Consider the following 72,089-nt stretch of genomic DNA (forward strand, 5'->3'; position numbering starts at 1 on the left):
AGCCAATGAGTCGACTCTCTGACGTAGCTGTCAGACGTACTGGCTAGGCGTTAGCGACGGTAACACTGCCCCTCTTCAAAGGAATCATCATATGTGATGTGAATGCTACTTTGGCGTAGAAAGTGCAATCTAAGGCACTAGATAAAGTCTGTTTCCCAGATGAACCCCATCTTACGACTTCAAGTCATAACAGAAATTCGAGAGAATAGAATTTTATTATATAAATGTCCATGTGCCAGACTCGGGATTTGAGCCCGGATCGCTCTTACCACTGAGCCAAAAGGTCGACTGAGTCAATTCCCAGAACCCATTAAAAACCTGATTTCCACGATCTTGCATGTAGGGTCAGTGATCCATGTTCTAAATATTGCAATATACACTTTTGAAAATAAGAATGAGAGAGATCAAGATGAGAAAACTAAATATGAATATAGTATTTTGAAATATTTCATATTCTTTGTGAACTCGACTTTTAAGATAAATAGGTGAATTTAAGGAGCCTTAGATTATCCACAAAACTGAGTCTAGTACTTGTACCAATTTTGGATAGTAAAATTTAAAAGCAAAACAAGACCACCTTCGTACAAGACAACAAGGTGTTCATATTGTTGAAGGCATCATTTTCCGTAGAAATGGAGATTATCATGTTAATGGCATTGCAAAAATAAAAGTACTCTCCAGTGATTTGATTAAAATTTAGTTTCAATTTTCGTGTATTTTGTAACTTTCTCAGCCAGTGTACTTCAAACAATTTGTAAGAGTCTTATTTGTTTAACCTGACGAAGTAGTATATAACGCATCTTGATATTCATTGTATTGTTCTATTTTATAAATTCAATGTTTGAGAAAATTACGAAATCTCTCCCTATTACTGATTTATATGACGATAACTGAGTCTACACACGCAAAATTACATATACCGTGCGTAAAAGTAAGATACTATTTGCAAGCTCTCTCCTTTACCATCTTTCAAAGAGCAATTATTGAAGACAATATACAAAACTGTGTATAAAGAGTATTTATGATTTACGTCGCTTATAAAAAAATGTATACCTTCCCAGGAGATAAAATCAGGTATTATTACGCTAGGGTCACTAATTTCTTACAAGTTTTATTTGGAGGTTATTCATTACTGATATAATGATCCAAATAACCGACATTTGAGACAACGCGGCGCGGCGTATGTGTTTTTCTATAGTACTATACTGATAATCATTTTAAATTTGATATCTTGTAAGGAATGGTCTTCTCTGGCAATTAAATAGTTTCAAGCGGTGATATAGTATATATGATTGTCAATTTATCTCTGTTATGTTGTTTAATGCTTTTGTTCATAATTACTATAATATCTACATTTTAACAATGGATCTATTACCACGTGTCGGTTTTAACAGTACAAAGAACAATAAGCGACTAATATAATGTTTGCTATGATCAAAACATGATTCGTTATTGACAAAATTTAATGTAATATATTAAAACAGATATTTTGTGAATATCTTTAATCTTGCACACATTTTAATGATCCCCCACCCCTTCCACTTCGAAAATTAACTGTACATGTTCCAATTTTAATTGCATTTAAGACAGGGAATTATGTAAAAAAAAAAGATAATAATGTTTCACCTTTAGGGGTATAAAAAGCTGTCGTAAACATAAGAAAATATTTTTTCTAAGATACTTATTAAACAGGGAATATTGTTTGAAAAAATCTTCTTTTAGAATTTGGTTTATGGTTTGCCTGAAATTAATAGACTGCTATAAATATAAGACATAAATCTAAGCGTTACAACAGTTACTGCAACATGAAATGAATCATTTCTACAATTGACATCTGTGAAGGCTGTCTGCAAGTATCATGCTAATTGTAAATAGTGCATACATGTAGACTTGATCACACAAACCCGTTTTAACATGTTTAAAATCATTTTAAACAAATACTTTTTAAAAGGTATGACAAAAATGCAAAAGACAATAAGAAACCGTTATTTGCACCTTAAAAAATCAGCTTTTAATAACAGAGTTAATATTATTCAAGAGATGTATTAATATTTCAGTCTGGAGCACCGATGAATGAACTTGGACATACATGTACACTGAAAAACATCTTTGTTTTGATGGTTAAACTACTAGTATCGTCCTTCCGTTGCTTCCATGTCCCGATTTCACGAACAAAACTTAAGTTATTACTTAGTTAAGACTCTTGTTTTTAATTATAATCCTGCTTAAGTGCTTGTTATTTCATGTTGATTTTTTATAACAGTGTATTAATAGCTAAATTATACTAAAGTAAATAGTATTTCTCTGCAGTATTTTAAGGTATGGTGGCTGATTTCTGCCATTTCGTGTTGGCTTGTTGGCCGGGCGAAAACACGGCAACAGGAAAACTTGACAAATATTTATTTGTCGAGTTTTCGTATCGCCGGGGCGAAAATACGGTATACTTTTTAGGGGAAAACTCGACGCTTAGAGGGCGGCGACACAACAATTGTATCTGTCGAGTTTTTGTGTTGGCGGTTATAAATATGTCGTGTCGGCGCTCTTTATGTTTTCGCCCCGCTGACACGAAATAACGGCAAATACCTTACTTGTCGATCGAGTTTTCGTGTTTTCGAGTTGTCGACCCGCCGACATGAGAATACTTCTCAGACATTTCTTATAAAGCGTAGAGTTTTTTAAGCAGGTTGAAAAGAATTTTAGAGGCAATTTTCTTTCTATTCGAATGTCCCGTCCATTCAGAATTCATTCATTCCAGTAAAGCAGCGGTAGGAGATTTGAGAATATAAGACAGTAGAATCATATTATATATGTCAAATGTCAGTTATCGTTTAAACAATATGGTTCAGAGAGCGAAACTATTGTATCTTGATCTTTATCTATATACAGTTACAATAGTTTCGCGCTCAGCCCATGATATACCAAAACAATAAGTCCACATTCTATTTGTCAGGTAAAGTTTATCTCATCATCACATAGATACATTGTAGACGCCCGCCCGCTTAGCTAAGTAGGTAGAGCGTCGGTCTACGGATCGCGGGGTCGTGAGTTCGATCCTCGGGCGGGGCGTATGTTCTCCGTGACTAATTGATAAACGACATTGTGTCTGAAATCATTAGTCCTCCACCTCTGATTCATGTGGGGAAGTTGGCAGTTACTTGCGGAGAACAGGTTTGTACTGGTACAGAATCCAGGAACACTGGTTAGGTTAACTGCCCGCCGTTATATGACTGAAATACTGTTGAAAAACGGCGTTAAACCCAAAACAAACAAACATAGATACATTGTAAATACATAGTTGCTACTTAAGGTAACTACTTGTAGTTAAGCAATGTTTATCTTCGATAATTAGTCTTAATTTTATTAAATACAAATACAAATACATGGCATTTATATAGCGCAAAAATTATAAAATATTCTATTGCGCTTTACAATTACATAACACACATTTAACATATATACATACAAAATATGAACAGGATTCTAGAACTTAGATTTAAAGATTTGGACATATATAATTACTATTTTACACCACTTCTGAATATTTTGTATTTTAACAAGACTACACTCATTGTTCATAAAACTGCCTAAATAAATGTGTTTTCAGATTTGATCTAAAGCTGGCTTCAGACTGAATGTTTTTCAGATAGCTAGGCAGATCGTTCCACCATTTGGGACCAACGACTGCCATAGATCTGTCTGCTAGTTTTGTTCGCCGTCTAGGGATGTTAAAGTTAGTGTCACTTTGTGAGCGAAGTCTGTATCGTTGTCGAGTAGGTACAAACATTTCCCTCAGATATACTGGAGCTGTACCATTGATGACACGGAAGACTATTACTAAAACTTTGAACATGACTCTAGCCTTAACTGGAAGCCAGTGTAATTCTTTCAGAAGTTCGGTACTTGGTTTTTCATAGGAAGCATTCTTGACTACTCTAGCGGCATGATTTTGGACTCGCTGTAGTTTATTGATTTGGTAGGCTGGAATTTCTGTAAATAAACTGTTGCAGAAGTCAATGTGAGAATGAACCAATCCATGCACTAATGATTCAGTTGATTTCTGTGTGAGATGTTTCCGTATAGCCCTAAGGTTTCGTAACTGTACATGAGCTATCTGACACTTTTTCTGAATGTGATGGTCAAAGTTGAGTGTATTGGTCATAGTTACACCTAGGTCTCTGACGTGATCGACGCATTTTACGTCACACCCACCAACGTTTACACTTGTGATGTCCAATTTCGCTAACTGTTGTCTTGTTCCATACATAATAATTTCAGTCTTAGACTGATTCATTTTCAGTTTGAAGGTTGTCATCCATTTTATGATTTCATTTAGACAACTGTCGAGTTGTTGAAGAACAGTTGTCTCATTTTGAGAATTTCCCGCTTGAATTTTTAACGCAATCTTGTGGTCGTCCGCGTATCCATAGAGATCAGCTGGATATTTCTGCACCACTCGGTTAAGTGCCGATATATACAGGGTAAAGATCACAGGTCCGGCACAAGAACCCTGCGGGACACCAAATCTTAGTGGCTCCGTGTCAGATGCTGACTGTTCGACTAAAACTTTCATTGTTCTGTTCGTGAGATAAGATTCTATCCATTTCAAGGGAGTGCTATGTATACCAAAGTCATCTTGAAGGATTTGAATCAGTATCGGGATATCGATGGTATCGAACGCTGCACTCAAGTCGATCATGACCACGATTGTTATTTGATTTTCATCTATGGTTTCCAAAAGATCATTATACATTTTGACCATTGCTGTTTCAACCCCATGATATGTTCTATAGGCACTTTGGTAAGCTGGGAGGAGATTGTTAGCTTCAATATGCTTGTTGATTTGATTTAGTGCAGCTTTTTCAAGAATTTTGGAGAGGAATGTTAAATTTGACACTGGGCGATAGTTTTGCAGTTCAAGCGGGAGACCTTTCTTCTTCAACAAAGGTTTTATCACAGCACTTTTCCATTCATCAGGGAACACACCAGATAGCAGTGATCGATTTACAATTTCTGTCACAACGGGAACAAGTTGTGAAAAATGCTCCTTTAATTTCTTAGTTGGTATCACATCAAGTTCACAAGTTGTAGATTTTGATGCATATACAAGTTTCAAAATATTGTTTTCGGAAAGTGGTTTGAACGCAGTAAATGTATTCATAGTCACAGGTGGATTTGAGTAGGAAGAATTACCATTGGGTGTTTCAGTTGATATGTTGTCAAGATCATTTCTCAACTTGATTATTTTATCAGCAAAGTATCGTAGAAAGTCATTTGCCAAAGATACTGCACTTGTGTGTAATGGGAGCGGATTGTCTTTCGACCTTCCCAGTAAATCGGATGTTACGGCATACAGCTTTTTGATGTTTCCTTCTGCTTCTCCAATCTTGTTCTGGTAATACTCATCCTTGGCCCTAGAAAGCTCAGCGCTATATACATTTCTTACACCACTATACACTTTCTTTGAAAGGTCAGATTTGTCATTCATAAAGATTTTTTCTATTGATCGTTTGTATTGTTTCAGCTGTTTTAGGTATCCAGAGTACCAAGGAACTGTCGGTCTACAGAGAATAGTTCTTTCCTTTAGAGGGGCATGTTTCTGAACAATGTCGGACGTGATTCTAGTGAACTCAGACACAAGATCATTGACATTTGAAGTGTTCACTACAATTTCATTTAATTGACCGAATTATGAAGATTTTTAAACATTCCCTGAACAATTGGCGTTGTATTAAATTAAAGCATAAACTAAAAAGAGTAACGGACTAAACCTAGTTTTCGGCAACCCATGTACATAGACAGTCCCCAGTAAATGAGGGAGATTGTTACATTTTAAAAGATTTGAACTCTAGTCAATATCAAATATGTTTTATTATGTTTTAAAATGTTTCGATTAATCAGATGAAACTAGTTACTATATAATAGATAAATTCAATCTGCGGAGCATTGTCTTTATCATCTCTATTGTTTGGTTGTGAATGCCATGAGACAAACGATCTTCAACGTCAATGGTATTTACACTTTGTAAAGATCAATTTGTTAGATATATATCTGCAAATCGTTTGTCTTATAAATTATTGGTTAATCCTAGCATATATTTATTCATTGAACAACTTTGTACTGTTTAGTCTTTTTAAGATCTGTTTTGTTGCTTCTAACTAATTCTGCAGTTGCTAATTCGGCAGATATGTAATTAATATTTGCAGACCCTAACCTTCAAACAAGGTTGTGTCCAAGACTGATACTGCATTTTTTAGAACGTAACTATGTCTTTTGGATTTATGTTCTTATGATTGTAACCGTAGAAACTGAAAGGAGGAGCTTCTGTATTACAATATTTGTCTTCCATTTAATACCGATTAATCTCAAGCATTCGGAAAAACTAAGTGTACCGTCTAAATTAGTGATTAGAATTATTGCTTTACAAAAGGCTTAAATACTTTGTATATATTAAGAAACTTACGCACATGTAAAATGAATAAAACAATTGAAAACTTTGCGCTGAAATTTATAGAAAATAGTCTGCTGGACAAAACATGCAAAACTGTTTTATTGAGTATTTGAATGATAATTGCATAAGCAAAAATAAGTCGTACCAGACGAAATGAATACCTTACGAGGTAATCAAAACGTGTGCCAATACGCCATTATAAGGACAAGGTGTTTATCTGCCGTTTAGAGGTCATCACTATTCAATATCATATAAATCGGCATTTGAAACAACGGGACGAAGAGCAAAGAACGTAACATCTATAGTTTTAAATCTCGGATCATCTACTTTATTATTTCAAAATTCAAAAAAAAGGCTACCGAAGTCTAATACTTCCATGTGGTAATTATACACTGGCAGGCGATTATAATGGATTCATCATTGCCAACATATCTCTGTTATATTGTTTTATGCTTTTGTTCATAATAACAGAAACGTCAATAACTCAGCAATTCAGCAATTCATATATGACAATGTGTCGGCTTTGATTATACAAGGATTAAACAATATTAAATCTAAAGCATTCTTTGATCCACTGAATATAATGCATTTTAACAGTTTATTATTTTTTTTTTTTTGCAAAGCAGACAGGGATTTCCCCGTTTATCCCGGTGGTTTACGAGGCTGTTAATGACGTATCACGTACTTCTTATAAGTTGAAAGTTGTAGTAATTCTACTATTTGTATTTTCATATGTAACTACAGCAACTGGAAAAAAATCTTTAACAGTACCGAAAGTATGCCCTGAATTAACGCCACTGATTCTGGTATGCAAGGTATGTGGCCTATGGTCTGCGTATTGGCGGTGAGAGTCATTATACAAGACTAGACGATTGATTGACTTGCTTAGCTATTGTGCAGTACATATATATATTGGACACCACCAATTGTTAGGCAGTGGGGATCGGTATTTAAACAATATTTTAGAGTTATGAATATGGATGACTATAGAGTTAATAAATCTATATATATGTGGTCTAAAACATGTCATGTTAAAAATGGATTTTTTAGAATTAAGAAACTTTTATCAGATATCAATCATGTACATTTATTAGATGATACTAGTACTAGAAACGCAAAACCTACTATTTCAAAGCTAGAATCTATTCTGATGGACATTGAAATGGACTTTGCTGTTGGATAGAGAAAATGCTATAAGAGGACATGGTCGTAATAAACTGAGAACGTACAGGAAGTTTAAGTCTCAATTTTGTACCGAGATATACCTAATATGTAAACTGCCGTTTCATTACAAATCGGCCTTCACAAAATTCAGGTGTGGTGTAGCACCACTAAGATTAGAAACGGGTAGATATGAAAATGTTGATGTTGTAAACAGAACATGTTTTAATTGTCATGGTATTGTAGAAGATAAAAAACAAATTCTTTTTTATTTAAGAAATGATATATCTCATCGGTGATTTGTCGCTGAATAAATCACTGTTTGGAGTTCAGATGCGAAGGAATTATATCACGAGGGCGTAGCCCGAGTGATATAATGCTACGCATCTGAACGACAAACAGTGATTTATTCAAGAGCAAATCACTAAATGAGATGTATTATTTCGATTCTAACACGTTATCAAGGACTTTAAAGTACACCTTGTCGGCATGTATTAGATATTTGCCCGTTTTCAATCGGGTTCTTTTCCAGCGCGCCGTTACGCCGCTTGACGCTATGACGTAATAGTTGTGACGTCAGAACAGTGAATTGTTGTTTAAGGAGGTAGGTTACCTTGTTACAAGAGTAAATTCAAATTAGTTGAACCGCAGCATTCTTTTGTATTTCGTGTAAAATGAAGTTTTAACTGCTACAATCTCAATTTCGTTTGTCTCTGTCCCTTAAAGTTCAATTTTTATCCAGGTTTTGATCCTCCAAAGGTATTTCATATTGAAAGAAGAAGGAAAATACGGATATTTAAAACTTTTCAGTGTATTTTAGTTTCACAGATATCCGTAGAAGTCTGCATAATTGATAATGTTACTAATATGCACGTTAGCTTTCTAATATAAGCTTAAAATGTATATGTCGCGGGGCTCGTGTTTCCATGGTAACGCATTTTCTCTCATTTTTAAACAACTATGTATAAAAACTGGGTTTTTCGACGGCTTCAGTGCCATTCTGTTAATGACCAACATGGAATATTTGGGTAATATTATTAGCAAAATACCAAGCACTTTACATGGTACCCTATTTTTCTTAATGTTTAAAGTAACCATGGCAACAGAGATGTTTAAAATAGCTTATATCTTGCTTTTTGTCGTAATTTCTTATAAAAAGTATTGAATAAGATTATCTTTCTAGTTGATGTAGCATTAAAACATATTATTTCTAACGTAAGTCATATTTTCGTGTTATTTGCATTTATTCAAACAAATTTCACAGCTTAGAATACTTACAGCAGTACCCCTCGTTTGGAATTTTTCATGGAAAAATCGTTCAGCATGCTGCTATTATTCTCATGGATATTGTTCAAATGAAAATAAAAAGCCGAAGTTGTGTTTCTTAAACAGACCAGTGTCAACGCTTTTAAATTTTACATTTAGATACATAGGTCACGGGCTTCGTTTCCATGGTAACATCAATTCAATTCAAGAAACCACAATTTTCTACTGAAATTTGAACAATTTTAGATCTTAGTTTTAGTACATAAGTAGCAAATTATCAACGGAACCTGAAAAATAGGTATTACAAATCAAACTGCTAGATTTTTTATTTGAAAATGGCCGTAACAAGTAACCTTTCACCTAACTATATTCCAAATAACATTGTTTATCATCATCCATTTTCTTATATTCCGCATAACATTTCAATATAACTATATAAAAGAAGCAAAATATTGATTATTATTCAGAGCAAAAGACTCATAAAAAATATTTCAGCAAATAATGGTTATTCGGAAATAGTTAAAATAAAGAAAAAGCACAGAATTACATACTTTCAAGATAAAAAGCTATTAATTTTGCGCGGTAACTGACACGTAACGTCATGACGTCAATGACGTCATTTTAAGGCAACATTGTTTTGAAGCGTTTCTGCGGCAATTTATTCATTATTTCTGCATTATTAAACCATAAAGCATCAGATCGAAGACAGGTTCATGATTTGTTTTCAGAAGAATGAATATACAAACACATTTAGTTTGTCGTAAACATCGTCGTAAATCGTCATGTTAGCTTCCGGTTGGACATGCGCACATACAAATATGAAGGTAACCTACCTCCTTAATAAATCACTGGCTCCAGCCTTCTTTGTTTTATAGGAAAATGAATCGGATCGTGTTAGAATGTCCATTATATAATGATATAAGGAAAGATTTAGTCACTGCAATTAAGAATTTGTCAGAAAGTAATCAGAATATGTATATGTCTGATGATGAGAAAATGACTATAATTTTCAGTGATAAAAACTTTGTATATATATCTGCCAAAACCTGCTTTCATATTTTACTTGAAAGGAAAAAGAAATTGTACGGTAGAACATGAATTTTAATATTGTTTTAAGCATGAATGTAAATAAGGGTCAGTAGTACCTTTTAGCTAACATATTGTCTTTCTGTGATCTAGGGAGTAGTAGTAAATCAGTTCATTTACAGTAGGATTTTCTGCTTTTTACAGACAGGAAATTTCCAATTTCAAAATAAAAGAAATAGCATTCTTATTAATACATAAGTTATATTTTAGGTGTTCCCTTTTGTTTTTTTTTTTGTTTTTTTTGTTTGTTTTAGATGCATCCTTTTAATCTCATTTTATGAGTGATTAGCTACTGCTCCTTAGTCGTACTAGCCTTACTCACTCCGTGAGAACTACGTTCCAACGCAAGTCATGTCTCAACGATATCATGTGACATATCTCAACGACTTCTGGCTACGGTATCGCTCAATATGACACGGCTTATATTATTTTCATATGTATCAATTACTTTTATTATATTTACTTATGTCTTGACTTGAACATTTATTCAGATTCTAAAAGTAATCGCATAAATTTATTAAAACATTTAAATTTTAAAAGCAGTTGTCTGTTATTTAGAAAATAGAAGCATTTTACTATTTTCCAGAATAAAACAAATATACAACACTTTTTCAACAGCAATACTTACTGACAGTCAATGATCGATTAAAGGCAATGCCAGTTTTAATCTTAGAAATATATCTCTGCAACGGCTTTATCATAAACGAACAATATTTATTAAATATCATGTCCCTCACTCTAACCGATGATGTTACTAACTCTATACGCGACAAAGGCAAGCGTTACTGACACTCATCGAAGTATTGCTGCTTAACACATTACTTATATCCGAGTAAAATATACAATGTCTGTGACTGAAAATCAGATTTTGTTCAAAGTATGTACTAGTATTTTTATCCGTTTCTTTATTATCATTTGACGGTTTCTCCAAGATATCTTACTAGCAATATATATGAGGTGGCGCGGAGTTGACTTATACTATTGCATGCGCACACCTTAATTATTATTAAGTGTGTAAAAAGATTCTTTTGAAGCACAGGGCGCAACTAAGAAACCTGAAGTAAGCATGTAATCGTAGGTTATTAGATTTGTATCTAGGTATATGCACGCGTTCTGCAGCGGAAATATAGAAATATTGCGCGACTTCAATCAAACCGAGTCTGCAATTTTTATTGTTTGCCTTGTTCTCGGTGCTTCCGAGGGATCTACTTTCCAGATTTTATTTATGAAGAATGAATGCTTATTTATCGTTTGCAAATCTAAAAATCTTTTTATAATTACTACATGTGTATAATTCATTATATCAATGAAAAAATTGTTCTTTAGCCCAAGTGGAACTGAAAATGTCCTAGTTAAAGAACTTAAAAACGTGACGACATCCATGAAAATGACGTCACAATTGACGACACGCACTCGAAATGAAACTGAAACGTCAATATTTATAAGTTATTGACATTGTTTTTGGATATAATGCACTTGTTCTGCAGCAGTAATATTGCGCGACTTTAGGAGCGCAATATTATCCGCGAAAGAACGAGTGCATATATCCATATACAAAGTTGATAACGTTTTTATTACATACCTACTATCAAGTAATTGCTTTATGTCTAAATTTTCTTTCTGCTACGAAAAACAGGAAAAAGTACGAGAAGAATTTCTCCGAAAATCTAATAAACAAATCAAGCTGACGCGCATTCATATTTTCCGCAAGTTGAACCGTCAAATAGATGCCGCAACGTGCGCGTGGACGTCATGGACATCACGCGATTATTTCCACTTAAACGTTTAGAAAACATTTCTCTCTGATATGAAAGCGTTGTCCGCAATATGTACAGTTTCAAAAATGGGAGAGCGGTGCATTTAAGTAATAATGGCCCTGCCAAGGTGATAATAGCCCGAGGGCTATTATTTTCTTTTAGGGCCATTTTCACTCAAAGACACCTTTATCCCATCTATTTACCTGTTTATTACCCGTGTACCTATAATCTTGTAAGAAAAATTTAAAGTGTATTATTCATTTGTTAAAGCATTTAATGGAGTTTTTCAGTTTCTATACTATTTGGATAAGAGGCTATATGTTGTATAAAATCAAATGCCTTGATAGTTGTACTTTCTTACATAAAGCATAATTTAGGGTTGAAAAAAAATCATTTCATGAAGAATTACTTCGAAGTTAATATACGACTGGGTTGTGCTTTCTTGCCATTGTTATAATCGCCCGAGGGCTTTATTCCGAGGACCATTATGAAACTTGGCGTGCCATTGCGGCTAGAAGGCTTATTGACTTTTGACTTATTGGCCAGCCGTTTATTGACTTTTTTATCATATACGTTCACTTCATATTTATCTTGGTAGATTCTATTTTCATTTTATATATTTTCCAAACACGTAAAAGAATTATTTGTATTGCTTTTTATCAACAATGCCATCAATATTTGACAATCGATCTGATTCAGCGCTCTTTCAATCGCCATAATAATGTTGCTTCATGACGTCAACATCAGAACGCGCTGACGTTCTGGTTACCCGGGGCCGTTATGGTTATGGCGCCAGAGGCGCACTGCGCCATTATGGATACATAAACAGAATCCGTAGCGACCGTTTTAAATGGCTTTTTGTTACTATTTATAGTAACGTATATAATCAGGAAAAATATTGCACGATCACAGTCCATTGAAACTCAATCGAAATGATTGTAGATATGTAATAAGGAAAAATATGTCTTGTACAACGGACTGGCGTTTCCGTCGACTTTACCCATGCCTGCAAAACCCATCTGGCATCCCCATGCGATGGCTCTCGTTCTGGTTATGATAACTTGCGCTGCTTTGATATCATATGGTATTGTATATGTGAACTTAGACAATATCAGGTACTTTGAGACCTACTCTTCGTCCTATTTATATGTAGTATTTTGTCGGTCTGAAATACGTTATTTTACGGAAAGGACATACCGTTACGCTTTAAACGATAAAACTAAAGTGGAACTTTGTTATTGTGCTTCACTTGAATGTAATGACGTCACTTCGGCTTACGGACGTTCATTTCCCGCGCTGTGGGTGCATGCTCTGCCATAAGAATGAGTACTGCAAATGAAGTACATTGTATTTCTAACTGCTTTTAAATTTCTGTTGTTATTTGTGAAATACGGTATGCAACAAAAATGATCTGTCAGAATGAAACGCTTATTTTTATACGATGTGCAAGAGAAAGATCAGTTATGTGTTAACGAACTCGACAGAAATATCCTTGCTGAGGGCACTTGCGCCTTGTATTGTTACGAGTTATAACGTCTCAGGTTCCTAATACATTTGCACGACGTAATAATAATTATTATATGCGGACAAAATGAGCAATACGCCTGCACATGGTGCCGAAAACATTTGTTACGAAATAGCTAATTTATGTGGAAAGTTCTTGAAGTAATGCTTTACGATCCTGATTATCTATACAGAATTGATTACCGGCGTACACATGTACGTACTATCTAATAAGTGTGAATGTATAAGCTATTTTGTAACATTAATGAAGCGTTCTACGTCTCTCCGAGATAATTGAGCCGTGCCATGAGAAAATCAACATAGTGGGTTTGCGACCAGCATGGATCCAGACCAGCCTGCGCATCCGCGCAGTCTGATCAGGATCCATGATGTTCGCTTTCAAAGCCTATTACAATTAGAGAAACCGTTAGTGAACAGCATGGATCCTGACCAGACTGCGCGGATGCGCAGGCTGGTCTGGATCTATGCTGGTCGCAAATGCACTATGTTTGTTTTCTCATGGCGCGGCTCAATTAAATATTTTAAGGTTCGTGGTGACGGAATGCGCAAGGTGCCCCTCCGAACATTATTTCATATACGGACGGGCATCTTGGTAGAGCAAACGACCCTTTGCAAGCGTACTGGATGGATTTCTTACATGAAAATCCCACATCCAAAGCTAAAGTTCAAGCACATAGATGAAAAGGCAAAATAAAGGAAAAAGGCGTTTCAGTAAAACGACAAAGTAAAGGAGATTCGAGTCACTGCACGACTTTTATGAATTATGTTTGAAAAAGAAAAGTAAAAGGGTGATGCAATATGCTGCATAAGTTTGGATTATCTTAGTAAATGCACAAGTTTCGAGAACTTAATAAGGAAATTGGGAGATGAAAACAACGCAAAATACTAGCAATGAAATTTTCAGGAAATGCGCGTGTTTAAAAAGGACGAGAAAGAAAGACATGCTGTAAAGTTTAGAATAATATAATTGTTATTTTCTTCCAATTATTAAAACCTTACAGGTTCTCTATCCGCTTTTAACGTAAAATGTAAACATTACATTGCATAACATGTATACACTTTTTCAAAACTGATTGTAAGAGTAATGGTTCAGCTGAGCACCACTTTTGTGTAGGAGCCATCAACAATGCTTACAAGATTCCATGGAATTTGATATAAATGAAAGATACTTATTTCTATTGAAGAGCATTAACCTTACATTTTAATTTTCATGCTGAAATTGTACATGATTTTATTAATCCATTTCAAAGCATTTTACTCCACCCTGCGTAATACTATAATGTGTATTATTATAACGACAAATACATTTGTCATACTGATTAAATTGTTGTATCTTGCCCAGACGCCATCCAGTCATTTATGAAAATGTCAAAGAAATGTTCTCGACGTAAAAATATGATGTACATAATAATTTTCTACAAGTTCAAATGGTAATTATGATACTGAGACTTTGCAACACTGTATGTGAGACGTTGTCACATAATCTCTGTTATCGTTGCGGCCTTGCAACATTTATGTAGCTTACATATGTGTATTTGTAACTAGTTCATTGTATCTTGCAAAATGCTGCAAATAGCTAATATATCTTCCACACATCAAACTCATCTTTTCAGTTATGAAACGTAGAATATATACGCTTAATTACACATAATATATGAATCAACAAGGTCATTCGAAGCGACACCGTAGCTTCATCGTTGAGGTATGTCACATGATATCGATGAGACTTGACTTACGTTGGAACGTAGTTCTCCTGGAGTGTTACTATGCGAATAGATAGTAGTAAAAGTAGTAAATGTGAGATTACCCATACTTCATAGTTATCAATATTCTAATTTTACCATTTGTCAAGTAAGCATTAAAACAGAACCATAATGCTTAATTCAGTTACACACTCATACAACAAATTGTCATTCACTAATGATAACTATCATATATTCCTGTGGTTAAAAAAATTGTCTACAAGAATTTTTAGCTCAACTATTCATAGAATAGTATAGCTATTGGACTCGCCCGTGCCCCTTTTTCAACTTAGAATGTTTGGTTAATGTTTTGTATGTAAGCTGGGATCTCAGTAACCATTTCTTGAAATGGAATGGATTGATACTTCACACACATGTTCACTCTCATAATTTGACATGCAGTGTGCAGACCTACTTTGCATATTTTCAAAATTATGCCTCTTTTTCGACTTAGCAGTTTTTGGTTAAGCTTTTGTATGTAAGCTGGTATCTCAATATCCACTAATAGGAATGGATTGAAACTTCACACACTTGATCACTGTCATGATATGACATGCAATGCAAAGGTTCAATAACTCTGTTTTGCATTTTTACAAAATATGCCCCTCTTTTAACTTAGCAGTTTTTGGTTAAATTCTTATATGTAAGTTGGTATCTCAATACCTACTAATGGGAATGGATTGAAACTTCACACACTTGTCTACTGTCATGAGCTGATAAGCACTGTGCAGGTTATATAACACTGTTTTGCATTGTACAAATTATGCCCCTTTCCGACTTTTGTATTCATTCAATTGACAAGGCTGTTGAATAGTCGAGCGTTGCTGTCCTTCGGCAGCTCTTGTTTTATATATATATATTTAATTTTTTTTTATCTAAGTGTTGTATCCGTATACATTTTTTATGTTCATGTTTAAAGTCTCTTATAACTCATTAATGAGTGCATCTTGTACTATGTTATTAAGTTATGTAAATATATACAAGTATGTTTTGTTTTATGTAATGATGTACATGATGATGAACCGAAATAAAATAAAATAATAATGAAAAAAATAATAATAAAAATAGGGGTCAGAATGAAACAGCCCATGACCTCCTTGTATTTATCGCTAATTACCCACTGGTCGTCATTCAATGCTTCGGTTTTTAACCACTCAGGCTAACGCCCTCATGGTTCAATTCCTACACATCGAACTCTGAGCCGTGATAAATAGACGAAATTCACTCGAAGGCCTCGAATTTTTTATTAAAGCATGAATAAATGAAAAAATTGAATTTCAGTACACTTTAATTATGAAACTGGAAACTGAAACTTTTTTAAAATTAATCTACTCAAAATGATCTATCTAGACTGCATGTATTATTTTCACCTTTATAGCAAACAAGCCCATCCCTTTTAAAACGAAATTTAGAAAGCCTGATTAAATTAGGGCTAAACAAACAAAGTGATAAGATACAAACGGATTTTTATTATTAATAAAGTATGTTTATTACTATTAGATCTCATTATTGCTGGATTTTATAGAAAATAAAAAAAAATGCATTTAGGCACCTTTATAAAAATAAACATTCATTTATAAACCATTCATGCGTAATTAATGAAAAAAAACGTCTGTTTATTTGCTGGGTTTTATTTAAAATATACTTTTTTTCTTTTTTTATTATCTAATAAAAATCCCAACTAAATGCTCTTAATTTCGATAAAATTCAGCAATATTCAGCAATGTTAAATTAGATAAAAAAGATCATAATAATTGAAAAAACTTACTTTTCAATTATCTTATTGAGTTTTAAATAAGTATTCTACTTTCATTAGGTGAGAGTTTTCAAAAAGGGCGAAATGCCTTGATGCAAGAGATATATCTCAGTTGGTCAAAACATAATTACAATAAGTATAATTCTCAAGTAAAATACCAGAAGGACCCCGGGAATAACTGTGATGTATAGGTACCCAGCCCAGAAGAACACCGGAATAACTGTAATAGAAAGGGTACCGCAGCCATAAGAAACACCTGAATAACTGTAATAGTATAGGAATCTCGCCAAACGAACACCGAAAAACTGTAATAGATAGGAACTCACCCAGACAACCCCGGGAATAACGTAATAGAAATAGGAATCTCAGCCAAAACAACACCGGAATAACTGAATAGTAAAGGAATCTCAGCCAGACGAACACCGGAATAACTGTAATAGTTTTGGGTACCTCAGCCTGAAGAACCCCGGGAATAACTGTATAGAAATAGGTACCTCAACCAGAAGAACACCGGAATAACTGTAATAGTATTGGTACCTCAGCCTGAAGAACACCGGAATAACTGTAATAGTAAAGGAATCTCAGCCAGACGAACACCGGAATAACTGTAATAGTATTGGTACCTCAGCCTGAAGAACACCGAAATAACTGTAATAGAAAGGGTACCTCAACCAGAAGAACACCGGAAAAACTGTAATAGAAATGGTACCTTCAGCCGGAAGAACACCGAATAACTGTAATATATTGGTACCTCAGCCTGAAGAACCCCGGGAATAACTGTGTTTAGTATGGGAACCCTCACCAATGGCCCCAAATAAAATTTAAATTTCCCCATAGGTTACATCCCAACTATATCAATGCAAGGCTTTGACACAAGGTTCTAAGACAAATGCAAATACCTTCTCTTTAAATCATCTGAAAAAACACAAAAATCACTTTGAAGTGACCTGTTGACCTGCACTTTTCTCCTCACATCTGTCAGAATGAATACTGTATTGCATTTTACAAAGTGAAGCGGTCCAGCCTACTTTTGTACAATCCGCAACAGTAATTTGCACAAGAAACCATGATTTTCCAGAATTGTTTTAACCCCTTCTTTTCATTTACATCAGATCTATAAAATTTGGCTACTTTCAGAAGCTCAGAAAATCTTTTTACAATCAAATCCATCATGAAATGAGGACCTCTTTTCTCTCTGGATACACTCCTTAGTTGGGTAACGAAGGGCAGGTAACTGTCCCTTTGGGTTACCAAAGGAACACCGGAATAACTGTGATAGTATAAGTACCTCAGCCAGAAAAACACCGAAAACTGTAATATATAGGAACCTCAGCCAGAAACCCCGGGGAATAACTGTAATAGTAAGGTACCGCAGCAAGAAGATCACCGGAATAACTATAACAGTATAGATACCTCAGCCAGGAGAACACCGAATAACTGTAATGTAGGAAACATCACCCCATAAGAACACCGGAATAACTATAAAAGTATGAGTACCTCAGCCAAAAATACACCGGAATAACTGTAACAGTATAGGTATCTCAGTCAGGAGAACACCGGAATAACTGTAATAGTATAGGAACATCAGCCATAAGAACACCGGAATAACTTTAAAAGTATGAGTACCTCAGCCAAAAATACACCGGAATAACTGTAACAGTATAGGTATCTCAGTCAGGAGAACACCAAAATAACTGTAATAGTATAGGTACCTCAGTAAGGAGAACACCGGGATAACTGAATGTATAGTACCTCACCCAGAAGCTCAACACCGAATAACTGTAATAGTATAGGTACCCAGCCAAACCTCAACAGGGGGAATAACTGTAATAGTATAGGAAACCTGATCCAAAAGAACACCAAATAACTGAATAGTATAGGTACCTCACCAAACCTCAGCACCGGAAAATCTGTAATAGTATAGATACCTCACCAGAAGAACCACCGGTAACGCAGTAGTATAGGTACCTCAGCCAGAACCTCAACCCCGGGAATAACTGTAAAAAATAGGTACCTCACCAGAAGAACGCCAAAAATAACAGAAAACTGTAATAGTATAAGGTACCTCAGCCAAAGCTCAACATCGGAATAACTGAAATTTAGTAAGGAAACCTCAGCCAGAAGAACACCAGAATAACTGTAATAGTATAGGTACCTCAGCCAGAACCTCAGCACCGGAAAAACTGTAATAGTATAAATACCTCAGCCAGAACCTCAACACTGGAATAACTGTAATAGTATAGGCACCTGATCCAAAGAGCACCGAAATAACTGTAATATATAGGTCCCCTCAGCCAGAAGAACACCGGAATAACTGTAATAGTATGGGTACCCCCAGCCAGAACATCAACACAGGAATAACTGTATTAGTATAGGTACCTCAGCCAGAAGAACACCGAAATAAATATAATAGTATAGATACCTCAGCCAGAAGAACACCGAAATAAATATAATAGTATAGATACCTCAGCCAGAAGAACACCGGAATAACTGTATTAGTATAGATACCTCAGTCAGAAGAACACCGAAATAAATATAAAGTAAAGTACCTCACCAAAAGAACACCGAAATAATATAATAGTATAGATACCTCCGCCGAGAACACCGGAATAACTGTATATTTATAGGTACCTCACCAGAAGAACACCGAAATAAATAATAGTATAGATACCTCACCAGAGGAACACCGAAATAAATGTAATAGTATAGGTACCTCAGCCAGAAGAACACCGGAATAACTGTATTAGTATAGATACCTCAGTCAGAAGAACACCGAAATAAATATAATAGTATAGATACCTCAGCCAGAGGAACACCGAAATAAATGTAATAGTATAGGTACCTCAGCCAGAGGAACATTGGAATAACTGTAAAAGTCTAGATATCTCAACCAGTAGAACAAAAAAAATGTTTGTAAAAGTCTAGACATCGCTCTAAGGGGAACAGGAGAATTTTTGTAAAAGACGGATGTCGAAGCAATAAAAACGGAGAATGTTTTAAAAGTCTAGACATCGTAACCAGTAGAACATGAATTGTTTGTAAAAGTCCTGACATCGCTGTAAGCGAAACAGCGAAAGTTTGTAAAAGAAACGACATTGCGAAAGCGGAACAGAGAAAGTTTGTAAAATTCTAGAACGCGTCATAAACGGAGAGTGTAAAGCCCACTATCGCTATCAGTACAAAGAGGAATGCTGAAAAAATTTTAACTGTCGCCATTTGTAAAATGTATGTTTGTAACACTTCCAAATCGCCACCATAAAACAGAGACATGTTTGTGAGGGTGTTATAAGAATAGTATCGTATTCAAAAACATTACTGTTTGCAAATTCAGCATAGTATCGCAAGTAGTAGAACAAGGGATTTGCAAAGCCCTGGCTTTAACCAATCAAGAAAAGGAAGTGTTTGTTAATGTTAAATATCCCAGTCAGTGGCAGAAATATTTGTAAAAGTCTACAAAATCGCAATCAGCAGAACGGGAAAATTTGTTTGAATCATCTAAATATCGCATCGATAGAAAAAGAGATTGTTTGTAAATGTTCAATATCATCAGTAGAACGGGGAAATGTTTTTAAGCCCAGAATCACAATCAGTAAAAGAAGAGTGTGGTTGAAGCCCAGATATCGCAATCAGAAAAGTAGATGTTTGTTGAAGCCCAATATCGCAATCAGTAAATAGAAGAGTGTTTGTTGAAGCCCAGAATCGCAATCAGTAAAATAAAAGAGTGTTTGTTGAAGCCCAGAATCGCAATCATGGAATAGAAGAGTGTTTGTTGAAGCCCAGATATCGCAATCAGTAGAATAGAAGAGTGTTTGTTGAATCCCAGATATCGCAATCAGTAGAATAGAAGAGTGTTGTTGAAGCCCAGATATTCACAATCATAGAATAGAAGATGTGTTTGAAGTCCAGATACACAATCAGTAGAACAGAAGAGTGTTGTTTAGCCCAGATAACAAAATCAGTAGAATAAAAGATGTTTACAAGTATGAGTGTACTTTTTAAACAACCATGAGAACGTTTGTGAAATTCTGGATTTCGCAGTTAGTAGAACAAGAAAATGTTTGTAAAATTCTATATATCGCCATCAGAAGGAATGAATAGTGTTTGCAAAAGTTACATTATTGTTCATAATTAAAATAGGGAATGTTTGTCCATGTCCAGATATCACAATCTGTAGAATAGAAGAGTGTTTGTTGAAGCCCAGATATCGCAATCAGTAGAATAGAAGAGTGTTTGTTGAAGCCCAGATATCACAATCAGTAGAATAGAAGAGTGTTTGTTGAAGCCCAGATATCACAATCAGTAGAATAGAAGAGTGTTTGTTGAAGCCCAGATATCGCAATCAGTAGAATAGAAGAGTATTTGTTGAAGCCCAGATATCGCAATCAGTAGAATAGAAGAGTGTTTGTTGAAGCCCAGATATCACAATCAGTAAAAAAGAAGAGTGTTTGTTGAAGCCCAGATATCACAATCAGTAAAATAGAAGAGTGTTTGTTGAACCCAGAATCACAATCATAGAATAGAAGAGTTTTAAAAGTAGATTGTACTTTTTACAATCATGAAACGTTGTGAAATTTCTGGATTTCGCAGTTAGTAGAACAAGAAAATGTTTGTAAAATCTAGATATCCCCATCAGAAGGAATGAATAGTGTTTGCAAAAGTACATTATTGTTCAAAATTTAAAAATAGGAATGTTTGTCCAATGCCCCAGATATCACAATCTTAGAATAGAAGAGTGTTTGTTGAAGCCCAGATATCGCAACAGTAAATAGAAAGTGTTTGTTGAACCCCAGATATCGCAATCAGTAGAAAGAAGAGTATTTGTTGAAGCCCAAATATCACAATCAGAAAATAGAAAGTGTTTGTTGAAGCCCAGATACCCACAATCAGTTAAATAGAAGAGTGTTTGTGAAGGCCCCAATATCACAATCATAGAATAAGAAAGTGTTTACAAGTATGAGTGTACCTTTTACAATCATGAGAACGTTGTGAAATTCTGGATTTCGCATTAGTAAAACAAGAAAATGTTTGAAAAAATTCTATATCGCCATCAGAAGGAATGAATATGTTTGCAAAAGTTACATTATTTTCATAATTAAATATGGAAGGGTTTGTCCAATGCCCAATATCACAATCTGAAAATATGACAGTGTTCGAAAAGTCTACATAACGCAAAAAGTAGAACACAAAATGTGTGTAAATAAGTCTAGATACCGCTACCAGTAGAACAGGAGAGTGTTTGCAAATGTCAAAAATCATAGTCCCGTGAAAAGCTGGCTACGCAGTCTGTAACGGGAGACTGCTTGTCAATGTCTAACATCGCAGTCACTAGAACAGTAAAAAAGGGGAATGATGTAAAAACTCAGAGTTTGCAATCAGTATACATAACCTATGCCAGTCAACTGAAAGGAAGAGTCATTGTACATCGCAGCACAAGAAAACCATTAGTATGTTGTAAAACTCTAGGGATCGTTTAAATGTTATTTTTAGTATATTTAAATACAAACACTACAAATGCATAAAAAGGGAAGAAAACGTCATTTACAAAAAAGGCAGTGGTTTGATGCCAGTAACATATTTCAACCCGAAGGACAACAATACTTTTTGCACGAATACTTGATAGACTAACGGTATCAAATATACGTTACTAAAACTTTTTTGTTTAACTTCTAACTCGGAAGTTGCGACGGAGCGATTTACCGTATACTCTGAAAAGACAGCTCTGTTGTTGCCGGGCATGGCCAAAGCAGTTTTGAATATTATCAAATATTGTTCAATTAACCAAAGGTACAAATGTATGTACTTATCATGCCATTACTATAACAATTGCGTGCTCAAGCCAGTCTGATAAAAAGCAGTCTTTCTGAGAATACATTACAATATAAATGATAAAATCCAAGGACATCAGATTGTAAGAGCCCTGCCTACCTTTTTGTGTTAAAAGAATCGGTTACCGTATATTCAGTAACCCGCACTGCTATTAACAATAATTAGTAGTTGGTTGTTAATTATAGCATGATTAAATAGAATGACAGGTTACTGTCTTTTGAAAAAAGGGTTTCTCAGACTCGGTAAGATTTGGTCATTCTAGGACCTCGTCTGAGAAACCCTTTCTTAAAAGACAGTAAACTGTTATTCTGTCGACTTTGCTAAATAAATGGTGCTGATGTTGTTTGTTGGTTTTAAATGAACAGTTTCTTTCATTTTCCATAACAAGCTGCATACCTTAGTCCTTACATATATAAGCAACAATGCAATTAGACAGACAAACACAGAGAGAGGGGCACGGGGACCATGCATCCTTGCAGCTTTTAAGGCGGCCAGTGAGGCAGGCGCGGCTACAGAAAGGATTGACTAATTGTATTCTTCTATGGAAAACAACATTTGTTTTATCACAGAAAGCCTCCATTTCTGTATTATTTGATTATTATTTTTTATATCAAGTTCGTCTCAGCAGGATCAGGGACCGCCCTTTAACACATTTTATTAATACATTTAAAATGGAGCATTTAATTTTGAAGGATTGTGAATTTTGCAAAGATTCAATAATTGAAGGAATGTTTAAGAGGGACAAATTTTTACCAACACCAAAAAAAATGTATACATACACCATATTTTACATGGAAGTAACATTTTTCAATGCTTCTGTAAAAAGGCGAACATATCTGCATAAAGGCAATGATTACAAATGTTTATCTCGATCTCACTCATCATATGAAACAGACAGATAAGTACAAACCAAATGAAACTAATTCATTTTATCGAACTAAACGTCCAATTTACACTTTTATATTCACTGGCGTTTTTTCTTCATATATAATTTAATAAAACTACTAATTATACGTAGACAATTAAAACAAATTGATGTAAGTGAAACGAAAGTTACCTATAAAGTAGCAGTTGTTGCCAGTTCCCGTTTATTGTGCCCCAAAAGTTTCCAGCCATTGGCGATTTCCGTAGGGCTTATGTATTCACATCAGTTAAAACTTTCCTCGTAATAAACCAATTTGTACAAATGTATTTTAATTAACCCAGTATCTAAATCTTATGTTAAAATGATTTCCGATTTTTTAAAAAAAAATACAAATAATTAGTTAAAGAATTTTATCCACAAGAAAAACTTATTTTTCCTTTGATACAAGCATGCCATGGTGTGGCCACCACTTTAGCTATTTTATACTAATCTATTCAAATATAAATGCGTATATATGGCTTATTATTTTAATAAAATAAACCACTGTGGCTTTAGTAAATGCCTTATCTCATTCAAAACCTGAAGTACCCCCTGTTCGTGACGGTAAGCGTCGACCATGACGGATGTCAAATCATAAAATAAAAAAATATGCTTACCAAATGAAGTAACCGATTAAGGTTTGTAACCCATGTTTACTCACTAGTGCTGAAATTTAGAACACACATTTTAAGCATGTCCCGTATAGGTTTTGTACATGTATTGAGAAACATGAGTCAAAATTAATGATTTTCGACACCATTATACTTTAAATATGCCATTTACTGCTTTAAATCGAACATTCGGAATAATGAGTATCGGACATTTTGGAATAATGAGTTATCGAACATTAGGAATAATGATTTATCGGACATTAGGAATAATGAGTTTATGAAAATAAAACACACAATCAGAGTAGGAATCGTAACTGTTAATATTTCAAAATGTTCCAACGGAAAAGGCGAAAAATGAGCGCAAATACAGTGTAGAAATACAGGAGTAGGAATCTAAACTGTTAATATTCAAAAGAGTTCAACGGGGAAGGCTAAAAAAGACGCAAATACAGTGTAAAATACAGGGGTAGGAACTAAACTGTTAATATTCAAAGAGTTCCAACGGAGAAGGCTAAAAAAGACGCAAATACAGTGTAAAAACAGGAGTAGAATCTACAACTGTTAATATTTCAAAGAATTCCAACGGGAAAAAGGGGAAAAATGAGCGCAAATACAGTGAAAATACAGGGGTGAATCTAAACTGTTAATATTTCAAAGAGTTCCAACGGAGAAGGCTAAAAATGAGCGCAAATACAGTGTAGAAATACAGGAGTAGGAATCTAAACTGTTAATATTTCAAAGAGTTCCAACGGAGAAGGCGAAAAATGAGCGCAAATACAGTGTAGAAATACAGGAGTAGGAATCGTAACTGTTAATATTTCAAAGAGTTCCAACGGAGATGACAAAAAATGAGCGCAAATACAGTGTAGAAATACAGGAGTAGGAATCGTAACTGATAATATTTCCAAGGGTTCCGATGGAGAAGGCAAAAAATGAGCGCAAATACAGTGTAGAAATACAGGAGTAGGAATCGTAACTGTTAATATTTCCAAGTGTTCCAATCGAGATGACAAAAAATATGCACACATACAGTGTAGAAATACAGGAGTAGGAATCGTAACTGTTAATATTTCAAAGAGTTCCAACGGAGATGACAAAAAATATGCACACATACAGTGTAGAAATACAGGAGTAGGAATCGTAACTGTTAATATTTCCAAGTGTTCCAATCGAGATGACAAAAAATATGCACACATACAGTGTAGAAATACAGGAGTAGGAATCTTAACTGTTAATATTTCAAAAGAGTTCCAACGGAGAAGGCACAAAATGAGCGCTCATACAGTGTAGAAATACAGGAGTCCTTAAATAAACACAGACAATACAAACAAAATTGGTGGCTTCAAAAATAAATATACATAGAATGACAACGTTGGAGTTAAAAGTTAATGTCAACTAAAAAAGATAATATATTGATAATATCATGGTGAAGATATCAAAATGAGAAACTTAAATCAAAGGTTACAGGATATCAACGGGGAATTAAAAATAAAACTATTAAAATGAAAAGACATACAATTTCAACAGAGGAGTCAGAATGTAAATACTAAAAACTTACATCAACGGATGGCAACGGATGGCAACGGAGGAGCCAGAATGTGAATATTAAAATGAAAATGAACAGGGTGGGAATGGAGTGGTCAAAAAGAAAATATTGAAAATAAGTTAAAAAAAATGTCAACGCAAGAGTGAAACTAAAAATTACAAAAATATAAAAATAACACGGCACGACACTGTAGGATTCATGATGTTCATTTCAAAACCTAAACAAACCGCATCGTAAAGGAGTGGTCACAATGTAAATATTGAGAATAAGAATATAATAGATGGCAACAAAGGTGTCAGAATATTATTTTTGATTATTAAAACAAACAACGGATGGTAACGGACGAGTCAAAATGTAAATATTAATAATGTACATAAACAGGGTGGAAACGAAGGAGTAAAAATGTAAATGTTGAAATTCAAGATACACAGGATGACAATGCATATAGTGAATACTAAATTAAACAGGCCAGTAATCGAGCAGTCATCGTAAAATTACATTAGCAAAAAGTGAGGTTGTAACAGATGAGTCAAATGATAACAGTTACAATGAACAATGTAAATATTTTGATTATAATGAACAACTGATAACATGTAACGTAGCCAGTTAAGTCTATTTCTGTTGTTTTAGCCATGTGGTTTCTCTATTAATCAGTAGCAATATCTTCTTTGTCACCCAAATTAAATGCTAGTCATATCTAAACTGGCTTGTTTTGTTCGCTACTAACTGACTAAACCACAATTCATAACCCTCTCCCACAAGGTAAATGATAACAACAGGTACCCAATTACATAGGACCCTACAGTTCATACTACTGCACTACTGCTGCTCTCTCCCACAAGGTAAATGATAACAACAGGTACCCAAATTCATAGGACCCTACAGTTCATACTACTGCACTACTGCTGCTCTCTCCCACAAGGTAAATGATAACAACAGGTACCCAAATTCATAGGACCCTACAGTTCATACTACTGCACTACTGCTGCTCTCTCCCACAAGGTAAATAATAACAACAGGTACCCAAATTCATAGGACCCTACAGTTCATACTACTGCACTACTGCTGCTCTCTCCCACAAGGTAAATGATAACAACAGGTACCCAAATTCATAGGACCCTACTGTTCATACTACTGCACTACTGCTGCTCTCTCCCACAAGGTAAATAATAACAACAGGTACCCAAATTCATAGGACCCTACAGTTCATACTACTGCACTACTGCTGCTCTCTCCCACAAGGTAAATAATAACAACAGGTACCCAAATTCATAGGATCCTACAGTTCATACTACTGCACTACTGTTGCTCTCTCCCACAAGGTAAATAATAACAACAGGTACCCAAATTCATAGGACCCTACTGTTCATACTACTGCACTACTGCTGCTCTCTATCACAAGGTAAATGATAACAACAGGTACCTAAATTCATAGGACCCTACAGTTCATACTACTGCACTACTGCTGCTCTCTCCCACAAGGTAAATAATAACAACAGGTACCCAAATTCATAGGACTCTACAGTTCATACTACTGCACTACTGCTGCTCTCTCCCACAAGGTAAATGATTACAACAGGTACCCAGATTCATGGGACCCTACAGTTCATACTACTGCACTACTGCTGCTCTCTCCCACGTGGTAAATGATTACAACAGATACCCAGATTCATGGGACCCTACAGTTCATACTACTGCACTACTGCTGCTCTCTCCCACGTGGTAAATGATAACAACAGGTACCCAAATTCATAGGACCCTACAGTTCATGCTACTCCACTACTGCTGCTCTCTCCCACAAGGTAAATGATAACAACAGGTACCCAAATTCATAGGTTCCTACAGTTCATGCTACTGCACTACCGCTGCTCTCTCCCACAAGGTAAATAATAACAACAGGTACCCAAATTCATAGGACCCTACAGTTCATACTACTGCACTACTGCTGCTCTCTCCCACAAGGTAAATAATAACAACAGGTACCCAAATTCATAGGACCCTACAGTTCATACTACTGCACTTCTGCTGCCCTCTCCCACAAGGTAAATAATAACAACAGCTACCCAAATTCATAGGACCCTACTGTTCATACTACTGCACTACTGCTGCTCTCTCCCACAAGGTAAATAATAACAACAGGTACCCAAATTCATAGGACCCTACAGTTCATACTACTGCACTACTGCTGCTTTCTCCCACAAGGTAAATAATAACAACAGGTACCCAAGTTCATAGGACCCTACAGTTCATACTACTGCACTACTGCTGCTCTCTCCCACAAGGTAAATAATAACAACAGGTACCCAAGTTCATAGGACCCTACAGTTCATACTACTGCACTACTGCTGCTCTCTCCCACAAGGTAAATGATAACAACAGGTACCCAAATTCATAGGACCCTTCTGTTCATACTACTGCACTACTGCTGCTCTTTCCCACAAGGTAAATAATAACAACAGGTACCCAAATTCATAGGACCCTACAGTTCATACTACTGCACTACTGCTGCTCTCTCCCACAAGGTAAATAATAACAACAGGTACCCAAATTCATAGGATCCTACAGTTCATACTACTGCACTACTGTTGCTCTCTCCCACAAGGTAAATAATAACAACAGGTACCCAAATTCATAGGACCCTACTGTTCATACTACTCCACTACTGCTGCTCTCTCTCACAAGGTAAATGATAACAACAGGTACCCAAATTCATAGGACCCTACAGTTCATACTACTGCACTACTGCTGCTCTCTCCCACAAGGTAAATAATAACAACAGGTACCCAAATTCATAGGACTCTACAGTTCATACTACTGCACTACTGCTGCTCTCTCCCACAAGGTAAATGATTACAACAGGTACCCAGATTCATGGGACCCTACAGTTCATACTACTGCACTACTGCTGCTCTCTCTCACGTGGTAAATGATTACAACAGATACCCAGATTCATGGGACCCTACAGTTCATACTACTGCACTACTGCTGCTCTCTCCCACAAGGTAAATGATAACAACAGGTACTCAAATTCATAGGACCCTACAGTTCATGCTACTGCACTACTGCTGCTCTCTCCCACAAGGTAAATGGAAACAACAGGTACCCAAATTCATAGGTTCCTACAGTTCATGCTACTGCACTACCGCTGCTCTCTCCCACAAGGTAAATAATAACAACAGGTACCCAAATTCATAGGACCCTACAGTTCATACTACTGCACTACTGCTGCTCTCTCCCACAAGGTAAATAATAACAACAGGTACCCAAATTCATAGGACCCTACAGTTCATACTACTGCACTTTGCTGCCCCTCCCACAAGGTAAATAATAACAACAGCTACCCAAATTCATAGGACCCTACTGTTCATACTACTGCACTACTGCTGCTCTCTCCCACAAGGTAAATAATAACAACAGGTACCCAAATTCATAGGACCCTACAGTTCATACTACTGCACTACTGCTGCTCTCTCCCACAAGGTAAATAATAACAACAGGTACCCAAGTTCATAGGACCCTACAGTTCATACTACTGCACTACTGCTGCTCTCTCCCACAAGGTAAATAATAACAACAGGTACCCAAATTCATAGGACCCTACAGTTCATGCTACTGCACTACTGCTGCTCTCTCCCACAAGGTAAATAATAACAACAGCTACCCAAATTCATAGGACCCTACAGTTCATACTACTGCACTACTGCTGCTCTCTCCCACAAGGTAAATAATAACAACAGGTACCCAAATTCATAGGACCCTACAGTTCATACTACTGCACTTCTGCTGCTCTCTCCCACAAGGTAAATAATAACAACAGCTACCCAAATTCATAGGACCCTACAGTTCATACTACTGCACTTCTGCTGCTCTCTCCCACAAGGTAAATAATAACAACAGGTACCCAAATTCATAGGACCCTACAGTTCATACTACTGCACTACTGCTGCTCTCTCCCACAAGGTAAATGATAACAACAGGTACCCAAATTCATAGGACCCTACAGTTCATACTACTGCACTACTGCTGCTCTCTCCCACAAGGTAAATGATAACAACAGGTACCCAAATTCATAGGACCCTACAGTTCATACTACTGCACTACTGCTGCTCTCTCCCACAAGGTAATAATAACAACAGGTACCCAAATTCATAGGACCCTACAGTTCATACTACTGCACTACTGCTGCTCTCTCCCACAAGGTAAATGATAACAACAGGTAACCAAATTCATAGGACCCTACAGTTCATACTACTGCACTACTGCTGCTCTCTCCCACAAGGTAAATGATAACAACAGGTACCCAGATTCATAGGACCCTACAATTCATACTACTGCACTACTGCTGCTCTCTCCCACGTGGTAAATGATAACAACAGGTACCCAAATTCATAGGACCCTACAGTTCATACTACTGCACTACTGCTGCTCTCTCCCACAAGGTAAATGATAACAACAGGTACCCAAATTCATAGGTTCCTACAGTTCATGCTACTGCACTACCGCTGCTCTCTCCCACAAGGTAAATAATAACAACAGGTACCCAATTCATAGGACCCTACAGTTCATACTACTGCACTACTGCTGCTCTCTCCCACAAGGTAAATAATAAGAACAGGTACCCAAATTCATAGGACCCTACAGTTCATACTACTGCACTACTGCTGCTCTCTCCCACAAGGTAAATGATAACAACAGGTACCCAAATTCATAGGTTCCTACAGTTCATACTACTGCACTACTGCTGCTCTCTCCCACAAGGTAAATAATAACAACAGGTACCCAAATACATAGGACGCTACAGTTCATACTACTGCACTACTGCTGCTCTCTCCCACAAGGTAAATGATAACAACAGGTACCCAAATTCATAGGTTCCTACAGTTCATACTACTGCACTACTGCTGCTCTCTCCCACAAGGTAAATGATAACAACAGGTACCCAAATTCATAGGTTCCTACAGTTCATGCTACTGCACTACTGCTGCTCTCTCCCACAAGGTAAATGATAACAACAGGTACCCAAATTCATAGGTTCCTACAGTTCATACTACTGCACTACTGCTGCTCTCTCCCACAAGGTAAATAATAACAACAGGTACCCAAATTCATAGGACGCTACAGTTCATACTACTGCACTACTGCTGCTCTCTCCCACAAGGTAAATAATAACAACAGGTACCCAAATTCATAGGACCCTACAGTTCATACTTCTGCACTACTGCTGCTATTGTCATCAATGCCTTTAACGTACAGATTGGAACCTGATTTTGATAAAAAACGTAGACTTCTCTGTATTATCAAGTACCTATGAAATATTTTTCAATACCTATGAGTATAACTGGCGTAAGCAAAGTACTTCATATTGACATTGGCTTATTCCTTCATACGTCAGTGAGAATAACATAGCAACATGCTAGTTTATGATAAGTTGCGATTGCTTAATCTTGTAAACATGGCAACATGCCAGTTTATGATGTGTTGCGATTACTAGATCTTGTACATATGGCAACATGCTAGTTTATGATGGCAACATAGTTTATGATGTGTTGCGATTTCTTAATCTTGTAAACATGACAACATGTTAGTTTATGATGGCAACAGGCTAGTTTATGATGTGTTGCGATTTCTAAATCATGTAAATGTGGTAACATCCTAGTTTATAATGCGTTGCGATTGCTAGATCTTGTAAACATAGCAACATGCTAGTTTATGATGTGTTGCGACTACTAGATCTTGTAAACAATAGCAACATGCTAGTTTATGATGTGTTGTGACTGCTAGATCTTGTAAACAATAACAACATGCTAGTTTATGATGTGTTGCGACCGCTAGATCTTGTAAAACATGGTAACATGCTAATTAATGATGTGTTGCGACTGCTAGATCTTGTAAACAATAACAACATGCTAGTTTATGATGTTTTGCGACCGCTAGATCTTGTAAACATGGTAACATGCTAGTTTATGATGCGTTGTGACTGCTAGATCTTGTAAACAATAACAACATGCTAGTTTATGATGTGTTGCGACCGCTAGATCTTGTAAACATGGTGACATGCTACTTTATGATGTGTTGCGACTGCTAGATCTTTTAATCAATAAGAACATGCTAGTTTATGATGTGTTGCGACCGCTAGATCTTGTAAACATGGCAACATGCTACTTTATGGTGTGTTGCGATAGCTTCATCTTGTAAACATTGTAAATATGGCAACATGCTACTTAATGATGTGTTGCGATTGCTAGATCTTGTAAACATGGCAACATGCTACTTTATGATGTTTTGCGATAGCTTCATCTTGTAAATGCACCAATCATGACGTAAGCGTACCGTATTCATAATTAGTACGGTTTCCACAGTGAATACTATTACTATTACACCATAACTCCGTATTTGCAGATAGCTTTAGCAACGTATAACATAGACACATATACAAGTACAAGTACAACCATTAGCTTGACTATTTTGTCCTTGTGTGTATAGAAAATGTGTCTCTCAAATGAATGTGTTACTATGTGACTATTTTTGCCCTTCTGTGTATAGAAAATGTGTCTCTCAAATGAATGTGTTACTATGTGACTATTTTGCCCTTCTGTGTATAGAAAATGTGTCTCTCAAATGAATGTGTTACTATGTGACTATTTTTGCCCTTCTGTGTATAGAAAATGTGTCTCTCAAATGAATGTGTTACTATGTGACTATTTTTGCCCTTCTGTGTATAGAAAATGTGTCTCTCAAATGAATGTGTTATTTGGTCTTCTATTTTAATGTATTTTCACTTTATCACGTTTATCGGAATAAATGTTGACAAGTTGTTCAGGTAACGCCATTAATACTGGTATTTCGTTCAAGTGAAGATTTATAGTAATTGCCAGTATTGTGTATTGACACTGAATAAAGTGACCATCTCTCTAATTCAAACGGAGTTAATGTTATGTATATATTTTGTTTTTATTCTATATATAGTATGTATAGGTGTAGATTACTGCGGCTTTGATCTTAGACTACAAGTAACTGTCTCTTCATTACTGGAGATACAAGTATGATAATAAGTTTTTCAAGTTTTTCAAGTTTATTCATATATATTCCACTGGACTTTAAGTCCATGGTGGCAACATTTACATAATATATGACGAACAGTGAATACATGTAAGTGGAGAAGGTATGACATATTACATTTTGACATAATAATACAATTACAATTCATATTATATATCAATTTTTACAGATGATGTATATCTAAATTGTTAGACAATATTAATATTATATGTATCTACTTGACGTGTACCTTGTGCACATGCCAATAAGATGTTAAATATACTTTATTTGTATGAGCTGAAATACATTAGATACATTGTATTGGCATTAAATCATTTAAAAAAAATATTTTGGATAAATTGTTCCTTCCTTATATGCAATATATAAATATTAGACAAATATAACTAATCGCAAAATGATATTATAGATTCATTTTTAAAACAGAATTTGTCAATATGTAAAAATATGGCTTACATGTACAAATGTACATTAAACAGACAAATATGTGGTTTAGCTGGTATTTTTTTAAAGATTTATTAAGTTAACAAAAATGTGCTTGTATATTGATAATGCGAATTAAGATAACATTCAACAAACAAAGGCAAAATTTTAAATATTTTATACATTTTGGCATGTTAAACAACTATATAGTTTATAGGCCTTTGTAATTGAAGATTTAAATGAAAAATCCGTAAAAGTACTAGGTTAAATAATCTTCTATTTTTTTAGACAATTGTTTTAATAAAATTTATCGAAGATTCTTTGAACGAATAAAACACAATGAAGTAAATCATTAGTTTTAACGATTTTGAAAAGCCTTAAATAAATAGAATGAAATCTGCAACAACCATCTTGCCCCTAACACCGACTTCAGCAGAATGTTACTGTTCAATGTAATTGATTGGACATCACAAATGCAGAAGGACCAACCTTTAAAAAAAAATGAATCACGAATAAATTTAAAGCCAAAGTGAAACGGGTAGAAAAGTAAACAAAAAAAAAAAGATGTTATAAAACTAAAAAAGGTCCTATTATTTACGTAAAAAAAATGGCATAAAAATTTCACATGAATATAAAATGATGTTTGGTTTTTTCAAGGAGTTTTCTGTGTTTCCGGGAACATTTACCAAAACCCTTTCCTTTTCCTTTCAGGAACATCTTCCAAACCCTTTCTTTTCCCCTACAGGAACATCATCCAAACCTTTCATTTTCCTTCCGAACATTTACCCAAAATTTCATTTTTTCCAGAAATCTATCCAAACCTTTCTTTTCCCTACAAAAATAGTAAGACCAATTTTACATATTTTTAAAACGTCCTTTTAAATTTCAAAAAAAAAGTTTCTTATTAAAAGAAACACTGTGGAAATGGTTCGGGCATTGACTTCGAATAACTTTCCTCCCTAAATAGAAAAGCCCCATGTTTAAAATTTTACTTTGAGTAAATAATACAATGGGGCTCTTGATTCTACGACGAAATGCATTGAAAAGTTCTTCTAGTCAGTTTTTTGGGTTTTTTTCTTTTTTTTTTTTCTTTTCTTTTTTTTTTAAAAAAAAATCAAAGCAACAACAAAAATAATCATCGCGAACGTGGGTGTTTTTGTTTTGGGAAAGCAAATAGATCTATATTGTGTATTTATATAAGGGCTGTAAAAGCTTTTCTTTCAAAATAGTCAAGCTACGAAGCTGGGAAAAGTTTTCTATACAGTACATGTGTCGCCTGGGTGCCCAAAATTGATTACATAACATTTGATTTTTTATGTGGATCAATATAAAGTACAGCACAATAGTAGATTTTTTTTTTATGTAAAGCAGTATTAAAGAAAAAGTAGTTCTTTTTTAATAAAAAAAAAAATATATTCAAATTCGAACAATAACACTTGTTTGGGGATTTAGTATTAAAGGGGAAAATGATTATTTTTTATGGTACTTTTGACGTTTTAGTTTTGCTGCAACTTTTCTTTACATACTTTGTGTAAGTAATTATTTTATTTTTTTCTTATTTATTTTGGGTTTTATTTTCATATCAAACGAGATTTCTAAAATAATAAATACAGAAAAAAAGGGCCCGGGCCCTATGTTTCTCAAACAAAAAAAAAAAAAATTTGCCCATTATTTTTATTATTATTTTTAAAATTAAAAAATAACCCTTGTGTCTTTTGAAATCCCATGAAACACAAAAAAAAAAAAGCTTTAAAAACCCCAGTCATTAGATTTTCGATCGAAAGAAAACCTTTTTCAATTGATCTATGATAACTTTATTTATTAAAAAAAAAAATTGTCGTAGCATGCAATGAAAAGTGTATATTAAACAAGTATTAACTTACATCTTATCTGAATATACTAAATAAGGGGACAAATAAAAGCATGACATAAAAATGCTAAAATTTTGCATTAAAAAGGTTAAATGGTTTAAATTTATTTTAAGACAGCATTTTTTCAAACCAAACAACTAAATTTTCAAAAGTTAAATTTGAAATATTTTTTGGGTTTTTATTTAGTTCTTAGAGAAAGAAAAATTTGTGATATGCGAAGAGGGTACCATTTATTACGTCTTTGGTATGACGGGGGCCGGGGGTTCGAACCCACGACCCCCCGGCTCGAAGCGACGCTCAACCCCCTGGGCAATCTAGGGGTTAATTATCACTTTATAGATTTTATTATCTTTAATTTTTTTATTATTTTTATTTTTTTAAAAACATTTCGGTGCCATGTATTTACGAAGATAATTATTAACAACAATCTCCTAAAACAAATTGAGTACTTAGTTTTGGGCCTTAATTCAATCGAACACTAACCAATAGCTCAAGCTTTAAGCTTTATAATAATCTTTTTTTCAAATTTTCTATATTTTTAAACAAAAATTTGTTGTCAATAATTTTTTTTTAGAATTTTTTTTTTTCTTGAAACGACACAAAGGGGGCGAATGTGAAACTATTCCTTTGATAAAAATGTGTTATTAATTTCTATTAAACCTTGTTAAATACGTCAAACATACTGTTTTTTACACTACATTTTTTTGTGCGATTTAATTTTTGTTCCCATATTATTTTTCACCGCGTCATCATAATTAACATTTTTTAAATTTAGGTTAAAGCAGATCACTTGATAATAACATTTTAATCGCACGCAACTTTAGAAAAATTCTGTTTGAAGACTTCACTCACTTTTCAAAAATAAAATCAATGAATTCCAAACAAAAGATATTGTTCTCTTTGTTTGATATCATACAAACGTTTGACTTTACCTTTCTTGTCACAGGGGGTATATTAAGTCAGCAAAAGGCATGGTCCCCGGGATCAAAAGTCATGAAGTTTAAAGAATATATAGCCTTTGGATTAACTAACAATATTTGAAATTAAACAAAAAAAGTTCAGCCAAAAACAATCTGGTTTGAATAAAAAATGTCGGTATGAAAATACTTTTAAATAATTTCCCCTTTTATCATTTTTTAAACGTTTACATCAAAACGATTTGGGATTGTTTATTTAAACTTTTCTAAATGAAATAAATAAAAGGGTCTTTCTTTAGACAAAGGGAAAATTCATTCCTTTACAATCCTTTTTCATTATTCTTTCACTTTTTTAATACCTTTTATTTTTTCTTACACTTAATTCTTACGAATACTTCGCGCCCAAGCAATTTACTGACCGAGTAGTTAAAATTTTATAAATAAAGCTAAAAATGGGCTCTTTAAATCAGAACAAAAACGACACAATGCTTAAAAACCAAAATTTCTGTCATGATCATGATAGGGGAATTTTTTTGTTAAACAATCGCGAAAAATAGATTTGTAGCTAGTCATTTATAAGATTTTTTCAGGATTTTGAGATTCGAGATTGAAGTTTTTTTCTTTTGAAAAATTTAAATAAAGTATTAGAGAAAAAAACGCCAATTATCTTAAACAAATGGGGGACAAACAGTTCCAATGGAGGGTAGTCGACATAGTTGCACCGCCTAACTTTAGAAATCACTTACAGCTGCTAAATTTTCGAAAATCGACACCCTTCATCTTTAACAGTTTCTTTTTTTTTAAGACTTTTTAAAAGTTCTTTGAAAGGGCCTTCTTTTTATCGTACCCTGATTAGAAAACGATCACATAAACCTGCTTTGTTAAAGGAAAAGTCCAGAAACACAAAGTTCGGCTTCACTTCAATCAGGGGAGCAAACTAGGGAAAAAGGGGTGTTGACAGATCAAAAAAAGGGCAGACGTTGGAAAGCGGATCTTGCCAAGAATGATTACGTAGAGACAATTGGTAAGAAATATCATTTTATATATCTCGGTTATGATAACGTTCCATTTTAAATTGCGAACATATCATTTTTCTAGACAGGTCAAAGTTCGGGTTTCTTTTGTTTCAATTAGGGGGACTCCCACGATAACATTTTAAAACGAGCCCACTGGGCATCTTCTATATTTCATTTTTAAAAGAAGTCTATTTTTGTTATACCAGATTTCATCAACAGCATGTACCTATGTATTCGAATACTTGACAAAACACGGGGCACCATTTCAATTTTCCTGGTGCTACACCATAATTTTGGGTCAAGATTTTTAGTGTTTCTATACTTATCGTCAAATGCAAATATAAAACAAGAAGTATTGGAAACAGAGGGAAATCAGGAGAAAGACGCCTTTTATTATTTTCATATAAAGCGGAAAAACACAAATTTCCAAAAAAAGACTTACCTTTAACCTCGGGGCGGCAATGTTTTTGCCTTTTCGACCAGGAGGCCACATCCGTGCAGGTTGACCATGGTCGCACTGTTTTCTATAAGTCCTTTAAAATTTTCAGTGAACCCCCTTGGAATGTAAAGGGATGCCAAAAATTAAAAAAGAAACAGCCCATTTTAATTTTTAGGTTGGGGTTAAAAAAACATTTCAATAGCGGTGTAACTCTTCTTACATAGGGTACACGATTTTTTAAATTATACAAGCTAAGTTATGGTTTCATGCGGAAATTTTATAGAAATTTTTAAAAATACAATTGGGAACTTTCTTAATAGAATTTATTTTGTCCGCTCATTTTTTCCGCCGAAATAATTCTGGAAACTATTTTTAAAAATGCGAATTTCATACAGAACAGCTCAGCGTGTGACTCGAATTCAGAGAACAGAACTGATTTTCGCGATATAAAATTGTTGAACGTCCATGCAACTGGGGGTCGTTCCCCAAATAAATCCGAAGTTTTTGTCAATTTGGGACATTTTTAATGAACTTATTGCCAAGCGTTGTCTACATTTCAATCAAGAGTGACAAAGTGGATATTTGACAGACGACATAACAAAGCACCTGATTTGTACGGAGAAATTTCTTAATTCACTTCAGTTATGGACGCAAGTAAAAGACGTGGGATTTTGGATTTTATCAAAAAACTTTCCCTTTTCCAAAGGGGCAATTTTGATACTTCGTAAAAAGGCGCAAAACTTATGAAACCGTCTGAAACATTTTAAAAATTTCCAAAAAAATTTCGGCGTATATTTGCAAATTTTTTTAAAAGCAATTGAAGCTGTTTAGTTTCAGTTAATGACGCATTTTCTTACTTTTTTTTATAAATATTTAATTTTTTAAACGTAACTTGTGTTTTAAAAACTTTTTTTTTTAGAACACATGAAACCCTCCAAAAACCTTTTTCTAAGTACCGAATTAAAGGTTTTTGTCTGGTCAACCAACATTAGTCTGACGTTTTCGTTTTTTTTTTGGGACTTATACATGCATTAATTTTGACGTTTTCTTGATCATAATGTAAACTGTTTGATATGTTACATAGGGTTTTGAAAAGGGACTGAACGTTTTTTTTGCATGTAACTGATTATTATTTAATACTCTCAAATTTTAAAAATGCGAAAATACTATAAAAATGAAACCTTTAAAAATCTGTCTGTTTCTAAATATTTCGTTTCGCACTTAGACTGAGATCAGTTTTTTCATTGGCATTGTCGTTTTTTTTAACTCAAAACCTTTGGGTTAATGTTTTCATTTCGGGGCAACCAGGCATTTGACGCTAGATAATTAGTCTTTTAATTTTAAAATTTAACTTCTAAATAAAAAAGACCCAATTAAAGGTATAACATTTTTTACAATGTCGATCTCGATTAAGCATAATTGTACCTTGGTTAAAATTTTACATTTTTATAATATAAAAATTAAAGCTTCTCAGAATTGTGCTGCGTTTTTTTGACATTTACAATGTATATATGTTATGCTCTTTAGAACTGGGCAAATAAAAGATAAATTATTAAAAATTTCATAGAAATGGATCGTTTTTTCAAACAGAATACCTGAAAGTGCAAATTGTTACCACCTTTAAGATACAGAAACACCTTTTTCTGCCATTTTATGTTTTCAAAACGAAATTCAAACGTAAAAATCAAATTTTTTTATTTCTTTGGAGAACAAAAGTGTTTAAAGGGAGGGAGCAAAGTACTGTCCTTTTTTTTTAACTGGGTTGCCTCGTTTTAGACATTTATCCGACATCACTGCTTGAACTGATATTTCATTGTAATCAGGAGCATACATACAAAAATTCAATTATATACACTTTTTTTTTAAACAAATCCACTTAAAATCGCGCTACGGGGCCAATTAGGGGATCGTCAGTAAAAATTTCACACAAAACACGATACTACGATGATAAAAAAGTCAAAAAAACGCAACCCCGTATTTAAAAATTTCAACAAAAAAAGATGAAAAGTTGAAACTGCGACGGTGAAAAATCGAAACAACGGGAACACGATGGGAAAAAAACCCATATATTACGTGTTTTCATTATTGTTTTTCATTTTTACCATCGTGATTTCGTTGCGTCGTTGTTTTAAAAATTTAAATAATAAATTTTCTACATTTCAATATCAAGATTTGACTTTTCATTAATTTTTTTCTTTTTTGCGATCGTAGCGATATTCCAACATCTTTGATTTTACTTTTCACCACGTTTTTTCGACTTTTTCGAATCGAGTTTCGACTTTTTATCAACGTATTTTTCACTTTTTATCACGTAGTTTCGACTTTTAACCATCGGGTTTTCTGCTTTCAAACATCCGGTTTCAACATTTCAACACATCGACTTTTTACCATCGTATTTTTTTGTATCACTATTCAACAACAGGTTTTGTTTTTCGACTTTTTTCCCTCGTGGTTTCATCGTTATATTATATTTTTGTAGAAAAACATTTACAACGATGATAAAAGTCGAAACCAGATAATGAGAATAGAAACAATATAGGAAAAATTATCTTCATTTTTTTTGAAGTATGTTTGATCGACATAGATTATTTCAACGCAAATTAAGATCAAAATTTTTTGCACAAAAGAATATTTACACAGAGAGAACCAAAAAAATTTGAGGCGACAAAACCTTTTAGAATTTTTTCAGAGACGTTTATTTACGTCAGTTAAACTTCTTTTATATATTATGTTTTAAAAACATTGGTAGAAAATTATTCTCGAGCTAAAATTTTGAAAGAAACGAAATTTATTCAAAACTTAATAAGAAAAACATTCGTTGTATCTTATTTTTCCTTTTTTAATTAAGCATGGTGGAAGATAAAATACCGGTATCGTAGTTTTAAAAAGGTGCGGGGGAATGTCGCCCCCGTTAACTAAAATTTTTGTAAACTCGGGGAAAGCATTTTTCCGCCTTTAAAGTATTTTAAACCGCACCTGCGGATTCTTAAAAAAAGAGACAAGATTTCGAGTTTTCCCTTTGGAACTGGTTTTTTCTCATACAGAAAATCAAACATTATTTTCTGTAAGTATCTTAACAAACGCTTTAAACAAAAATACAAACAAGTTTTAAGTCGGAAAACAAAGCCGGGTTCCTTGGCAATAAAACGTCAAAACCATCACTTATCAGCAGTACGGGGGAATTCTTCTTTAACGACCGTTTATCAAGAAGGGATTTACCCAAAATTTTAAACCACTTTGTTAACTTTTGATTGAAATGTGTCCGGGAACTTCGAGAGGGGGTGGGAATCAATCATGTTTTGCACCCCCAACCTTTTAAACATTCAACCTTGAGCAATTATCATAGTATATGTTTGCGCTTTTTTCAGACTTTATGACTGACTGCTGCCCGAAATGTGGTTTTGTTATAGAGGATGACAACAAGGTACACTCAAATTATACTCCAAAGCTATTTCAATGGCCATATCTTTGTCATTCATGCATGGACTTTATAATAACTACGCATGAATGTATGGCACAGTAAGACAACGTGTTGCGCGCAAGACCTACCTCTGTAGGTCAAAGGTCCTAAACTCTAACACCGGCCATAACTATTCATTCAAAGTGCCATCGGGGGCATGTGTCATCCTATGGAGACAGCTCTTGTTCTTTATTCATTGACAGTTTTTGCTGGGCTGTGCACGAATATATCCGAAAGTCTTCGAATTTAATGCAAGATTGACAAAACTGACCTTCAGTTTCAGTGAATTTTAGATGATTGCTGTAACGATTGACATTGTTTGAGGCACCTTAAGGGTACCGATTAAAAGTAGCCCAACAGTGAAAATATATTCTGATATTTTTCACTGTGAAATTATCAAATATAATTTTCACTTATATCTCACTTATATCTCAGTATATCACCCTAAAGAATAAGATAAAAAAAATAGCACCACCTTCAGTATTTTCAGGCCATATAAATTATATATACTTTTAGAACTTACTTTAGTACAATTTGCTTGATTAATGGTGTTTTGGGTTCAAGAGATGGACTTTGCATAACCATAAAATTTCACATGTAGTTAAACATAAAAAACTGTTTTTATATAGATGCAATGCGGGAATTGCAGAAGGATGTACCATTTCAAACCATACTGTATTGAAGATTCAGTTGTAGAAATGCAAGATGAAGACGAGAACTTTACTTGCAAACTATGTGCTTTGAATTTTTGGGTAAGTATATATTCTGTCTCTGAACAATGTTAGATCTTAACAAGAGAACTGCAAGCAGTGCTTTTCTTGTGTTTGGATCATAGATTTATATTAAAATTATCAATGAAGAGCTATTCTCACATATTTATTATATTTTTGTTCTTGGGCAGTGACAATAAATAAGGATTTTGCAGATGTTATAAAAAGGCAGCACAACCATCTTTCTTAATTTCTATCTTATACGATGTGCATTTTGGTGATACACTACAGGTGATTGTGTCTTTGTATTGACTTGGAATGGTGTGCAATTTCTTTTGAAATTTGTAAACAGCCTCTGCATTTTACATTTTCATGTTCTTGAATAATAAACTTTGTCTTAATACAGCTTATATACATGTTTTCATTTTAGAGGTAATAATTAGAAATACATTAAACAAGTCCATGTTTTTGACTGCATATAATAGTATTACAGTGCTCAGATCACCTTTGTACATAGCATAATTCATGTTTACCATATTTGCAGCCCAAAGTACACCCACAAGTAACCAAAGAGGCCTCTTTAGAACATACAGTTCATTGGACTAGCAAAGATGAGGTAAAATCATGTATTCAGGAAAACATTGTTTGCAACTGAAACAGCTTTGGAACGGTTGCAAGTAGACAATATTATGTGTAGTGTTTCTTACCTTTATGTGTGTAACATTTAAAATATGGAGTAAGGTATTAATTTCGAATTTTTACCCGTTAATTAATGGTAATATGCTTTAATATATAATACTATAAATAATGTAATGAAAATAAGCAGATAGGGTAGATACCGCAACGACTCATAGTCTATAATTATATTACAAACTCACTTTTCTTGATTTGTCACTGGATTGACATAAATGAAGAATGTTATTTTGGAAGTAAAGATACATGTAAGAGGACTCAGACAGACTATTCATGCTTTTTCAGATACAGAAGAAATTAAAGGAATGCAGACAGTTAGACACTGATGTCGTGTTTATTGACAATGTAATACTACATTATAGTTCTTTCATCTCAGTATTGTTTTGTTTTGGGTTTAACACCATTTTTAGCTCGACTATTCGAAGAATAAGTAGAGCTATCCTACTCACCAATGTAGGAGTTCTCGCCCCTGACCTGGGAAACAATTGTCATTTTAATGTCATGTAGTGGGGGCATCTGTGTCCCATGGACACATTTCTAGTTTAACAGTATTTCAGTCTTGTAACAGCGGGCAGTTAACCTAATCAATTTTCCTGGATTCTGTACCAGTACAAACCTGTTCTCCGCAAGTAACTGCGAACTTCCCCACATGAATCAGAGGTGGAGGACTAATGATTTCAGACACAATGTCGTTTATCAAACAGTCACAGAGAACATACGCCCAGCCCGAGGATTGAACTCGCGATCCGTAGACCAAAGGGGGAGGGGAGGTGTATAGGAGTGAGCTTTGAAAAAGAAGTTCAAAATGTATACATCTTTGGGATACATGCACACTTATACTTAGACATACCTGGAAACTTACTTTAGACAATATGCCACAAACAACTTATTTCATTTATCTTATAGATAGAAACATCAACAGGCTCGGGGGACTGGTCTGCAAAGCAAACAAAAGTTGATGAAAAGGTGAGCTGCTTTCCAGATGATATTCTTTTTAAAAATGCATCTAGGAAGAAGAATTTGTTAAATTAAATGTTAATAGAAATTTTAACATTTTCCCTGAACTAGTTCAAAAGATTTCACCTTAAACTCAGAATAAATGAGTAGTGTTGTAAATACTTTTCATCATTTATGTAACAGGAACATATATCAGTGTTTAAAAAACGTATCACTTCATTGCATTTGAAAAAGTTTACAGATGACATAATTTGAGAACTATCTAAGGTACTTTCCTCATTTTTAAAAAACAGATAAATGGAAATCAATAAATGATCTTGCAGATTGACTCTATAGCTATTGAAAGGCATGTTGGTAATTCTAAATATATCAATTTCAGACATCTCCAGTATTCAGCCACAGGAAGACGAGACTTCTTAAAAGGAAGGTATTGCGAACTTTAATTGCCTTTGAAAATATAATTTAGGGGGGGTTTTTTGTCGTCTGGTAGAGAGTATCAAGTGACATCTGGTCATAAGTCTGTGCCAATATTACATGTTTGCCTAGAGGATTGATTTGAACTTGATACCAAGAAAGCAAACAACAATTCTACTATGTTTCATTTTGTTTGAATCATTGCTGCCATTCAGGCATCAAAGTTACTAGTAGTGCAGATTGTTATTAAATTTACCACATCAATTCAGGTTACTTAATACCAGACTTTATACCAAACAAGACAATTACATAAATACTTACGTTGTACCATTTAGCTTTTAGCTAAACCTGTTGTATACTGGAGAGTTTGCAATGTTGTGTTGTTATATTATATTGAAATGGAGATATTTCTGTTGCAGAGACAAAGGTCCTCATTCATATATCCCCCAGTTACAAAGAAAAGCAGAACATATTGTGTATGTAATACAGTTGATGATGGCAGGTAAATGTCTAAATAAAGATTAGAAATACATATATGTTTATATTGGGAAGTTGCTTAAACATACATGTACCATCAAAGAATACCATGCTTTGAGTAAGAATGGCACCACAAAGTAATGAATACTCTTTGATAATTTACAACTTTGTATTGTCATAAATTTGAAAAAAAATACGATTGTTACTACAGTGGCGAGATAAGGAGTGTCATCGTCAGCTTGATAATAGGATATTAACTTGCCTTTATAACAGGTTTTTCGAAAGGGTCCTTTTCTTCTTGGTGTTCTACAGTAAGTCAAATAGTTATCATCTGATCTTTATCAATCTTCATGAAAATATTTGTGGGAAGGATATCTTGGGCAATCTTGGAAATATGCCTAGGCACTTCAGAATTATGGCCCTTTATTTAACAAAAACTGTGGAACTTTGGCTTTCTGCTATAAGTCGAACAATTTTCATCCAATTTTAATCAAACTTCATAAAAATGGTAATGGGTGCATGACATTGTCAAGTTCAATAGCCAGCAAAATCCATCAAGGCACTTTAATTGTGCTCCTTTATTTCATCAAAAATTGTGTAAATATAGCTAGTCTGTTTTCTAATTCAAACAGTTCTCACCTAATCCGCATCAGACTTCACGACAATGTTTAGGGACATGATATTTTAGCCATGTTTCATATTCAGCTAAAATAACTTAAACTGCTGTGATTGAAATTCTGCATTTGGATGAGCGTATTTTGTAGCATTTTGACATTCTTGTTTAATTATAACTATCCCTTTCAAATTCTTAATTATTTTTGGTTCCTTATAATCTGCAATAGTACTAATGATTCTGTATAATGAAAACAAATCATTTACAGTACATACTTAGATTAAATAACAGAAAATTTGTATTTTATTGTTTTGCAAGATTGTACTGGAATTGTGACTTATGTGAAAAATGGTATCATCCGAGCTGTCTTGGCCGCGATGACAAGGAGGAACCAGAGGTGTTTGTCTGCAACACTTGCAAGGTAATTATAATTTGTCTACTTTTTATCACATGTCCACTGTATCTGATAGTACATGTCTGTAAAAGAGTATTAGAATCTGCAGAGGGATTTGAACTGACATCATTGCTGTACTCCTGTAGATGGTGTTGAAAAAGACTTGCATGAAATGCAATATTCAAAACAGGTAATTTGCAAATTTTAAGTTTTAGAATGCTGGATTGAATGTTTATGCTTACAATTCTCAATGGATTGTGAAATTCTAGTAAATAAAAAACACATTTTGCCTTCTACATAAACATATTGTGTATTAATCCTCAGAAGTGCATCATAAACATATTGTGTATTAATCCTCAGAAGTGCATCATAAACATATTGTGTATTAATCCTCAGAAGTGCATCTGTTTGAACAGTGTCATTTGTGACCAGACACTCTCATAACATGTATATAAAGATTTTACTAAAACCTTTAAGTAAATCTATAATTGCATAAATTATACTGTCTTTTAGGATGCTGAAAGAAAAGGAGAACAGGATGACACTAAAAGAAAAGGGGAACAAGATGACAAAGCTGTCACATATGCTATTCCAGATATAATAAAAGTATTATTTTCTTTGTGTTATTTCTCTGTGTGTGCAGGTGCGCAAGTGATTATATGGAGTTGTGAAATAAAATGTCAAACCTAGATAATGTTTAGTATAGATCACCAAGGTGTATTTTTTTTTAAGGTTAAAGTTTTTCTGCAACCTTTGTTTTTCTGTCATATCTTTGTTACTATTGCTTATATCTTACTCTAACATCACAAAGCATTGGACAGCATATAAGCAAAGCATGTGCATTAGGTTCTTTACTTGTTAAACCTGTTTCTCAATGAGTATGTGAATGAATTTTTACAGAGGTTGGATGAAGAAGAAGATGCACCAGATGAGAGTGACTACTTTGTTGATGCAGAGACTGCTTGTAAACATGTATGCACAAATCTCATTGATGAAACTATAAATATTTTTAAAATCTTCCTATGCCTCTTTTTTTGTAAAGCTTCATGAGAAGCATTTTGTACTGTAGTTTCCAGTGAAATATCGTGTTCATTATCTTAACATGCCTATTAAATATTCAAAGAAAAATACTTAACTAGCATGATGTCTTTTAGGATGTCCAGTAGCACCAGCTTGTATGCATTAATATTGAAGAAATCTATCAATCGAACTATAATAATTGCAACACTACCACAATATTTTGATGATTTTTTACAGATGGAGGCAGCCATAACAAGAGCAAGTTTCATAGTTTCAGCAGACAAGAAAAACAGGTTCATAAGTTGTTATTACAGTTGAAACTTGAGTACCGGTACTCAAACTCAGTCAAATTATCTTTTCAGTCTCCTAAGTTCTCCTAAATTTGATCCTGTTAGACTTTTTAGCTCGATTATTCGAAGAATACTCTAGCTATTGTACTCGCCCTGGTGTCGGCGTCACACCTTGGCTAAGTTTTTGCAAACAAGTACATACAGCTATCATTTAAAGGCATTTAGCTTTGAAATTTATTTATTCTTTTTCTAGGTCAATTACCAACCTCACTGGGTCAAGTTCCATAACTCTAACATGTATTTTGAGCAAATTATGCCCCCTTTTGGACTTAGAAAATTCTGGTTAAAGTTTTACATGCAAGTTACTATCTCCAAAACTAATGCAGATATTGAATTGAAACTTCACATGTGTCTTCGGGGTTATAAAATAGTTGATAGCACCAAGTCCCATAACTCTGACCTTCTTTTTTTTGCCAAATTTTGCCCCCTTTTGGACTTAGAAAATTCTGGTGAAAGTTTTGCGTGCAAGTACATACAGCTATTACTAAAAGGCATATAGATTTGAAACTTATTTTTTCTATTTCTAGATCAATTACCTACCTCACTGGGTCAAGTCCCATAACTCTGACATGTATCTTGGCCAAATTATGCCCCCTTTTGGATTTGGAAAATTCTGGTTAAAGTTTTACATGCAAGTTACTATCTCCAAAACTAATGCAGATATTGAATTGAAACTTAACATGTGTCTTCGGGGTTATAAAACTAGTTAATAGCACCAAGTCTCATAACTCTGACCTTTATTTTGGCCAAATTATGCCCCATTTTGGACTTAGAAAATTCTGGTTAAAGTTTTGCGTGCAAGTACATACAGCTATTACTAAAAGGCATATAGATTTGAAACTTATTTTTTCTTTTTCTAGATCAATTACCTACCTCACTGGGTCAAGTCCCATAACTCTGACATGTATTTTGGCCAAATTATGCCCCCTTTTGGACTTTGAAAATTCTGGTTAAAGTTTTACATGCAAGTTACTATACCCAAAACTAATGCAGATATTGAATTGAAACTTAACATGTTTCTTCGGGGTTATAAAACTAGTTGATAGCATCAAGTCTCATAACTCTGATATGGTTTTTGGTCAGATTATGTCCCCTTTCGAACTTAAAACTCTTTTGATATTTAACATTTTGGGTAATAATTTCCTGCTTCTGTGACAATATTTCGAATAGTCGAGCTTGGCTGTCTTACGGACAGCTCTTATTAATTATAAAAATTCATCATTCCAGTAAAACTTTATGGAGTGGAAGGTATCTATTGGTCAATGGGTCAAGGTCACAGGCAGGCAACACTTATGTTCCTCTGAACACTCGTTTTTAATCATTCAGTTTAGAAATTAAATCCAGTAAAAAAAATTCACATTATCAACCATACTCAGTCATTGAAATGCTTCTTCTTTTACACCTGACAGACATGGAAGGGAGTTGTTCATGGCACGGAGCAATTGCTTTCGTCTAGGTGGAAGGTCAAAATATTATGGATACGGGTATGGTGTCTTCAGTTTCCAGGCGAGGGAATGTGTGGAAATTCATCTAAAGAAAAAGTTTCTGAAGTACAGGTACATCACTTACTTCCTAATAAAATGCTTCAGTTTCAGGAGCCCAGACAGTCTGCTGACGTTATAATTTACAGAGCTTTAGCTGTATTAATGGTGTATATAGATTGAAGTTATTAAGTAGCCTAGTGTGCTGCAATACTTAATCATAGCCCTTAAAGGACTAATAGCAAGTGCATACTGAGTAGTATTTCAACCGATACACTTGAAGAATCAACATTTCATCTACTTTCCTAGAATATGGCATCAACTTTATGCTTTTAACCAAAGCAAATGCCGTCTCTCCATGCTGTTAACCAATCAAACCTTACAGTATATTATGTATGCATGTTGCATAAAAAACTTATGTATTAAAGTTTACAATCCTAGAAAATGGCTGATCAGAGTTAAATTGGCAGTAAGACATTGTACTTTTCAGTGGCATTTACATCACCAATGCGGAAATTATGGGATTACAAGACAAAAAACTACAGAATATGTTTCAGGAAGACCGCATGTAAGTGTTGTTCAGAGGCTTTTTCAGTGATTGACTTTTAGGAAAGAATTGAATATTTTCTTGTAAATATATTCTATAAGAAATAACACCTTAACTGTGATCTTTTTAAAAAGTGTTTTCTCCCTCCCTTAAGTTGCTCCATAGTGCATTTTTAAGACTGGCACGGTACATAACAGAGGTAATATGTATATGTAAGTGTTCTAGATACAACAATGGTTATTATAGACGAGTGAATTTTACATGTTTTTGTTTCATCAATGTTCTACTTCAGACTGGCAGAAATATATCTGTCCGAAGTTCTTGCAATGGAAGGTCTGGCTGCCATTTTCCAGTCTCTAACGAAGTGCGGGTATGAGGATGCAGACAAAGAACTGAAGAAGTTTCAAAACAAATCAAAATTCAAGGCACAGAAGGATGCCATAGAACAAAGTAGTTAGCATACTTTTATTGCAACCGAGTTCATGTACTGAGTTGAGTAATTGTGACCAATAATCATCCGCCCGTCATCCGTTTAAGTTATTATGCAAAAATATGTGAATAATTTTCATATCTATTTTCACTTTGTATTTTTTTTCTAGTCTCCAAATGTTAACAAATGATTCGAGCAAATTTCAGTGCTAGGCAAACCAGACAACACGTTCTCTACAATACTACAAAGGCAGTTGCAGTGACAATTCACTTTTAGCTTGATGTGAAAGTTACTTGCTGAAGTAGACTGTATAGTATCTTCATTGCATTAGCCAGAGTAATGTGAAGTATTCCAGCCAATTTACAGTGTACAATGGCTGAAGTATACACTGATTGAATGGCTACCATGGCACCTTTGATATTCACTTGGTATTTACAAAATTAATTATGAAGATATTGTAATGTGGCCATCACATGTATATGTATGTATAATTTACTGTAACAAAGTTACAAAGTTGTTCAAAAGTATTCTTCTGTTTCAGTTGCATCAGTAAAAAAAGAACTGGAAAAGAAATACAGCCCAACCTTTGTGAGCAAGACCTCCCCAGAGGATAAACTGCTCTAAAAAGACAGACATTTTCTTTCTTGTTGCATAATAACAACAACTCTACAAGAAACTCTCTTTTTTGTATTTGTCTGAATGCCAATATCTGAACATTTTCAGCAGTCTGAATACTGTCTAAACAGTGTGTTTACATTCTGAACATATAATATTTTTTTCTGAACTTTTACTGCAGTGTGTCTCATAGATTCAAAAACAAATTCAGATTGTTTCAGAAGATGAATTTTTAGGAATTTATTCTGAAATATTTCTGAAAGATTCAGAAATAAATTAAGATTGTTTCAGTTGATGAATTTTTATGAACTTTTACTGAAATGTATCAGAAAGATATAGCAACCTTAAATATCAAGTTATACCCCTAGGGTGAAAAAAGGCCACATCAAGGGGTTCACAACTTTTCTTGTTATTCAAAAGAGTTAACATTGTATTATACAGCTTGAACTCAGGTGAGCGATAAGCCCACCTTGGTCCTCAATAATATCTGTTATTATCCCCTGACGAAAGTCGGAGGGATATAGTTTTGGCGTTGTCCGTCCTTCCGTCCGTCTTTCCGTCCGTCCTTCCGTCTTTCCGTCCGTCCGTCCGGAGCCATATCTAGGAAATGGTTGGGAATATTTATTTAAAACTTCATATACATGTTCACCACTATGAGTTCTTGTGGCCCGTCAAGTTTCAGTCAGATTGCCCAAGTAACACCAGAGTTATGGCCCTTAGAACTTTCTAGTGTTAACTATATAGGGTACTATAAATATGGCAATTTCTGCATCATAACTTTTGATATATTTGACCTAGAACTATGAAACTTAAACAGAATTTAGATCACCATAATGTGGTTGTGTACACACAATTTCATTCGGATTTATGTGTAAATTAAGAGTTATTGCCCTTTAATTGTATAAAAATCCACATATTTGTACATAACAAACTTACCATTTGGTAGAATTTCATTAAATTTCTTTTATTCTTTTCCATGAACATTTATTGTAAACATGAGAAGTTGTGTACCCACACCTGGTCACCCCCTTACCTTGATCACACACCTCCCCCCCTATCCCCCGACCCCCCCCCCCCAAAAAAAAATAAATAAATAAAAAAAAATCATTCCTTATTTTAGATTTTTTTCAAACAAACTTCATATACATGTTCACCACTGTGAGGTTATGGGGCCCATCAAGTTTCAGACAGATTGCCCAAGTAACACCAGAGTTATGGCCCTTGGAAGTTTCTAGTGTTAACTATATAGGGTACTATAGATCTATAGATGTGGCAATTTCTGCATCATAACTTTTGATATATTTGACCTAGAACTATGAAGCTTTAATAGAATTTAGAGCACTATAACCTTCCAAGTTGAACCATTCCCCCACCTCACTTCTCCACCCAGTCATGCCCACCACTGATCATGCATCCTCTGCCCCCCCTCCCGCCCCCCCACACACACACAACTTCACCCTTTTTTTTTTTTTTTTTTTTTTTTTCATTTTTCATTCAATATTTATAATCAACATGTGAAATTTTGTTTCCTCTCCCGTTCCTCTTGCACCCCCACCCCCTAAAATAATAAATATATACATATATCTATATATATATTTCCATTCCTTTTTTTTTTTTTTTTTAAATGTTCAAACCTTCAGCATTACATGTTATGTTATGACCGCACAAACCTTGCCCTCAGCCATGTTCAAGATATCTTACCTGTGTTCTCTCAAGGACATCTGCTCTTTTAAGTTCAAATGTACATGTTAAACAGCAACACCTGGTGCCAAACCACTCAAAGACAACATTTCGTTCTAGTTAAACTTCAAGCTCACATTTCAATTAACTGCATTTAATTTTAAAAGCTAAGCTTATTACAGTAAGCATATCCCATTCAAAATAAATTCTTTAGTCAGGATCAAAGTATCATACATTTATTATGTACTCTTTAATTAAACATTTGTTTTCTGTTAAATTGATTTTGACTAATGAAATTATTTGCTTCTTATTAACATCCTTAACTTTTTGCCGGATATATCTTTTTGCCATTCCTCACCACAAACCCTTTCGGCGGGGGATACCAATTCATCGAATTTGCTTGTTATTATTAATAATAATAATATAGTTATGTTTATCTGATAACTGATTGCATACTTATAGTAAGTAATTACTTGGATTGCAAATAATGTCTTGCTTGCTGACGTAATCAAATAAAAATTGAATCTGTTTTGTTTACATCTGAAATATATTTGTATGACACATAATTTAAACGTATTGTTGTATATAAAAAGTATGAAAGGAAATATTTTTAAATTTCCATCTGAAACACCCGATAACGTCACGGATGGCCGCAGGAAACTTATGCAAGTGTCACATTAAAATTAATGTTATTTGTCCATGGTAAGGTCACAGATGGCCGCAGGAAGTTCATGCACGTGGCACTCTGAAATGGTCAAGACGGTCATGACACGGTCACGGATGGCCACAGTAAATTCTTGCATGCGTTACTCCAAAATGACCAAAACTAAGACGTACCATGGGCACGGATGGCCACAGTAAGTAATTGCATGTGTCACTTTGAAATTTCCATATTACAGTGACAGGTGGCGACAGGAAACTTTTGCAACTCTGACATTGAAATGACTATTATTTGTCCATGATAAAGTCACTGAAGGCCGCAGGAAGTTCATGCACGTTGCACTCTAAAATGGTCAAGACAAAGTCATGACACGGTCACGGATGGCCACAGTAAATTCTTCCATGCGTTACTCCAAAATGACCAAAACTAAGACGTTCCATGGACACGGATGGCCACAGTAACAAATTGCATCTGTCACTTTGAAAGTTGCATATTAAACACATGATACAGTGACAGATGGACACGGGAAACTTTTGCAAGTGTCACACTGAAATGACTATTATTTCTCCATAATAAGGTCACAGATGACCGCAGGAAGTTCATGCCCGTGCCACTTTGAAATGGCCAAAACCAAGTCCTGACACGGTCACGGATGACCACAGTAAATTCTTGCATGCGTTACTTCAAAATGACCAAAACTAAGATGTTCCATGGGCACGGATGGCCACAGTAAGTAATTGAATGTGTCGCTTCGAAATTTCCATATTAAACACATGATACAGACACAGATGGCCACAGGAAACTTTTGCAACTTCGACATTGATTGTTTTGGGTTTAACGCCATTTTCCAACAGTATTTCAGTCCTGTAACGGCGGGCAGTTAACCTAACTAGTGTTCCTGGATTCTGTACCAGTACAAACCTGTTCTCCACAAGTAACTGCCAACTTCCCCACATGAATTATCAGAGGTGGAGGCCTGATGATTTCAGACACAATATCGTTTATCAAATAGTCGCGGAGAACATATGCCCCGCCCGAGGATCGAACTCCCGACCCCACGATCCGTAGACCAACGTTCTTACCTACTGAGCTAAGTGGGCGGGCTCTGACATTGAAATGATTATTATTTGTCCATGATAAGGTCACGGATGGCCACTGGAAGTTCATGCACGTGGCACTCTGAAATGGTCAAGCCAAAGTCGTGACACGGTCACGGATGGCCACAGTAAATTATTGCATGTGTTACTCCAAAATGACCAAAAACTAAGACATTCCATGGGCACGGATGGCCACAGTAAGTAATTGCATGTGTCACTTTGAAAGTTGCATATGAAACCCATGATAGAGTGACAGATGGCCTCAGGAAACTTTTTGCAAGTGTCGCATTGAAATGACTATTATTTATTCATAATAAGGTCACAGATGGCCGCAGGAAGTTCATGCACGTGGCACTATGAAATGGCCAAAACCAAGTCATGACACGGTCACGGATGGCCACAGTAAATTCTTGCATGCGGTACTTCAAAATGACCAAAACTAAGACGTTCCATGGGCACGGATGGCCACAGTAAGTAATTGCATGTGTCACTTTGAAAGTTGCATATTAAACACATGATACAGTGACAGATGGCCACAGGAAACTTTTGCAAGTGTCACATTGAAATGACTATTATTTCTCCATAATAAGGTCACAGATGGCCACAGGAAGTTCATGCACGTGGCACTATGAAATGGCCAAAACCAAGTCGTGACACGGTCACGGATGGCCACAGTAAATTCTTGCATGCGGTACTTCAGAATGACCAAAACTAAGATGTTCCATGGGCACGGATGGCCACAGTAAGTAATTGCATGTGTCACTTTGAAATTTACATATTAAACACATGAAACAGTGACAGATGGCCACAGGAAACTTTTGCAAGTCTGACATAGAAATTACTATTATTTGTCCATGATAAGGTCACAGATGGCCGCAGGAAGTTCATGCACGTGGCACTCTGAAATGGTCAAGCCAAAGTCGTGACACGGTCACGGATGGCCACAGTAAATTCTTGCATGCGTTACTCCAAAATGACCAAAAACTAACGTTCCATGGGCACGGATGGCCACAGTAAGTAATTGCATGTGTCACTTTGAAAGTTGCATATGAAACCCATGATACAGTGACAGATGGCCTCAGGAAACTTTTTGCAAGTGTCACATTAAAATAACTATTATTTCTCCATAATAAGGTCACAGATGTCCGCAGGAAGTTCATGCACGTGGCACTATGAAATGGCCAAAACCAAGTCATGACACGGTCACGGATGGCCACAGTAAATTCTTGCATGCGGTACTTCAAAATGACCAAAACTTAAGACGTTCCATGGGCATGGATGACCACAGTAAATAATTGGATGTGTCACTATGAAATTTCCATATTAAACACATGAAAGAATGACAGATGGCCACAGGAAACTTTTGCAACTCTGACATTGAAATTACTATTATTTGTCCATGATAAGGTCACAGATGGCCGCAGGAAGTTCATGAACATGGCACTTTGAAATGGTCATGACACGGTCACGGATGGCCACAGTCAATTTTTGCATGCGTTACTCCAAAATGACCAAACCGAAGACCTTTCATGGGCAGGGATGGCCACAGTAAGTAATTGCATGTGTCAGTTTGAAATTTCCATATTAAACACATGAAACAGTGACAGATGGCCACAGGAAACTTTTGCAAGTGTCACATTGAAATGGCTATTATTTGTCCATAATTAGGTCACAGATGGCCGCAGGAAGTTCATGCACGTGGCACTATGAAATGCCCAAAAATGCAATAATTTACTGTGGCCATCCGTGACCGTGTCATGGTTTTGTTTTGGCCATTTCAGAGTGCCACATGTAAGAATTGACTGCAGCCAAGTCAGTTCAGGGTATCAAATGAGGCTATTTATAAAATATGCTGAAATAATTGTCTTTTCATTGCGAGACCCTTGGAAGAATCCATGACTTGATCATATATTACACGTATGGCTATCAAAATTTAGCTGTGAGTGTACATTTACGTTTACATCTAACAGTTTAACTTCATTTTCACATTTGATGTTAGTATTGAAGGATTTTAATAAGAATTGTTTCCTAAAAAATGGTTGTGATTTTTTTTATCTGGGTTGCATGCATTTGACTGATGTCAAACCAGTTAATAAAGGATTTACTGTCTGTTTCTAAGGGTTGTTTGAATACATAACGGTGGCTGAATGATAGTGTATTGTCATTTGCATAATAGGGTATTGTCATGTATGATTTACAAAATAAACGTATTTTTATATTAAAAATAACAGGCCCTAATATAGATTCCTGTGGAACTCCTTTGATACTGTGTCTAGCCAATCTAGCCTGATTGTTTATATTTACCGAAGGGCAAGTAGTGTTCAAGGGTTGGTTTAATTCAGTAGTGTGGGAAGCAATTTGGGATAGAGGGGGCACGATGTATGTTTCGGTAATTATTGAGGCACAGCCAAAATTTTGATAAATTTGCAGTGTAAAATTAAGAAAATTTGTCAATTTTGGCCAATATTGGGGAGCACGTGCAACATCAGAGGAAGTTCCAGTAACGTCCGGAGTCCCACATGGCTCAGTCCTAGGCCCTCTTCTATTCTTACTCTACATTAATGACCTGCCTGAAAATCTGTTTTCCAAAATGACCAAAAGTAAGACGTTCCATGGGCACGGATGGTAAATTCTTGCATGTGTCACTTTGAAATTTCCATATTAAACGCACGATACAGTCACGGATGGCCACAATAAACATTTGCAATTCTCATACTGAAATGACTACTATTTCTCCGAGATAAGGTCACAGATGGCCACAGTAAATTCACGCACATGGCACTCTGAAATGGCCAAAACAAAGTCATGACACGGTCACGGATGGCCACAGTAAATTCTTACATGCGGTACTCCAAAATGACCAAATCTAAGACGTTCCATGGGCACGGATGGTCACAGTAAATTCTTGCATGTGTCACTTTGAAAGTTGCATATTAAACTTATGTTACAGTCACAGATTGCAACAGGGTACTTTTGCAAAAGTCTCACACTGAAGTGACTATTATTCCTCCATAATAAGGTCACAGCTGGCCACAGTAAATTACCGCACATGGCACTCTCAAATGGCCAAAACAAAGTCATGGCACGGTCACGGATGGCCAAAGTAAATTCTTGCATGCAGTACTCCAAAATGACCAAAAGTAAGACGTTCCATGGGCACGGATGACCACAGTAAATTCTTGCATGTGTCATTGAAATTTCCATATTAAACGCACGATACAGTCACGGATGGCCACAATAAACGTTTGCTATCTCATATTGAAATGACTACTATTTCTCCGAGATAAGGTCACAGATGGCCACAGTAAATTCACGCACATGGCACTCTGAAATGGCCAAAGCAAAGTCATGACACGGTCACGGATGGCCACAGTAAATTCTTGCATGCGGTACTCCAAAATGACCAAAACTAACACGTTCCATGGGCACGGATGGTCACAGTAAATTCTTGCTTGTGTCACTTTGAAAGTTGCATATTAAACCTATGATACAGTCACAGATTGCAACAGGAAACTTTGGCAAAAGTCTCACACTGAAGTGACTATTATTCCTCCATAATAAGGTCACAGATGGCCACAGTAAGTTCACGCACATGGCACTCTCAAATGGCCAAAACAAAGTCATGGCACGGTCAGGGATGGCCAAAGTAAATTCTTGCATGCAGTACTCCAAAATGACCAAAAGTAAGACGTTCCATGGGCACGGATGACCACAGTAAATTCTTGCATGTGTCATTGAAATTTCCATATTAAACGCACGATACAGTCACGGATGGCCACAATAAACGTTTGCTATCTCATATTGAAATGACTACTATTTCTCCGAGATAAGGTCACAGATGGCCACAGTAAATTCACGCACATGGCACTCTGAAATGGCCGAAACAAAGTCATGACACGGTCACGGATGGCCACAGTAAATTCTTGCATGCGGTACTCCAAAATGACCAAAACTAACACGTTCCATGGGCACGGATGGTCACAGTAAATTCTTGCATGTGTCACTTTGATAGTTGCATATTAAACCTATGATACAGTCACAGATTGCAACAGGAAACTTTTGCAAAAGTCTCACACTGAAGTGACTATTATTCCTCCATAATAAGGTCACAGATGGCACAGTAAATTCACGCACATTGGCACTCTCAAATGGCCAAAACAAAGTCATGGCACGGTCACGGATGGCCAAAGTAAATTCTTGCATGCAGTACTCCAAAATGACCAAAAGTAAGACGTTCCATGGGCACGGATGACCACAGTAAATTCTTGCATGTGTCACTTTGAAATTTCCATATTAAACGCACGATACAGTCACGGATGGCCACAATAAACGTTTGCAATTCTCATATTGAACAGTCAGGGGTGTAACTGTTTCAAGTTATCACATTTTATAACCCATTTGAGTTACTGCGTTTACTTTCATAACTTGTTTCAGTTATCATAAAATATTACAAAGCCCTCCTGTGTCAATTCCTCATTTTGAATGTGACTAATGCAATCATTTCCTGAATCCTTGGCCTTTTATCTTTCCAGCTGTGCAGTAAATTTTTTTACGCAAGGCTGATAAAGTCTTACGCAAATGGTTTTTAAGCTATAAAACTCTTAACATCCCATTATGCTCATCAGGTCATTATCAGACTAAAAGAGAATTTGATTAACCACAGTTTGCTACTAATTGCATTTTAAAGCTCACTTTGTGAGAACAGTAAAAAGGTTTTTTTTTAATAACTTACCTGAGTTATCCTTACTTTATAACTAATACAGGTTATAAAATTCTTGAAAAAGTAACTGAAATAGGTTACATAACCTAAAACAGTTACACCCCTGACTGTTGAAATGACTACTATTTCTCCGAGATAAGGTCACAGATGGCCACAGTAAATTCACGCACATGGCACTCTGAAATGGCCAAAACAAAGTCATGACACGGCCATCTGTGACTGTATCATGGATTTATTATGGAAATTTCAATGTACCGCATGCAAGAATTTACTGTGGCCATCCGTGCCCATGGAACGTCTTAGTTTTGGCCATTTTGGAGTACCGCATGCAAGAATTTACTGTGGCCATCCGTGACCGTGTCATGACTTTGTTTTGGCCGTTTCAGAGTGACACGTGCATGAATTTCCTGCGTCCATCTGTGATCTTATCATGGAGAAATAATAGTCATTTCAATGTGAGACTTGAAAAAGTTTCTTGCGGTCATATGTGACCTTATAATGGAGGAATAATAGTCATTTCAGTGTGAGACTTGCAAAAGTTTCCTGTGGCCATCTGTGACGGTATCATGTGTTTAATATGGAAATTTCAAAGTGACACATGTAAACACTAACTGTGGCCATCCGTGGCCAGTTCATTCAGTAGTCTAGGCCGGTATAAGGTACGTTGTAAACTGACCCCCAGTCTATTCACTGTTTATTGATCCCCTCCCCCACACACACACCTCGACTACTGTATCATATATGATAAAGTCACGGATGGCCACAGTAAATTCACTGGGGGAGTGGGGGAATCATTATTCTATGTAGGTCAGTTTACTAATCTTAATCAAAAGAACAATTTACATTGAAGTTGTCAAATTAAAATTATATGCGTAATTGCACAATTTCCAATTTGTGATTTTCTACCTCAATGACAGAACAATTCTTTTACGCTTATCACCATTTATCATCAGTATAAAACATTAGGTGGTAAAGATCTTATCTTCAATGACAACAATAAACATAATAAAAAAGGGCCGCAGTTGGCCGCAGAAATTGCCGCAAATTTGGCCGCACGGCCGCAGAATAGATGATCTGCGCGGTTGAATAACACTAAATTGTTTGCTTAGAGTTGACCACATTTTTCATCTCACAGTGGACAAAAGTGAAGAGTCGCTTACAATGACTTGCGCATAATATTTTAACGTTGTGAAATCGCTTATTCCGTATTAAAACTTCCGTACCGAACGGTGTTTTCAACTAGCGTTCCCTCCTGGGGTGTGCATGTATTTTTCTTTTATCACCGTTTTTTTTCGACTCGTTTTGACTTATTTATTATTTAGTTTTTTGTTTTTTTCCCCCGTCATTACGATTGCACACCACGTTTCTTTTTTTTTTTAGCAAAATTTTAAGGACCTTTTTCTTCCGTTTTTTTTGTGTAAGGGGCCCAAAATACAACAAGCAGTGTATTTTGTACAGCATAAAAATGCATCAGTCTATTTTGACGAATGTTCAGATGCTTCACTGAAGCACTACAGACTTTATTTACATTACTCTATACTTTTGCTGTCAAAGTTAAAGCCATCACTTAGCCAGATTGTTCATACAGGAAAAATTACTTGTGTTTATTTTGTTAAAAAAAAAAAAGCATGCTAAAACTGCCTCAAAATATAGTCAGGTTGCAACAATGCAAGGCATCCTTGCACAATGTTCCAGGGTGCATATGCTTAGATCTTCAGATGGTAATTTGCACCTTTTCAACCAGAATCCTGATGTGGGCCCTGCCCTGATAGCAGGTACAAATTTTGATAAACTGCATTCCATTGAAAATTACCAGTTACAGCCTTCAGGTACATGCACATTCATGTATTGAATATGCAGCGTGCACACATAATGGAAGCTATGGGTGATTTGATCATGACATGCGAGTTCATTTAATTTGTACTTTTAATTGGCATTTTATTGCAAATTAGACATTTTCAAGTGAATGGTTCATTCAGTATAATTACAGTTGTTAACTGCATGGCTCTGTGGTTTTGTTTTGAAGGAGATTGGGGAGGTAATTTATTGAGGGAGTAAATGAAAATAAGTAAGGGTTTTGTCACATTTTGATAAAAAAAAGTGATGATTATAAATGTTGGATGATATTTTATGCATTAAATAATTCGGACATGCTTGGCCTTTGCTCATTTATCTTTGAACTCATGTTGAAAAAACAGACTTGTAAATTCTAATATATTTTTTGGGCAGGAATTCAGAGTCTTCTGTGTCACTGGCAAGCCTTATTTGGGGCAGCATTTTCAGCTTTCTTCTTTGTTGAACAAAGGGACATTATTACTTGAGGTTATAAGTTGTGTTTTTCTCTGATGTTCATGTATAAAATACAACAAATGAAGTACTTCGTCATAGAAATTCAAAATTTTTCAGAATGAATCGAGGGAAAAAGTTGATTGTTGTTGTTAACTGAATATGTCATTCTTGTTTACCTTGGAACAAGGGAGACTCTTTCATTGGATGTAAAGTCTTAAGTCCACTTTCTGATTGGCCGAGCTATTCTGGTGCCCGACTGACTGGTATATATTTTGATTAGAAATCAGCTGTTCAAATATTATTTTTACACGCAGTCGTTAGCCACAATTTTGGGATTTCGCTGGTGGTTACTGAATCCAACAATTGGAAGGAAGTCATTTTGAATGAGAACCATATTGGACAAGGAACCGATTAATCCAATATTTGAAAGCCCTTTTATATGAGAACCATATTGGAAGGGGAACCAGAATTAAATAATATTATAGCGGTAGCTAAAGTCTGTCCCATCATCGGTTAAATTCATTTCTAAAGATTTTGATATGGTATAATTGATGCCCTGAAATTTGTTTTTATATAGGGCTGAGGTCCTTACTCTAGGCACTTTTTTCATTTTTCAAAAAAAAAAAATAATTTGAAGTTGTTATGTTCACATTTTTGTATTTTTTTTCGCCATAGCCCGTAATGCTATATGAATCGCATCGCTTTCTTGTATTTAAACAACATGGCGGGCCCCCTGTAATCAGTTTTTTTAGGGGACAACTCAAAATTATCGACGATTTAAAATTGTATTAGGCAGAGTTCTCACTGTATTGCTCAAAAAGTATCCTTGTTATTTTTTGAATTCAAATAAATGTTATTATAGAGGATAATACGGGGGAACTATTGGCATGTTTATACTTTCAGTTTTACAGAGTAATTTTAAACTATTTTTAGGGGGGCCTCCGTGGCCGTGTGGTTTGAGTCGTGACTTAAAACCATTTGCCCCTCATCGATTGTGGGTTCGACCTCATTTGGGGCGTAGAATTCTTCACGTGAGGGAAGCCATCCCAGCTGGCTTACGGAAGGTCGGTGGATCTACCCAGGTGGCCGATAGTGATGAAATAGTGCACGGTGGGGCACTGGGGTCTTCCTCCACCATTAAAGTGGAAAGTCGCCATTTGTCCTCTAAAATTGTGTCGGGTGCGACGTTTAAACCCAACAAACAAATAAAACTATTTCGATGTCTTATGTTTGAGTATTAATCATATAGTAGATCTAAATGTTTTAAGAAGAGCTTGTCTAATTTAGGTTGATTTTAAGTTTTAATGTTACCTGTATAAGCAGAAAAAGGTAAAATCTCTTTTACCTTCCCTGCCAGCTTAATTTCACCTCGTACGTATCTTAGTCGCCCGGTTTTTTGGTTATGAAATTTTTCTTATTTTTTACAAAATACATAAATATAACTTGCCTTCTGCATATTTTTAAATACAAAACAAAGTGTCATATCTGAGATGATTGGCCGCTTTGAAATTCTTATGAACAGAATACGGACAAGATTCCTGATTTCCGCGGATAAACCATGAGGTACTTTAGCTTGTTACTTCCCTTGAATTGTGTATGTATGCACCAACGATAACCAAATATACATTGGTCCCTTTTCAGTTGAGATTCCTCTGACTTTTTGTTATAACCTTTATATCCAAGATGTTGCGGTTTGTGTCAAAATAATTATGCTTTTTATAAGAAGGTCTCTAAATAAAATGATTAATCCAATAAAATTTAAACTGAGGGCCACTCTAAAAAGTAAACTGTCTTTAGTCATTTTCCAATCAATGATATTTAGTATAGATTTTGCTTTTGGGAAATTTACCAGAAATCATCGATAAAACCGTGGAAGGACCAATCTTCATCTTTATCTGGACATAATCAGGGGAAGTAACTGACTATAGTTCACATTGAAATAGCGGGAAAAAAAAACATGGTATTTATTCCCGAATTAAATAGTGGATATCAGATTACCTGATTTTTTTATCATGAAGTTTGTCTTGATAACTTTGTCATTTAATCTTACTTTCTTTATAAAAATCTAAAATTTATATTAAATACACAAATAGCCAGTCAAAAATCTCGTTTCTTAATGTTTTAATTTTAAATTCTTTGGAAATACATTCAGTAGGAAGGAAGGATTTTAAATTCGTAGATTACAGGTTATTTTTTTAAAAAAAACCATGGCCGTATGAAAAATGGTGTAATCAAGCATTGTTTCATATGATGGTGCAAAATGGTGCCTGAATATCATCTTGAGTGGCACATCTAGAGTAAACTTTTCATGTTTCCTCCTTTTTAAGAGTAAGCGCCAATGGCGGCAAGTTTTTACAACAGTGAGATGCCGGTGGAAAAATATATGTGGCATCATTTAGCAATTCGAGTACTTAGAGAAATATAATTGAAATTCTCGACCTTTAATCTCGTTTTAGTTTAATTTAAACGTATTACTTTACCGATAGCTGCACCAGTTTTGTCACCGTGCATCTAAGTTGGATGTTACCGATGGGGTTGGGGACAGACTTTTAACTCTAGGTTACTTTTGTTTGAGAAAAGTCGACAAATAATCTATTGATGGTGAATACAAGTCGACAATATGCGTACAACAATAAAAAATTATAAACAATGTATCCAATTTGCAGTCACTCAATGCGGATTTGTTAATATTTTAATAATGTATATTCAATTCTATTCAGTAAATGCACTATTACACTGTTAGGTCCCCAGATAGTTAGATCAGTTTCCACAGAAAAATCAGTGTATGACCACAAGACGTTATACAGGTGTAGTTATTCGTGGCTAGCTCTAGAGAGCAAATTATAATGATTGAAAATGCTGCCAAGATGAAGATTTTATGTCTGAAACTAACAGGAGTTTAATGGTAGATGCCAATCAAATGAAAATTCTCCAGGGCTACCAATATCGGCCTTTAAACAAAAATGGGCAGGCGAAGACGCCAACGTCGGCGGCGAATGTAGGATAGCTCTCCAAGCACTTTGTCAAATGTCAAATGAAATTACAGATTAGATATACTGCAAAATAAAACGACTGAAAATTGGGAATATATTAAAAGGTTTTTCCTTTATCCGTCAATCAGTCTATGCTAAAACCTGTGACCCCCGGGGCATGGGGGCATGGCCTCTTTCACTCTGGGCATACTTGAACAATTTTGGTAGAGAACCCACGAATGATCATACAAAATATCAAAGGCCTTGTTTTATTGGTTTAAACAGAAGAATTTTAATGTTTTTTTTTTTCAATTTAGTCTATGTAAATCTTGTGATCCCGGGGGCAGAGTTTCTTTTCACTCCTTGTTGGGCACAATTTCTTAAATCTTGATAGAGGACCCATAAGATGATATCACATGCAAAAATATCAAAGCTTTACGTCTTGCGGTTTTCGAAAAAGAAGATTTTCTATATTTTTCTTTGGGCTCTGACATGGAAACCAAATTTCTGCATGAAAATTAACTTGTTTGAAAGGGGACCATCCAGAATCATTCCTCCGGGTTTGGTGTTATTCTGCCGAGCGTTTTTTAGAAAAATGTTGGACGGACAGACAACACCCACTACAAACACTGACGCGGGTCACAAAAGCTCACCATGAGCAGTTGGATCAGGTGAGCTAATAAAAAAGTTTCAAATCTATATGCTTAATGATAGCTTATAATGTATTTGCACGCAAAACTTAAATAAACCTATGACAGACTAATTTTATGAATATCCATGGGTAAGGTAAATGCAGTCCCTATTAGCATTCACAAGATTTTTTTAAAAATTTTACTGTGGTGACTTAGTTTCTGACCACAGATGACCCACATTCCAACTTGACCTAGATTTCATGCAGACAAAACATTCAGCTCAAATTTCAAGGAAGATTTGTGTAAAATGCAGTCCTACGCAAACACAAGCATTTTTCTTTGATACGATTAGTGACATAGTTTTTTCACCCAAGATGACCCGTATTCCAACTTGACCTAGATTTCAACGCATTCATTCTGACCAAATTAGCTCCTTTTGTATTAAAAAAGGTTTTTTTATTTGACCTAGTGACCTAGTTTTCACCCATGTTCAAACTTGGCCTAGATTTTATTGAGGCTTTATACTGACAAAATTTCATGAATATCAGTTTTGAAAAATGCAAGCCTTTATCGCCTTACAGAAGGTTTTCTTTTGAATCTGACTTAGTGACCTAGTTTTTGGACCCAAAATGCCCCATTATAAAACTTAGCTAATTTCATATGGGTTTCATTTGTCCAAAATTCATGAAGATCAATGAAAAAATACAGTTTATCTCATACACAATTGCTTTTCTTTGATTTGGCGCTTGTGACTAGTTTTTTATCCTAGGATGACCCATTTTGAATCTGGCCTAGATTTTAACAAGGTATTCATTCTGACAGATTTTCTTGAGATCAGTTGGAAAAATACAGCCTTAGCACAATACACAAGCGTATAGGTTGAGAGACATACTGACAACTGATGCTGGACTTTGAGCGATCACAAAACTCACCGGAGCAATAGGTGAGCTAAAAATTATACATGCATATAAGGTTTGTGTAATTTTTATTACTGTTTTATATGTACTAATATACTGTCACCAAAGCCAGCTTAGTCCCTTTGCACAACAGGTACATCCCCCATTCTATCAGAAGGTTTGTCTGCATCAATCCTGGGGAAGATGTTTGGCTGTCTGTAAAGGCAAAACATCAAGGTTAGTTTTACTCCCTAGATCCATGTGAAGAAGTTTTTCAGATACTTGTAGGATAAGTAGAAAAACAACAAAAATTTGTTAGCCCTGCTTAGACATTTTCACAAATCATATTGTATGCAATCACAAATGTCTTATTCTATACTATTGATGTAAGTAAATCAAAACTACATATCCAGAAAATTCACACAGACGTTATGTAGTTTGAAAATGTCTGGAAATCTATAATTTCGTGAATGCTTTCAAAATGCTTAATACATGATTGTAATGGTTTACTGTTTTTATCTTTAAATAAAAGGAAAGAAGTTAATTAAATTTAAAATGAAAATATTTTGTTATATTAAAGGGAGGTAATTAATTAAACAAGTGTAATACATGACGTTTATACGGTACTATGCAGTCTCATCAATACCAAAAGTATCTTACTTTCATTTTTAAATTACTGGGGAAAAACTGATTAATACATATGTATTGTACATTATCATAAAATTAGGGAAGTAATTTCATGTACAAACCAGAAAAAGAAAATTAAAATGGGGGTGCCTGTGACTCGAATTGTATTATATGACTCCATGTCTTGTAATGGTGATATTTTATACCAACACCCTGCATCAAAAAGTTACAGAGCAGACAAAAAATTACCAAAAAACCCAATAGGTGATATTAACCTTGCATTAGATGTCTGAATCATACATGAACAATAATAATTTGTTTTTGTGACTGTTTTAAGTAAAGTTAACATCTAAATGTGACCTTGGACCGTTGAAACGGGTTGGGTATGCACATGACACATTGCCTCTGAATGAGGAAATTTGTAGCTAAGTGAATTTAAAATTCCTGACAAATGGCAGGAGCTATGGATGGACAAGAAAATGGACCAAGTTAACTTTGACTCTTTTATGTGAAATTGACATTGGAGCTAGAGGTCTGGATCTTACATATGATATATCAACGACATGATAGGGAATATTTGTGCCAAATAACTTTAAATTTCTATTTAAATGTCAGAGCTATGGATCCACTGGACAAGAAAAGGACCAAGTAATTTGCCTCAATCTGTGACATTGACCTTTGACTAGGGATGTTGGTCTACTGAGTGACATATCAATTTATTAAATGGAACATTTGTGCAAGGTAATTTGTAAATCCCTTATGGTGACTGGACTAGAAACATGAATGAGGAACATGAACCTCTAAGTGTGACCATGTCCTTGGTGCTTGAGGTCTGAGTCTGCACATGACTCATTGCCCCTTACGGTAAAAATCCTAGAAGAATGGCAGTTATGGATCGGACATGAATCAGACACTTATTTACCTCTTCTTAATCTTAAAAGCTACATGTACATGTAGGTATTTTGGTAATCCCATATAATTCATAAAAAGGAATCAATCACACGGGCACCTTCAAGCATTTATACTTGTGAAAAAAAAAAATTATCAAAACTTCCAACCCGAAATTTATTTAATTGAAGGCATGACTGAGGAAAGACTGATACGAAATTATGGTCCTAGTTTCAATGATGCAAGTGTTTGAGGAATAAAAACTATTTTCAGTGAATAAAGCATCAAGTAATAACACAGACGAGTGAATTCAGGAAACTTTAGACTTTTAAACTGAAGACGTGGAAAGCGGAGCCAGAGAAGAAAACAAGGAATAACTATTTTCAGTTGAATAAAAGTCATCAAGACTAATAACACAGACGAAAGTAGAAGTTCAGGAAACTTTTAGCATTTAAACTGAAGACATGAAAGCCGGTGCCAGAGAGAGACAAAGAATAACTCTCTGTATATTTTTGTTATTTCAAACCTTATTAATACGGATTCATTTACATAATATTTTTTTGCAGCAGGAAACATACCCTTTCCTTTACATATGTGTACCCTTTTCTGTAACTATTCCTTCAACTCCATACATGTGAGGACACAAATCTTGTGCAAACAAAATGTGAAATACTTGTTGCGTTTTTGGAAAACTGCCCTACCTTGAATATTTTCTCTACAAAAGAAGAATATTTCCTAAAATTGATGTACATAAATGAAATCATGTTTTTAAGCCAAAGATCTATATTAAGACATATTCTCAGTGTGATATCGAATTGTGCTAATTGTAGCTCTTGTTAGATCTCAAAAGCTCACCTTGTCACACTCTCCTTGTCACTATGTGACAGGTGGAGCTAAAAGTTTTATTAGGTAAAATGCTGTCAGCTAATAAGTAGCTGTAATCTGACCTAATAATTCCCAACTTGGAATGACAGCTTACTGTACCATTTATTATGAACAAAATCTGTCAATTTCAAGTAACAGATTACTAATGTTATGCAATACCACAAAGCTTCAAGAATGACAGTCTTTTATAGTAAAACGGGCTGAAATAATGCTATTCAATATAGTTCTTATTTCTACCTGTCTTTCAATTGCAGTTGCCAATTTAAACGAAGTCTATTTAATTTTAAAGTATCACGAGAAAAGTATTTTTATTAATAATATGTACAAAGGTATTATTTACCTATTCCAAACACCAAACCAATTGTCTTCAGTCAAATCTGAGAAGTTGTATTAGACTTATTTAAACATAAAGGCGGTCAATCCCATCTATGCGACAAACTTTACCACTGTTCAAGGCTCTAATTTATGTTTTTGGGTACTGAAAAATATAAGAAATCCAACAGAAAGAATAAGTAAACATGCAATTCAGGACAGTAAATATGAAGATTATGCTCATTTTGCATTTAAGGAAACCCATTTCAATCTGCGTGTGAAAATCTGCCTGTTTTCCTTCCATATCTATTGAAAAATACCTGTTTTAGGACTGATCTGTTCAATTTCAAGTCGTAAACTGATTTTTCTTGCACAGATTATGATTACACATATTTCTCTATTCTGACTGTGTGTACTGTGTAAATTCAAGTATCCAAAAGAGCAATTTAATGGTAAACAAGAATAGAAATATTATGAGCCGTGCCTTTGGAAACCTACATAGTGGCATCCGCGCAGTCGGTTCGTATCCATACTGGTCGCTAATGGTTTCTCTAATTGCAGTAGGCTTGATATGTGACAGCATGGATCCTGTCTAGACTGCGCTGATAGGCTGGCTGGTCTGGATCCATCCCTGATCGCAAACCCATATGTTGGTTTTGTCATGGCACGGCTCATATATAATATTTTCTTGACTCTAGGTCAGATTTTCCTGTAATTTGCCATTACTTTCTTCAAATTGTTAAATGTACCTTATTATTCGATATCTCCTCTATTTAAATTATGCTATTCATTTATTGAGGTTTTTCACACCAAATTTACCAATGCATTTTTTGTATTCACCATCAAACAGAGGAAACTATTTTCTATGTTACAATTCCTTATTGTGGTTCAACCAGAGCAAGGTACTGTGATCTTGTTCCTATTTAGGCACTGACTACTGAACATACCTTGGTTTGAATGCTGAACAATGTGAATGTGAAGTTCAAGTTAGATATACGCAATAGTGACAAAAGAAAAAAAAATTGCGGAATGAAAAACTTTAACCACTCCTTGCAGTCATGAGCTTAATGAATCAGAATTGTTTATAGGAATTGTTTGGAAATGGCTTCCTATTCAAGGAACATCTTTGAGATCTTTTTTCAAATCAAGAACAGATGTTTATAAAGCTGAAGATTTTCAAAGTTTTATTATACAACATATTGGGGAAAACTTAACCTACCCCTTGGCCCCACCACATACTAACCTACCCCCTGCCCCTCCCCCCTAACCTACCCCCTCATTCCACCCCACACCTAAACCTACCCTTGATCCCCACACTAACCTACCCCTCACCCACCCCACACTAGACCCCCTGCCCGGCCACCCACCACTAACCTACCCCCTGCCCACACCACCACTAACCTACCCCCTCTCACTAACCTTACCCCTCCCCCACTAACCTACCTCCTCACCCTCACCCACACTAACCTACCCCTCACCCCACCACACTAACCTACCCCCTGCCCACCCACACTAACCTTACCCCCTCACCCACCCCACACTAACTACCCCCTTCTCACCCCTCACTAACCTTCCCCCCTCACCCACCCCACACGAAACCTACCCCCTCCCCGGCCACCCCACACTAAACCTACCCCCTGCCCCACCCCACACTAACTACCCCTCACACTAAACCTTACCCCTCCCCCACTCCACACTAAACCTTCCTCCTCAGCCCCCCACACTAACCTACCCTCACCCAACCCCACATAACTACCCCCTCACCCACCCCACACTAAACCATTACCCCTCAAAGCCACCCTCACTAACCTACTTCCCTGCCCATCCCACACTATACCCCCTCACCCTTACCCCACACTAACCTACCCCCGCCCATCCCCATAACCTACCCCCGCGCCCCACCCCCACATGGTTTTAATGCAAAACTGCTGTGTAGGTGCTTTTTAAAAATGGAGAAGCAATTTCGACAAGATCTTCCAAGTTTTCCATATAACTAAACTAAGAAACATAGCCTGGACCTATGTTTTTTTTTTTTGTTATTTTTTTTTTTTTTTTTTTTTTTTACATTTCTTGGATAGTATTTCAATAAACGTCCTTCTGGATGTTATAATAATGTTTCTCCTTTTAGTTGCCGTCCACAACAAGAATTCTACTATGATAGTCTAGCAAACTGAAATTAAGACTCAAAGCAAGGAAACAATTCTGTTGAAGTTTGGTTGAAATAAGACCTCCAAAGCAAAGAAAACAATACTGTGAAGTTTGTTGAAATATGACTCCAAAGCAAAGAAACAATTTTGTGAAGTTTGGTTGAAATAAAAGACCTCCAAAGCAATGAAACATCATGTGAGTTTGGTTGAAATAAGACTCCAAAGCAAAGAAACAATCCTGTGAAGTTTGGTTGATAATAGGCATAGTGGTTAAAAGGAGATAGAGAAATTTTGGGATGATTATTGGATGACTGACCACCAATGATCCTTAAAGATCACAATGAGCATTTGTGCTCAGTTGAACTGAAAAAAGGCTTTAAACTAGTGAATAAAAGAATGAATCCTTTAGTAAATAACCGAGATGTAGTGTTAATGCATCAAATAACCTGAAACTTATCTGTTAAAAGGGGGGGGGGGGGGCATTTTACAGAAATATTGGTCAATATAAGACATGGACCTTTGTGTCATATGGATAGCGTGATGAGGTGGAACAACACTTTAAGTTTGACATCAAATCTATTTATAAGTAAACAGAGATGGAGAGAATTGCATCGAGACTTTAACCTAAAATTCAAGGTAAAAGGGGGGGGGATAATTCATGAAATATTGGTTACCAGAGTTCTGACTTTAATTTAACTACACACACACGACCCCCCTGTGGTTTAAGGTGGAACAACAACATACAGTTTGTAATTCAAAATCCATTCAGTAATGTCCTGAGACAGAGTGAAATGGCATCAGAACCCAGATAAGATGCCGTATTGCATATATAGTTTTGAAAATTTACGAAAAAACGCATTTAAAATCATATCAACAACCAAAACAGCAGGCATAAACTTATAATCCATCATTACAATTCATTGTTTATACAGACATTTCGCTGCTGTAAACTAAAGAAAAAATACACGGAAAATTAAAAAACTATGGTAAATGTGTTGATAAATGCATAGACAGTCTGCTAAGCGGTGCCCTGCCACTTCAATAATTGCCCATATACCTAGAAATGAGAAAAACAATTTGTCCTTAAATTATTTGTACTGTTTCCCTCAAAAACAAGGTGTTTCAACATTGATTGAACAGTTTATTATTGCAATATGTGTGATGCCTGTTTTTGACTGGCTGAAATATCAAAATCTCTATAAGAACCATTAATGCAACAATGTGACTGGCTCGTGTTCTATAAACGGCAGACGGTGGGTCTCTTGGATCTCTGTAACGATACTGGCGTAGCCTATTTGATAATACAATCGGTCCAAAATATACATTCTCCATTTTCATGCAAGAAACTGTTGATCTTGCAGTTTGTTGCGACAATGCTCCAGAACGTCATCCATCCTAAAAAAAAAACTGTTCGAAATATGCAATACTCAAAAATAGTGTTTTTTTTTTAATAAACAAAATTATTTTTTTTTTTTTATTAAATTTTTAAAAAAATCTGTATGATGTTCTTTTATATGCCCAGTTAATAGTCTTTTCTTGTTTCAGAGTTTTTCTGTTGCGCTATTGCAGACGACTTAATAATCAAGGGGAGATGACTGTTACTAATTTAAATGAAAAAATTAACTATTCAATTTTTAAAAATTCAATACAATTAAATTTCATAAACCTTGATTAAAATCCTTTTAGCCACTGGGTTTCTATTGTTATCAGCTACTAGTGTGTGAAGTTCCATGCGTAAACCCTTTGTGCTGAGATATTCAAAAGTAATATTTCTATATAGGTGTCGGCCTGTACTATTTCTTTGTCTTTCGGTATAGTAAAACAGCACCTTCTGACAGGGATTGTGACTTTCACAACAAAATTGCAGCATTGACAGCATGTAATTTGTAAAGCACAACCCTTGTTCCAGTCAATATAGCTTAGAAAATCCCACTACATCAACGATGAATTTTTTTGCTACACATCAAGTTTAAGTCCATGTGTCATTATTTCACAAAAACATCTGTCATTGTCTACCAGTTATGGAAGTAGTTTTTTAATCTATCCGCACAGGAAATATAGTCCTGAAAAACTCAGACAAAACAACTGTTAAAGAACATCAGAAATGGCACAAAATGTACCACAGTGTCAGTAAAGACATTTAGGAATTTACATGTCAAATGTATGGGACGGCTTTAAACTTAAGAACTTCAAAATTTCAAAAGAAAACTACTTCCTAGGATACAATGACCGAAAAGTACTTCAATCCGGGTGGTGACCATAAAGTAACTGAAATTAAGATGTAGTATAAGATGTAAATGATGCAGTTAACAAAATGTTAAAACTATTTGAATGAAGGCAAGAATATTCAGGGAAAACAGCAATTGGTCGACAAAGGCCATCAGCGGAGCACATGAATTCAGAAAATGTCTACAAACAGTTATTATTATTACCCTGTAATGATTTCAATTACTTATAAAAATTCATTCAGAATATCTAAAAATACGGCTTTTGAAAAAATATTCTAGGAATAAAGTACCTTTTGAAAAAAAAAACTAGGGATAAAAATACCCTTTAACCTTAAATTTTATAAGGAAGTCTGGAGCATCAAAACTTTAAATCTGAAAATTCTAAATAAAAGGGGGGGAAATTTTGGTAACTCATGAAAATATGTGGCAAGTGTTATGGCCCTTGTTGTAACATGATATAAGTGATGATGTTGAATAACTATTTTAAGTCTGAATCAAATCCATTTAGCTTGTTTGAGTAATACCTGAGATTAGGTAAAGTGCAC

The 72,089-nt window shown here is 35.2% G+C and overlaps 1 protein-coding gene across 3 annotated transcripts; it reads left to right on the top strand.

Moving 5' to 3' along the window:
• Positions 1-40,716: 40,716 nt before the first annotated feature.
• LOC128549471 (uncharacterized) lies at positions 40,717-51,750 on the top strand. Of its 3 annotated transcripts, XM_053526114.1 has the most exons (15): positions 40,717-40,773; positions 41,439-41,561; positions 42,064-42,135; positions 42,498-42,557; positions 43,119-43,178; positions 43,549-43,596; positions 44,003-44,085; positions 44,992-45,094; positions 45,581-45,673; positions 45,968-46,039; positions 46,325-46,380; positions 47,847-47,993; positions 48,409-48,486; positions 48,758-48,915; positions 49,437-51,750. In XM_053526114.1, exons 1-15 carry the CDS (start codon positions 40,723-40,725, stop codon positions 49,517-49,519), a joined length of 1,287 nt encoding a protein of 428 aa, XP_053382089.1. In that variant the 5' UTR covers positions 40,717-40,722; the 3' UTR covers positions 49,520-51,750. The 3 variants fall into 3 exon arrangements, with proteins under 3 accessions (XP_053382089.1, XP_053382091.1, XP_053382090.1); XM_053526116.1 differs by lacking the exon at positions 48,758-48,915; XM_053526115.1 differs by lacking the exon at positions 48,409-48,486.
• The last annotated feature ends 20,339 nt before the right edge of the window (positions 51,751-72,089 follow it).

This window comes from Mercenaria mercenaria, chromosome 16 (assembly GCF_021730395.1).
Source record: "Mercenaria mercenaria strain notata chromosome 16, MADL_Memer_1, whole genome shotgun sequence".
Taxonomy (NCBI): Eukaryota; Metazoa; Mollusca; class Bivalvia; order Venerida; family Veneridae; genus Mercenaria; species Mercenaria mercenaria.

Coding starts and splice junctions, on each gene's coding strand:
- LOC128549471 (XM_053526114.1), top strand. CDS start 40,723: ATGACTGACTGCTGCCCGAAATGTGGTTTTGTTATAGAGGATGACAAC. Junction 43,179..43,548: donor AAACAAAAGTTGATGAAAAG/GTGAGCTGCTTT, acceptor TATCAATTTCAG/ACATCTCCAGTATTCAGCCA. Junction 45,095..45,580: donor TTGTCTGCAACACTTGCAAG/GTAATTATAATT, acceptor ACTGTCTTTTAG/GATGCTGAAAGAAAAGGAGA.